Here is a 72,089-nt window from a genome sequence, read left to right as displayed (position 1 = left end):
AAAGTGTTTCAATAAAACTTTATTAAAAAGACAAATGGCAAGCCAGACTTGGCCCAGTGGTCATAGTTTGTGACCCCTTCTCTAAGTAGTTAATAAACTGTGATGTCTCTTCTGAGTCTTCAAGGTGTGTTTCTCTTAGGTACCTCTAAATCACTCTGTAGTCCTATAAGGATCATGGGTAGGTTATCATGGATAGATGGTGGCTGTGAAGTCCATGCTCTTAGGTCCTTTCCTCCAGACAACAAAAGTTGGCACCACTTCTACTAGAAAGAAAAAGGAGTCAGGAAGGACTGTTTCATCTTGGGTAGGTGGTGGGGTGAGGTGGGTGGTGAATGCACGCAGGCCAGCCAGACCCAGGCAGCCAGCAAAGTGAAGGGCTACAGCGCATGCCCAGAACTCACCTGAACTTTCTAGTGCAAGGCTTCCCCTTTGGTCCCTGGCCCTGTCTTTTGTCCCAAATCATAATGGTTATGACCTCTAGTGTTCAAGAGTCTGCTGTTTAAAAATGTGGTACTCTAATCTCTCTATTGTTGAAATGCTGGAAAGAGAAATAAATAATTTGAGGCACATGGTGTATTCATCAAGTAAAGCCCTGAGAGAGAAGAAGCAGAAAGCAGAAGTGGAGAAGAGAAGAATGTTTGCAAGGAGTTACTTATCTCTTTGCTCTTCTTCCTGAGAGGGCTGGGGTGGGGGTGGGAGCCATGGGTAGCCTGCTTCTGGAGACAGACCAGATGTGGGCTGACCTCATGGTTGTTTCTAGCTCCAGCTGTCTGGGATGTTTAACATTCCCGACATTTAGATTTATATAATGCTGTTCCCCTGCCGAGTTCAAGGCATTCAGTGTGATACATTGGAAAACGCTGCATTTATTGTTGGGGGATCTGGGACATCATTCTGGTTCTGCTAGGCATTGTGAATGTGCTCTGAGAATCCCGTAAGGGAGTGTACTGTGTCCAGTGAGCTGGGGAAAAGCAGTGCTAAACCAAATGAAACAAGTTTCTTCACTGCAGAAATTTCCACACTCTTTAAGATGCAAATGCACTTGTGAATGACCAATAAGTCATAACGCATAGCAGTGTGCCTGTGATGCCAACTCCTATGCTATCCTTGTGTCTCCTTCCCAGTTCAAGTGACACCACAAGGTCCAATTTCCTCTCCTCTCAGATCACAGTTTACATCTTTTCTTCCCTCGCCCTCTATCTCTGGGAGTGACTAAGGTCCTCTGCTCTTTCTTATATGTACTCTGTGTGTGCATCGTTCTTGAGGTTTAAACCACGACTTCCACAGTTTAGTTTACATCTCTAGCCTTGCTGGGTCCTAGATTTCCAGGGGTTGTTTCTCTGTGTACATCCTTTTATCTTCAATAAGGAAATGCCCAAACCCTTCAACAACGAGATGCCTAAACTTGACTTAACTTTCCACTCCTCTTTCTCTGCATCTTCTCTTAGGACTCAGTCCCACGCTCTGACTGCTTCATACCACATGTCTGTCCCTCCCAAGGTGAGCCCCTTAGTTTTAGACTTCCTAGCACATGGATGCTACACTTCTCCTTATTGAAATCTCCTTTCTAACATTTCTTTAGAATATGCCATGTCTTCCTTTTGCCCATGGAACCAAGGGTAAATTTCATGCTTGTCTTCTCTTGGTCTGGGACTCACATCATCTGAATCTCCATGTGGCCTCCAGACTGAGATATGATCCCTCATTTTAGGACTTAAGAGCCCATTGTAAAATCCCTCCTCTTAAGGGCTTCATATGGGTGTTGCCCCTTCTCTGACAGATCACCATCAGCATTCTGAGCACAAGAAAGAGATGGGCTAAGTCACTGACTGCCCTGTCCCCTTAGGAAGGGCACTGTATTAGCCATACAAATATATTAAAAAATATAAGGAATTTTAAGGAATTGGCTTATGTGATTGTGGGGGCTAGCAAGTCTGAAATCTATAGGACAGGTCTGTGGACTAGAAATTCAGGTAGGAGTTGATGTTGTACTCTTGAGTTCAAATTGCAGTCTGAAATTTCAGGCAGGGCTCCTATGTTGCAGTTAGAGGAATATTTCTTTTCTAGGAAACCTCAGGCTTTGCTCTTAAGGCCTTCAACTGATTAGATGAGGCCCACCTACATTATGGAAGATCATCTGCCTTATCCACAGTCTACTGATTTAAATCTTAACCACATTTTAAAAATATCTTCGCAGCAACACTTAGGCTGGCATGTGACCAAATAGAACCATGAGCTAGCCAAGATGATGCATACAGGTAACCACAGCAGGTTAACTGCGTTTAGGAGTCCATGTGAACTCTGAAGCCACGCTGCATGGCTTCCTTTATTTTTTTTTATTTTTTATTTTTTTTAAAGATTTTATTTATTTATTTGACAGAGAGAGATCACAAGCAGGCAGAGAGGCAGGCAGAGAGAGAGAGGAGGAAGCAGACTCCCTGCTGAGCAGAGAGCCTGATGCGGGACTCGATCCCAGGACCCTGAGATCATGACCTGAGCCGAAGGCAGTGGCTTAACCCACTGAGCCACCCAGGCACCCAATGGCTTCCTTTAGACTTAGAACTTTCAAACACTTGACGAGAGGGAGCAGACTAGGGTTTTAGGCCTGCTGCTTGTCACCCTTAGGAGTAAGGCACTGGCCTGGACTGTACTTCTGATGAATGGTGTGTCCAGTTTCTTTGCCCATAAAAGATGGTGAATAAGTGTACTTTATCTCTCACATTCCACCCTGAGCACCAAGTGGTCCCTAAGTCTATTAAATGGGAGTCATAATACTAACATAGCAGAAGTTGACTGTTGAACCTGCTTCAAATGAAATAACTAATCATCCCAACAATCCTATTAGACAGCAACTCTTTCTCTTCCCATTGTACAGATGAGGAAACTGAAGTGTAGAAAGATTAACTTTGCCCAAGTTCGCACAGCTAGTCAGTGGCAGAGCCAGGCTTTAAATCTGTGCAGTGTGGATCCACCATATGATTCTGTATCTTCAGACCACCTTGGAGAGCTGTGGCGCAGAACGAATGAGGTGATGGATTTGCAAACACTCTGTGTATGCTAAGTATCTAAGGCATCATTACTATTAATGGTTTGTCCCTAGAGTAACTCCTCTAGGATGGAGTCTCATAACTGAATTCCATCTGGTAGCCCCCAGCATATTGTCAAGTACACAGCAAACTCAGTTGATGTGCAATGAACACTGGAGAGGTGGAATGAATCAAGGATATGCAAACAAACCACTGCTTGATGAGATCTTAATTTTGAGTCCTTTTCCTGGTGAGTGTGGATGAAGAAGTCAACCCTATGTCCCTCTTATCTCTGTGAAAGGAATCAGAAGAACATTTCCCAGCAGTTCATATTTGCCTGTTATGCTCCTTTGTCAGTTTCTTGAAAAATAAACCACTGCTTGTGTTTTCTTTTCTTGATGCATAAATACTTAAGGTGGTTCAGGAGGCCCAAGAGCTGTTTGAACCACTGGGCATGAGAATATGAGGCTGTATATTTGCTCCCACAACAAGAGAGGAGATGAGAAATCTACGGTCCTTAAGAAGACTTTGCAGTGGGCTTTCCAACTCCAGGACTACCATGAGAAGCCCATTCCTGGACTGGCAGAACCTTGCTTCGGATCTTGTCCTGGCCACATGAGTGCTTTGGTGCAAGGGTCTGAGGAGGCTAAGAAGAGGTCAAGGAGAATTTGAAGATATCTGTTTAATGATTCTCTCTGCTTTGGTTCCTCTGTCATTTTGATGTCATTCATGTCTTCCAAGGTGATACTCTTCCTGACCTGAAGCCTGTCTCCAAGGATACTATCTAGGGAAAAAGGAAGTTCTTGGAGACATGGGCTATTGCCATGACATTCCAGCTCACCAACTCTGCTTTCTCTCTTTCCCTGGGATGAGAAAGTCCTCTATATGCTGATACAGCTGGGTGGGGGACACAATGACCAGTTTATGTTGCTTGTGGCCAGGGTGGATCTATATGCTAAGATATATAGGTCTAAGCTTCCAGAATGCAGAATTCTTATCATAGCCTTGGTATTCTCATTTCTCACTCCTTGCTCCTCATAAGCAACTCACTAGAAGCCTACCTATATCTTGGCTGACTTATTCTACTGTTTTTCTTATTTCTCACTTTTCTTGGCACTCTTTTCTTTTTCTTTTTCTTTTCCTCTTTTCCCTTCTACCTCCTCCTCCTCCTCCTCCTCCTCCTCCTCCTCCTCCTCCTCCTCCTCCTCCTCCTCCTCCTCCTCCTCCTCCTCCTCCTCCTCCTCCTCCTCCTCCTCCTCCTCCTCCTCCTCCTCCTCCTCCTCCTCCTCCTCCTCCTCCTCTTCTTCTTCTTCTTCTTCTTCTTCTTCTTCTTCTTCTTCTAAGAGAGAGAGAGAGAAAGACAAGGAGGGGCGGAGGGAGAGAGAAAGAGAATCTTAAGCAGGTTCCACGCCCAGGGTGGAGCCTGACACCGGACTTGATCTAGCAACCCTGAGATCATGACCTGAGCTGAAATTCATTGGATGCTTAACTGACTGGGCTACCTAGATGGATGCTCCTCTCTTGGCACTCCTGACTATCCACTCAGTGGCAGACATTGCTTGTCATCTGCTCAACATCCATCTTCTTTTGCCTACTGACAGATCCCCAGTTAGTGCAGGGCAGCATTATGTCTAATTAAGAAGCTATATTTGTGGTTTGAGGTGGTGAGTTCTAGTTAATGGGATGTAAGGCCTAAGTTCTAGTTAATGAGATGTAAATAGAGCCTACTGGCTGATACTTTCAGGAAACCTATTTTATTCCTGATCAATGATGGAAACAATTTACCTTTTCCCTTTACCATTTCCCTTTCTTTCTGTCTGGAAACACAGAGGTTCAGCTATTTCTTGTGACCATGAGGATGAAAATCACAAGCTGGAACTAGAGGAGTAGGGAGTTGGAAGGAGCCTAAGTCCTTGAAAGGTCCTCAAGCTGTCACAGTAACATTGGATTGCCTACTTTTGGACTCCTTGTTGTGAGAGGGGAGGGTTTCCATTGCATGCAGCCAAATGTAATCCAGACTGATACACTTTCTTAAGAAAGAGTGTTTAAGAAAATCTCTCATCTTTCTTGTTCATAATGATGAATTCCTGCCTGTCTATCCTTGGCTAGCTCCTTTCTTCCCGCTGCACTGCCTTCCCACTAGCACTGAGTGGGCCAAGTTAAAGCATCCCTGATGCCCCAGCAGGCAGGCTGTCCCTTATTACCTTAGCCACTCTTCCAGGCTTATATGTCTTGCCTTAATCTGGGAGGTGATTTGTGGTGGCTGAAGTATGTAGGAGACGACTACATTCTGTGAAGAGAAGTAGTGTCTCAGTCACATGGACACAGGAACCTCTGCACAGTCTGGCTACCTTGCTTTCTCCTGTAATGGAAAAGCAGTCTTTTAAAAATTATCTACATTTTGAATTTTGAAGACACCTGTTTCATGTCATTCTCCAGTGGTTTGCATACTGGATTTGATCATAAATCTCTGGCTGTCCTAGGACAAAAATGGCAAATATCTGATTCTTTTGACACCATTCTTCCTTCTACCCCCTTGGTAGAAATTGTGACTCGCTTATGTTGTTCTTTTGTTTTTCATTTGTTTGGAGTCTAAAGTGTTCAGGACCTTGTTAGAAAACTTGGTTAAGAAAGCCATTCCCGTATCTCTGAGTCTGCACGCAAAAAAGCCACTTGAATGCAGATGTCTGTGCTTCTTCAAAAGGGTCTTAGGGCTTCTTTAGTTCTGGAATGCAAGGATGATAAGCCTTTGGGATACTTCTTTTAGGATAAGACCCAAAAGTTGCTAGGCAGACTAAAGGAAATGAGGGGATAATGATATTCTCTTTTCCAACTGTCCTTTTTAATCTTTATATCTAATCCTCCCATCTCCCCAGATTAAAGCGTCTTGTGTCCACTGTCCTGAGCTGAGGTAGGGAGATGAGTAGGACGGAGCAGAGGGGGAGCTCAGCAGAGGCAGCATATCCTGAAGACTGGCAAAAAGGAAGTGTGACAGCCAACTTCTTGGAAGGGGACTGCAGAACTGTAATTAAATTTTCTGATCTTGTTAGCCAATTTCTTCACTCACTGCCCCTGAACCAGAGAACAGGGAGGGAGGAAGGACACTGTTGCATCAGTGGCGGCAGGGAGGGAAATGAGCTTTTCACGGATTATTGGGTTAGTTCCACTTCTCCCACTTTTTAATTTATTTGTCTGCATGTTCTCTAGAGCTGAAAAGGCTCCAAGTCCTTTTCCATTTTCTTTTAATTAGATCTGATTTTGGAGTCTGAAAACTTGGGAGGGGTTCAGGTCACAATAGCAGGATGACAACAGTTGGAAGGCCCTCTTCTTCCCATTAGATCTTTCTGAACTCTTTTTTTTTTTTTTTTGAATTTAAGACTCCAAGTAATGAGTTTTTTTCCTTTGCATTTCTTTCTTTTCTTTAATAGGTATGGTGCTATTTGCATTGTTTAGCACCTTAACCCATTTTGCCATCCAGTGGTTAAAAATCATGAACATTTCTCACAAATTAAAAGAAAAAGAAAGAGTTTGTATATATTTTCACAGGTCATTCCTTCAAATCCCTTTGCTGTGTGATGGAACATAGGCAATGAAATCAGTTGTGGTCCCTCAGGGTTTCCAGGAGGAGTAATGCCAACTCAACATTCTCTCTTCTTTGAAGCACAAAGAAAGAAAGGAGGAAAAAGAAAAAGAAAAAAAACCTGGTCAGAAAAAAGAGCCAAATGAGGCCATGGTGGATGACCCGGTTTATCACTTAAAATCACTCGTGACTACATCCTGGGGTTATGAGCATCTAAGGCCCCGGTAGGGAAACTGAGCATAGAGTATTTGGTGACCTGTGAAGGAAGAAGAGCCCATTTCTTTGCTGCAGCCTGGACATGCTCTATGGGAGCAGATTTTCTTTCAGGTGGATTGATGCCAAGATAGTATGTGATCCACAGAGGCCTTCCATGGGCCCTCTGCACTGGGGAGCACTCATTCACAATTCACCCAGGGCAAGAGGCATGCTCTAAAGTTCCGCTTGTCCACTTGGTGGCTTGGAATTTATGAGGTTATGGGGCATATTTGGGATGATTTGACCTAACATCTAGGCTATAGAATATAAGCAAATATTCTTTGTGAATATTTTCTTCTTTGTGAAGAAGAAGAATAAATTCTTCTTTGTGAAGCCAGGTTTGGGCACTTCAAATCAGTGGGCAACCATTTTCCAGAGAAGCTGAGATTGAGGTTCCAAAGAAGCCCCTGTGACTGCCGACTAGGAGAGACAAGCATATGTATTCAGCAATTGTGAACCAAGAGAAAGGATTCAAATATGGGGCCAAATTGAAAGCCACAAAGGCCAAAACTGAATTATAGGTTTAGTTTTGAAGTCAAGCTGTTTTGTACATGGACAACATCAAGGACCCTGTTCTAAGATTAGTGGAGCAGAGATTTTAAAATGTTTTTATTTTACAGATTATTTCATGGGCTCCTGAGAACCCAGTTGGTATTTGGAGCCTGTCATGCAAATGCCTGCTTGTCACATGTGAGGACAGCATGCAGCTTAGCTCTGAATCCACCAACCCGGCATTGGGCCTGACGTGTATTAAAGGAACAGCTTTTCCCAAGGAGTCTGGAGGAATCACAGGTGGTCCACGGAAGACAGGGGATTGACTTGAACCTTGATGGACGAACAAAGTTGAAACTTGAGAACATGGGGAAGGAGGGAGGGTGTTTTCAGTAGAAGGAACTCTGTAAGTAACGGCATAAAAGGATGAAAATATGATAGATACATGAGGGATAGGAAGAAAGAAAGTTAGCTTGAGAAACATAAGGATACATGATGAGATGTAGTTGGGGAAAGGGCTGGAAAGGTGGGTCAGGGCTGAATCACAGAGGGCCCCAAACGTGTGACTTGCATTTGTACTTCATTGCATTTGTAGGGAATGTGGATGTGGAAGCCTGATGAACAGGGAAGGATGGGGACAGTACTTATGGGAGCATAAACTCTCTGAACCTTGGTTTCTTAAAATGAGGGTGTTGGTCCAATTTTTCTCTCAGATTCTTTTCTCTAAGCTTTACCTCAGCTAGTACAGAAAGAACAAGTTCTGGCTACCTCTGTTTTACACGACTTTCTTTCTCACTTTCTTCAGAATGATAAGGTATTAGAGAGAGGAGAGCCAGAGAGAGAAAGAAAGGGAGAGAGCAAGTGCAAAAGAGTGGGATTCTAGAACTCACAGCTTCATAGATTCATAGATGAAGGACAAAAAGGACATAGACCTTAAAAAATTCTGTAGAAAACAAGTCCTTAATTATTACTGATGGTAGTTCAACAGTTAATTATTGTTGGTAGTTCACTTTTGTTCATAAAACGGATGCCGTTTCACTGCTCTTACTGAAAGAAAGCAGAAGGAATTCTGGTATGTCGAAGTAAACTTTTGGAGAGCTGTCATAGTCAGAAAACAGATCTTTGGAAACCCTGATGCAGGGGAACAGCTGCTGTGGTTCGGTTAAGATGCACACAGAGTAACAGGGTAAAGCACACACTGAGTGTAGAGCTCCTCCCTGCCCTTCTCCTCACTCCGGGAGCCGCTGCAGGCTCTCCCCACTGCCAGCCTGCCTTCTCTTCCCTGACAGGGAGAAATGGCAGGCAAACCTCCTCATCTCCCCTTGAATCTCAGAAGCACAGCATTTTAAGACTAAGAGGAAACTTAGAGAAAGCCTTCAGCTATTTTACAGATAACAAAATATTCCGATGAATTCCAGCTATGCAAGGAAAACTGGAACAGTGAGACGCATATAGGTGGTTTATGTAACCAGCATGTGAGGCAGGAGGGATGCCTGCATCTTAATAAGGATGGATAAACCTTCCCGAAAGTGTTTTTCCAATGGGTGCTGACCCTAACCCCCAACAACCTCTGCAGGTACAAGTGAGCTTTGGGACTTGGAATCTGAGTGGATCGGAGACTCCAGCATGAAAATAGCGAAGGGAAAGGTCATGTGGTCTCTCAGCTCTATCCTGTTCCTCCCTGAGGCCTGGACTACTGTCAGGGCAGTGAGCTTGAAGGAGGGCATCCCTCCTCCTTTGTCTGAGCCTTCTCGCAGAGTGCCATGCTCCTCCAGGCAAGGTGGCCTCATTGGCCTTGACCCACTTTGCTCTGCCTGCCTTCAGACCTTGGCTGCCACTAATAGACAAAGATCAGGGAGGAAAGAGAACCTCCTCCTGGATCAGACGTGGCAATGGGGCGATGGCTGAACAAAGACCCATGGCCTCCTGCCTAGGACTGCAGCCCTTCCTGACACCAGCTGAAAAGCAGTAGAGAAAAACCCACTGAAACAAATGTGTGGTATTGTCTGTTGTGGATATCAATCATGTGTAATGGACATTAAGCTGAATGAAAGCACAAGTAAAGATGACAATGATTTTTGAATAAATATTAAATAGGTAGTTTCTGATTTCAGATTGATATATTACAAAAGCAGGGCTCAGACACTCCAGAGTTAATAAAGACATATCAGGCTTTCATTAGACCAGATATCAGAATAGAAGTACAGCTCCACCACATTTTTATACAGTGAAATATAGTATGAGCAGTTCTTTCATTAGGGATGGGGAAATCAAATTTTAAAACCTGTGTCTACTTAGAAATTTTTCTACTGATCATCAATTCAGCACTCATTTCCAATATTAATAACTCAGCTAAGCACCTGGCAGGAGGCTTTTCTCTGCTGAGTTAATAAATTTTTCTGAGTCTTCATTTGATTGATTACATCATAGAAAGTGTGACCACATAAGAAATTGACCTGAAAATATGATTCTCTGAAGCAACAGTTAAAGAACAAGGAATTACTGAGGATGAACAAATTTTATTTTAGAATTGTTTATGACAATTCTAAGAAAAACAAAATCAAAGTAGATATAGGGAAAGTGGGGTTGTTGGTAATATTTAACAAAAAATTGAAAGTTTTTGGGTGCAAATTCCACACATATTTTGGGGGAAATATTTTAGTCTTTAAAACTCCAATAGAATATTCTTTTTTTTTTTTTTTTTTTTAAGGATCTTACTTATCCATCTGACAGAGAGAGATAGTCAGAGAGAGAGAGAATAAGCAGGGGGAGCAGCAGACAGAGGGAGAAGCAGGCCCCCCACTGAACAGAGAGCCTATTGTGGGATGCGATCCCAGGACTCTGGGATCATAACCTGAGCTGAAGGCTGACACTTAACTGACTGAGCCACCCAGATGCTCCTGAGAATATTCTTATCTAGAAGGGGAAATAACTATAGTAAGTATAGCAGCAAAGTGGAAAGTAAGGTAGATCGACTTCTTAGTTCTCCATTCAAACCCATGGGGTTAGGAGTCAGATGCTAAAAATGACTCCAGAGTTTAATGCCTGGGGGAGGCCGGTGGTGCCTAGTTGAGGATATCCCCTGGAGGAGGCCTGTATTTGTTCTTAGGAAACCAATGAGGGCCACAGATTCTTGGAATGCCCTTGCTGGGAGGAAGCTTAGCATTTATTAGTCCTTGTTCTTTACTTCCCCATATTATAATATAAACAGACAAGCCATATTATTTGCAAGACTCCCAGAATGAAAGTGCAGGACAGGACTCCTTATTTAAAAGTTATTATGAATTTCAAGAAGGCAACATAGAGCATGAAACCAAGTGTGGGGGCCTTCTGAGCACAGAGCCCTGACACCTACACTGTTCACAAGCCCAAGAAACCAGCGGGGACCACAGCAACTCCAAGGTGTCTTCCCACAGACCTCTTTACTCTTCCTACTGATTTTTCTCAGCTCTTAGGCACAGCGGAAGGAGGAGAAAGTGCATGCAGAAATCACATCTTGCCCTGTGGCCAGCCATGTCTTTCATGCTAGTCAGTTATCCCCAACTACCCATGCAACAATCTCCTGTAGCCCCAGGCTTCTTTATTTATGCACATAATCTCAAATATGGAATGTATACAGTGCCAGACACTGTGCCAGGGACTGAAGATGCAGAAATGAACAAGATGAGGTGCTTGTCCATGAGAAGCTCTGGTGATGAGAGAACTTGAGAAATGGCAGACCTGCATCTCATATGAAGAAGTTGGGGAATGTGAGTTGTCATTTCCAGATAGAAGAAAGTACCAGCTAGGCTGGAATCAGTTTATCATTTTTTCAGGGAGCAAGATCACATGGAAAGATGCAAATTCTTTAGCAAATCAGCTGTCTTTTCAGTGGTTTTAGATGAAAAGGGAAGAGTGAATCGATTTTAGTAGGTCAAGACTATAGGACCTTTAGAGGCAGGTGGAATCTGCTGGGAATAGGCTCCATGTGACTTCCAGAACTTACTGGGGTAAGTACCTTGACTTCTGGAATTTTTACATGATGTGACTTCTGATACAATGCAAGGACTTCTTGGCATGGACTCTGCCTTAGGGCAGTTGTCCTGGCAAGGTGGGAAGGGGTGTGAGGAAGGTGGTTTTAAGTATATAGGTCTGTACAGAGAAATGACCCATTTCTTGATCTCACCATCTAGGTCTTATCAGACACATCTCAGAAGAGAACTTTAGTCCATTTAATACCTTTAATAATGCCGTCAGTTCCCTTTATTTCAAGAAAGCGTTCCTGAGGAGAGGATGTTTTTCCAAGTCCATGAGGAATGAACTCATGCTTGCTGGCTTCGGAACAGTGTGTTTTTTGCTTTGTATTTAATTGTGACAGACTTTTTCTTTCCCCTTCTGTGAATCTTAACTAGAGCACAACAGATTTCTTTTGGGTACAGTTGAAAACATTCTGATTCTCATCTTTTCTGTAAATATTTTGAAGGTGGGTAAAGGCAATCTTTAAATGCTTCTCTTAGAAATACAGTTTCACAAACTGTGTTTACAACATATTAAACAAAACAAATATTCTAAAGGCAAAGGTGTTGGTTTTTCTATTTGAATACTGTCAAATAAACAGTCAAGTTTAGGTTCGAAAATAGCATATAAGGTTGGTTTGCTGCATGATCTGGACTCAGTGGGGGTCTAAAAGCAAAACTCATCCTTCTACCTACAGGGCAGGTGTGTTCAACCGACAGGCAGATGTGTTCTCCCATGGTCTTAGATAGAATTTCAGGTAAATTCATAATCTTTTTAAGGTCACCCTTAGGCAACAAAATGTCTTCTGACCAGTTCCAGTTTCAAGAAAGTTCTTATTTCAGTAAAAGGTCCTTCCCAGTACTATAACTGTATCACTCCACCACTCTTACCAAGTTTAAAGCATTTCCTCCCTGTGAGCATTCCCAGGCTGCTTTGGGGTGCGAAGCCTGGTGTGGCAGAGAGAATGCCAACTGCTGCTTCTGTCTTTGATTCACTGGATTATTACTATGATTATTTGGATTGGTTATTGATCACAATTCTTTACTCCCTCCCTGTGTCATATGTTATTTCTGTTCATTAGAATTGGTAGGGAGTCCTTTGCTACCCCATTGATTTTGGACTTGACCAATGCAAGCACAGTACTTATGACATAAACAGAGCTTGATGAGTGCCTAGGTGGTTTGGCTTGGTCTCTTGTATTCCTGTGACCATAGGGAGGTCATGCCTCAGGTAGCTTCTGTCCCTTCTGCCAGAATGCCAGCAGACCCCACTTAATGATACCTTAGTTCCTCCTACAAGAGCACTGGATGCCATCCTTTGGAATGTGGGAATAACTGGCATTAAATGTTTTTCATCTTTGGGACCTTAGGAGGAGTTGAGGCAAAAATAGTTCCATTTTTGTATCCTGATACATTATAAATATTTTCTACTGTGAAATTGGAAAAAAGCATAGAGCCACACTGTGTTATGATTTACATGAAGCACTTTATGTGAAAGCACTTTGCCTGGCATATGGTAAGCACTCAGTGAATAAAAACTTATTGGTTATTAGTATTATTATTCAACTTTTTTTTTCCCCCCACAGGAACTGAAGTACCCAAGTACTTCGAAATTACTGTTTGTGGGTAAAGAGGGTGCCGAGGAGTTTCCTAGCTTTAGAAATTATTCTTGGCAACCCAAATGCTGCTGATTGCATTTCTCACTGGATATTAGTCTAGGGCTTAGGATTGGAGAGATGGAAGGTGTATAGCGTACTTATGATCAGTGCTGCTGCTCTAAGGGTTTATCTTCATTTATTCCCAAAACATTCATTAAGTGCCTGAGCTGGATATCTTCCATTTGCCCCCCTTTAAATTCACTCTCCACCCTTTTCACCCTTATTCCGGGCCCAGGGAGGCTCACTGGCATGGGCTGCATCAGCTAGGCTCCCTTGTCATTTGGCTGTCATTTGGGTTCAACAAGGTGGATCGCCGGTTGGAGATTGAAGGCAGGAGGAAAGAGGGACGTGAGTGTTTATTTCCCTTGCTTTCTCCCCACTGAACATAAGTTTATGTCATCCTTCTATAAGAGACCTCTGCCCTTACCAGACAGTTCTCTTTATAGAGCTACTTTCACTATGTTCCTATAAGCACCTGCTGTTGCTAGTCAAAAGCTACTGCATTATGTCTTATGATTTCTTCAAACCAGTGCTTCTCAATTTGGGTTGCGCATTAGAATCATCTGGGGAGTCATTAAAAAATTCCAGTCTTATGCCAGACTGTCCTCTGGTCCAGTGCTGTCCATCAGAAATATAATTTGAGCCACATATGTAATCTTAAATTTTCTAGTAGCTGCATAATATTAAAAGTAAAAAAAAAAACCAGATGAAATTAATTTCTAGCATATATTTTATCTACCCAGTATTAAAAATTTTACCATTTCAATAAGAAATAATTCTGAAATATGATGAATGAGATATTTTGCATTCTTGTTTTTAGTACTAAGTCTTCAAGAGGCTCCTCCTCCTGTTCTTCCTTACCTCATGCTTAGCCACAGTGGGCAGTGCTGCAATAGCCTGTTTCCACAGTGGCCCACAATGAGCAGTGAGTCCTGGGAGAAGACTGTGCTGTATCTCTTTCTCCTAGTTTTTTTTTTTTTTTTTAAAGATTTTATTTATTTATTTGACAGAGAGAAATCACAAGTAGACGGAGAGGCAGGCAGAGAGAGAGGAAGGGAAGTAGGCTCCCTGCTGAGCAGAGAGCCCCATGTGGGACTCGATCCCAGGACCCTGAGATCATGACCTGAGCCGAAGGCAGCGGCTTAACCCACTGAGCCACCCAGGTGCCCCTCTTTCTCCTAGTTTTAAAGGATCCAGGACCGGGGAAGCTCCAGGGAAAGTTCTCAGCCCTGGTTGAGATTACCTGGGATTTTTTTAAAAAGCTGTTAAAACAAAGGGGGTGAAAGTTTGATAGATAGGATATTAACATAATCTTTAAATATCTCTCCACAAGATACTTAAGACGATAAATGAAAAACTAGGAACACTACAGTGGAGAAGCCTTACACACAGCACCTTAATGAGATGATCAAAGTTAGCACCTTGGAATGGGACAAATTGAAGTCATGGGCCTCTTGATATGACACACCATAATTTCTGTGGTATCTCTGCCCAGTATGTATAACTTGAGCCTGATATTGAGGAATATCAGACCAACCTTAATTTGAGGGACATTCTACTAAGTAACTGGCCCTTGACCTCAAAAATGTCAATGTCAAACAAAAACAGAAAAATTAAGGATTAAGTTTCTTTGGCTTCATCTGTATGACCAGATGTTTGATCCACAGTCCCCTGTGCAGGGCTGGAAGGGGGTCTCTGAATGTATGGGAGCAAAGAGCCAATGAGACCATCCCACTCCTGCCTCAGGAACTTCATGCTGGCTCTTCCTTCTGTCCACAATGCCCTTCTCTAGGCATCTGCACACCTTGCCCAGGCCTGTGTTTGATCTATGCTTCTCAGTGATGTATTCTTTGGCCATCTTGTTTAAAATTGAGCCCCTACTCTGGCATTTCCTATTCTCCTTTCCTGCGATGCTTATCATCGTCTGACATACTTCAGTTCCTTATTTATCTCATTTATTTGTCAATCTATCCTCATCAGGATAGGGTATACCACATTCTCCTCCACAGTGATTGGCTTAGAGATGACCATGTGACCCACTCAGAGTCAGTAAGAAGAAACAAGATTTGGCTGGAATATTGAGAGAGAGAACACATCCTCTTTTTCAGTAGGTCTTGCGCCCATGAGGATGTCAGTCTGGCTTTGTTGAGTATTCTAATGCAGCTTGAGAATGGAACCTATGGGACGCCTGGGTGGCTCAGTCGGTTAAGCCACTGCCTTCGGCTCAGGTCATGACCCCAGGGTCCTGGGATCGAGTCCCGCATCAGGCTCCTTGTCCAGCAGAGAGCCTGCTTCTCTCTCTGCCTCTGCCTGCTACTCTGCCTGCTTCTCTGCCTGCTTGTGTTCTCTCTATGACAAACATATAAAATCTTAAAAAAAAAAAAAAGGGAGAGAGAGATTGAGAGAGAGAGAGAGAATGGAACCTATGCAGCAGAAAGGAGAGCCAAAAGATGGAGAGGACTAGTCTAAAGGCATTATTTAAGCTCCCGGATCAAGATGGGCCCACAGCCAGACTTACAACATATGTGTCAACTTGCTCTTTTTGCAGTCACTTGAGCTGATTTTTCTATCCATGGCTGCTGAAAACATCCTACCTGACACATAGAGCAAACTTCTGGTTCTGATATGTCTTTCCTTGTCTCTGCTTGTAGGAAAAGAATGCTGACCCAAATGTCTGGGTAGCCAGTTCTATGTAAATGAATCAATTGGTTCTTGGTTAGTAAGCACAGAGGACTTTTTTGAGTTGGGTGGGGTCAGCTAGGCCCAAGATTACCTTTGCAGTGCTGACAACATTGAGGTTTTTGTCCCAGTATAAAGGTGCAGACCCTGGGATGTGAGAATTAATTAAGCCCCATGGATGAATGACACCATGAGAGGCCTTGAGTGGCCTTCTCTGTAGGTATCTTGAGAGAACACCATTTATCCCTGGAACACACAGATGGTCTGTAGATTGATGCCAGGCTGCCTGCATTAGGCTCCCCAGGGAACATAGGCAGCAGATTGATTGTAAAAATGTTCTCAATTTTCGTTCCTCTCAACACCCATGCTTCTTGCTGTGGAACTTTGTGGCTTCTCCCATGAAGAAGTGGATCTTGTCCGCTTTCCCTTTTGAGGCCGGATTAGACTTAATTGGCCAGTGGAATGAGGTAGAAATGACAATGTGCCCATTCCAAGCTTAGGCCTTAAGAAGTCTTGGTTGCTTTAGCTCTCTCTCAGAACCCTTGTGAATAGGCCTAGGCTGGCTTCCTGGAAGAGGAGAGACCATGTGGATGGGGGCTCAGAAAACCTAGCCATTCTCCTCAGAGACTAGCCTTCAGCTAACTGATTCCCCCAAACATGAAGGTGCCCAGCCTGGATCAGTAGAACTACCTACCCAAACTACAGGTGTCCATAGATGCATGAATGAGCCCAGTTGAGATCAGAACTGCTTAGATGACCTGTAGATTCATGAGAAATAATAAATGCTTGTTGCTTTAAGCCATGGGTTTTGGGGTGCTCTGTTATGTAGTAGTAGCTAACTAATAGTACTTGTTTCAAAACTCACATTCCCCGGTCCTAACATCTGAGATTCTAATTCCATTAGCCTGGTGTGGGACTTTTGAAACTGTGTTTTTAAAAAGTTTTAATTTTGTTGCCCACCCAGGCTCCAGAAGCAATTAATAACAAATAGCTCTTGCCGGAAAGTTCTACAGATGTATTGTCTATGTGGACCCCCAGATTTTCAGCAAGTCCTTCAGTAACTAGTCTCGGACACTGCTTTAGAACAATCAGGAAGCTGCAGTAGTGGCAGACTTCTCAGGTGAGGAGGTCCTGAGATGTGGGCGGGATGGGGGCCCAGGGAATCCCTTCAGCTGCTGCAGAAGGCACTGAAGAAATAAAAAAGCATCAAGGTTTCTGGACACTCAATTTGAACTCTATTAAATGAAACACAGGCCCTTTGAGAGAGGTGTTTGTTCTGGATTCAGCTGTGCTCTGCTCAGAGAATGGCCTGTGGGGACAGATCTGTCACAGGCACGCAGGTGTCTGGTTTGAGACGGAGGACTCCCTCCCGTCTGTTTGTGAGCCAGCCAATTCTATAATTGAAGATGAGCCCGACCTGAGCACTCCTGGGCTCTGTGGAGAAGGCCGCTCAGCCTGGCCTCTGTGTGAGCTCATCAGTGACAGTCTGTCCACCCCCTTTCATTCAGGCAGCGTGCCTTCCATTTTGGCCCCTTCCGTTTGGCCTCATGGAGGGCCTTGGGATGATGTCAGGGTTCCCACATCATGTGCAGCGACAAAAAAGGAACAAAGTAAAACACAAGTTCACAGAGGCTCACTGCTTATCTCTCCAAGTGGTCTGCTGCATCCTGAGACAGTTCCGACCATGCAAAAATTTTTTATACATTTAGGGGTATAACTGCAGAAGGTGATCCATGAAAGACATGAGAGAAAAAGATTATCTCTTATTTTAGCATTGATCTAGAGGCAACAGCCAATGCAATGATAAGAAAAAAAAGAAATTCAATATTAGAGAGGAGAAAACGGAATTATCATTATATACAGTTGGTACTTTCATATACAAAACAAGAGAATTGATAGAAAAATATTAGAAACCATAAAAGGATAAGGTGGCTAGTTATAAAATCAATATAAAAATCAATAGCTTTTTTATCTTTTAACTTTTTATTGTGAAATGTATCATATGCAAAAGCGTATTTGTGTGTGAACATATAATTAAAATATACATGTGCAACTTAAAATTGAGGGGGTAACCAATACTCTCTGATCACATCCCCTCCTTCCTTCCAGAAATAATAACGTCCTGGCTTTATTTACTCCATGGTGTTGCCACAGTTGCATGTATCTCTAATTAGTATATTGCTAGTTGTGCCATTTTTGACTTGTTTCTTTCACGTATCATCATGTTCCTGAGTCACCCAAGCTGATGGTGTACCTATAGTTTATAGTTTTTTCATTTTCTTTGCTCTGGAGTGTTTTATCAAGTGAATGTGTGTCATCTTTTCTTTGAAATTCTGAAAGTGAAAAAGCTTCAGCTGGTTTTTACGGTATTTATTGATCCCATTTATTGTGAAAACTCATGTTTTTACCTTGTTTTACCATGTTTGAATTTGGGGGGTCGCATCATATACATGCATATGCATATACATGTATACATATGTGTGTGTGTGTTTATTCTTTGTCTTTCTAAAATAAAAAAAATCCCACTGTGAGAGTTTTGGCTAAAATATTGTGGATGGGTACTGTAATCTCTACAGCCATTCCCAAGCTGGTGGATGTTTGCATGGTGTCCCAGCTGCTGAGAATGCTCTTGCACTCGTCTTTCGGTGGACACGTGCAGGACTTTCTCCAGGGTATAGATCTAGGAGTGGAAATGCTGGGTCATGAGGTATGCACGTGTTCAGATTTACAAAAAAACCCCAGTTGTCAAAGATGGCCAAACAATTTTTATGTTTACCGACAAAATATGAGAGTTCCCTTTGTGTCATACCTTCACCAGACTTTAAAATGTCAGTATGTTGAATGCATATTTGTATATCCTCTGGTTTAAAATTTTGTTTCTCAGGGCACCTGGGTGGCTCACTTGGTTAAGCATCTGCCTTCTGACCAGGTCATGATCCTAGAGTCCTGGGATCAAGCCCTTGTAAGTGGGGAGCTTGCTTCTCCTTCTCCCCTTCCCTCTGCCCCTTTCCCTGCTCATGCTCACACACACACTCTCTCATATAAATAAAATCTTTAAAAAATAAAACAAAATTTTGTTTCTTTTGTTATTAATGAGGTTGGGCATCTTTCCACAGGTTCATAGCAGGTTCAGATTTCATGTTTTGTGAAGGGACTCGTGCATCTTTTGCTCATTTTCCCATTAAGGATTTTACTTTTTCTTATTTATTTGTTATATACACTGAATGTATAAATCCTTTATTGGTATATAAATATATACTGCAAATATTTTTTTCTGTTTGTGACTTATTGTTTTCTCTTTCTCAGTGCTATATTTTAATCAACGGAATTTATTTTAATTTGGGTGCATTTATTTCACTTTAAGTTTTTTTTCTTTCTTTTAATAAATCCATTCCTACCCTGAGTCATAAGGAATTTTTTCTACTGAAGTTTCATCATTTTCACTTCTACAGTCAGTATTTTAATTTACTTAGAAGTTTTGTTTTGTTTCTTGAGATTATTTATTTATTTATTTATTTATCTGACAGACAGAGATCACAAGTAGGCAGAGCAGCAGGCAGAGAGAGAGGAAGGGAAGCAGGCTCCCCGCTGAGCAGAGAGCCCGATGAGGGGCTCGATCCCAGGACCCTGGGATCATGACCGAAGGCAGAGGCTTTAACCCACTGAGCCACCGAGGCGCCCCTACTTAGCAGTTTTGTATATGGTGTGAACTAGGTGTCAAATTTATTTTTTTTCTTCCTATAAGGATAAGCCATTGATCTAGCTCTATTTATTGAAATATCTTTCCTTTCCCTATTGATTACAGCATTGCCATCAGAAAATATTCACAGATGAATGGATCTATTTCTAGGTTTCTGTACTGTTTCATTAGTCTGTCTTTTACTGTATCAGTGCTATATTGTTACATCATCATAGTTCCATAATAACTCTTGGCATTTGATTCTTTTTTAAGGGTGTCTTAGATATTCTTGGTAATTTGTACTTTTGTACACACTTTAGAGTCACTTGTTGATTTGCCTACTATACACACACATCATGTGGAGAACTGCAGTGAGTCTTCCAAACTATGAGCAGATTTTCTGTCTTTATTTAAATCTTATATACTATCTTTCAATAAACTTTTATGATTTTTAACACAGGCCTTACCACATTTTGGTAGGTACCTGATTTTTTTTAATGCTTTTATAAGTGGTTGGTATCATTAGAAAATTTTAGATTCTGTTTATTGCTGATGTATAGCAATGCAATTATTTTGCAAATTATTTTTGAAACGACACAGTTAACAAGTTTGATTTAATATAGATGTATGTAGAAACCTTCACTAGTTAGTCACAGAATGCATATTTTTCTCAAGCACACAGAGAACATTTACAAATATTAACCATGCAAAACAGCTCTGAAATACCAAGGAATCTGTGTTATCCACTCTACATCAATAGTTCAGCGGGTAAAAACAAGATGGTAACAGTAGCGCCCCCTCGTTCACGGTTTCTCTTTCCATGTTTTCAGTTGCCTGAGATCAACCACAGTCTGGAAGCAGAGGCTCCTCCTTCTGAGGTATCCATAGAGAGGTCACAGTGTCTGTGACATTCCCCTCCTGCCGTCTCATCACATGGGCATTTTTTCATCTCACAGCATCACTAGAAGTATAAGGTCAATAAGATATTTAGAGAGAGAGAGAGACCACATTCATATAACCTTTATTATATATATATATATATATAGTTATAATTGTTTTATTTTATTATTATAGATGATTATTATAATCTCTAACCGTGCCCAATTTATAAATTAAGCTTTATCTTATGTATATGTGTATGGAAAAAACAGAACATATGGGGTTCAGAACTATCCATAATTTCAGGCTTCCCCTGGGGGTCTTGGAATGTATCCCTCACAGGTAAGGAGGACTATTATCATCTCAAAAGATGCTAAAAAATCATTCGCTAGAATTCAAAATCCATTTACCATAAAAACTAAGCTAATTAAGAATAGAGGGATGGTTTTCCTAGATATTGCAACTTGCATCTTTAATTTACAAAAACCCAATATTAACTGGCACCCTCTCTTGTCCAAGATAATGCAAGGACCTTAGCACACTTTAATTTTCATTTTTCTTCTCTGACTAATATGAATGTTTAAATTTAAATATACTTTAAGCCTCTTGGGACTTTAAGGTCTGGTTTTATACTCAACATTCATACAGATTTATTCCCATTTTTGTTGATCTTCATTCTCCCCTATATTTTTAAAAAAATTTTTTCAATTTATTTATTTTCAGAAAAACAGTATTCATTATTTTTTCACCACACCCAGTGCTCCATGCAATCCGTGCCCTCTATAATACCCACCACCTGGTACCCCAACCTCCCACACCCCCGCCATTTCAAACCCCTCAGATTGTTTTTCAGAGTCCATAGTCTCTCATGATTCACCTCCCCTTCCAATTTTTTAACCTTCCACTAGAGGTCATTCTTCTTCTGCCTCTGGAGCACTTCGTATTTCCATTAGTGAGAGTCTGCTAGTGATGAATCCTTTCAGATTTTTTTCTGTAAGTCTTTCTTTTTCTTTTTTTTTTAAACTTTTATTTCTGAAGGGCATTTTTACGAAGTCTAGGTTGGCAGGTTTTGTTTTGTTTTGTTTTGTTGTTTGTTGTTGTTGTTTTTCCTTACAGCACTTTAAAGAGAGCGTTCAGCTGAATTTTTTTTGGCTTGTTTCTTTTAAGAAATTAACATTCACTTTTATTATTGCTCCTTAGAAGCTTATCTAACATTTTTCTCCAGCTGCTTTTAAAAGTTCTTATTGTTTTTGCTTTGAGGTAGTTTTATGACCATGTGTCTAGTGCTTTCTTTTTGCTTCCTTTTGTTTGTGGTTCATAGGGCTTCTGGAACTTACTGCGATTGATGCCTTTCATATGTTTCACCAAGTTCTCAGCCATTTTGCTTCCAATATTATTATCTTTCATAGTCTGTCTTGCCTCCCTTTGAGAATCTATATTAACATATATTGGGCTTCATGCCATTCCCAATATCTTTTATCTTCTCTTCTGTTTTTTTTTTTTTTTCCCCCCATCTTTTTGTCTCTCCATTCTTATTCTGGATATTTTCTTCTAATTTACCACTCACAAATCACTCTTCAGCTGTTTGCAGTCTTCACTTAAATCTATCCAATGAGCAATTTATTATTTTTTGTTGTATTATATTTTTTGCTGTTAGGATTTCCATCTGGTTCCTTTTTATAGTTTCTAGTTCTTTACTAAAGTTCTCAAATTTGTCTTTTATTTCCTTGAGCATAACCACAGTTATTTCAAAGTCACTGTCTGTTATTCTTATATTTGGATTCTTTGTTATTCTGCTGGGGAAAAATTAGTGCTTAAGACGAGGCTAGCCTCCTTGGTCCTCTCTTCTCCCCACAATTCTAACTTGGTAATTCTTTATAATTTTATTTGTTTTCTAGTTCTTTTAAGCAGGTTTTATTATAAAAAATAAAAATGTGGTCTAATTCTTACAGTATCTTAGGAGATGATGGATCTGAGTTTCCTAGTCTACCAATTCAAAAAGTAAAAGTAAAACAGTTTTGATTATTCATTTTGTTTGTTTTACCATGTGCATTTACTACTTTTATAATTTTATAAAAAGTTTACATTTTTAAAATTGAGGTAGAACTATATGCTCTGACATAGAAAGCTTTCTAAGACAAGAAGTGCAAAACTAGGCCACAGAACCATACTCATACAAAAATAATAATACCAATATCTAACATTTATAGAATGCTTATTATGTACCAGGAACTATTCTAAGGGCTTTACATATATTGGTTAATTACTTCTCAGTAGATCCCTAAGGAGTATTAGTATTTACAGATGAGGAAACTGGGAGGTTAATGAGCTTGCTTAAGGTCACACATCTAATTATGCTGCAGACTCAGAATTTGAATCCAGGCTATCTGATTTCAGACCCATTCTGTAAACCAGTGATGCATTTACATGACATATGGCACTGTCCCCCTTCCCCCAAACTGTATGAAGAATATACTGAACCATTAACAATGGTTTCTTAGGGTTTTGAAGATGAATGTGATTTTACTTTTTTAGTCTGTATCAGTGCTATCCATTATGGTAGCCACTAGCCACATGTGAGTATTTAGACTCAAGTTAACTAAAATGAAGTAAAAATGAAAATCAGTTCCTTAGTCTCCATAGCTGCATTTCTGGTGTGTTCAGTAGCCACAGGTGGCTAATGGCTACTTTATTGAACAGTGCAGATATAGAACATTTCCATCATCATAGAAAGTTCTATTGGACAGTGTGCTCTGTAGAGTTCAATAGTGTTTGAATTTTTTATGATACGTATGTATTCATGATTTACTTTTTTAATTAAATAAGAAGGATCAATGATAGAAAAAGAGAACTGTTTATTCAAAGTGAAAATCACCCCCGCCCTCCATTATTTGATCATACTGTTTTTTTCTTCTACCCTCTGGAGTTGCTCAGTTTATTTCTCCAAATGATTATTTCTTTGGTTATTTAAAAGCAACACAATGCATAAATCAGTGAAAAGCTCATTAGAATAGAACAACAATGGGTTTCCTGAAAATAGTGGCATCTACATAGGACTATATTCCTCTCTGAGTATTTGGAAGCATTTAAAATGTACATTGTTTTCAAAACATGTTAAACAAATCAGGTGCATTTTAAAAAGGCTTTCTTGGAAAAATATTGGCAAAATTTGATGATTTATTTTACTAAGGGTCAAGCTCATTGATTGTGTATTTCTGTGAATTTTAAAGTTGCGAAATGGAAAATCTTGTTTAAAAAAATGCCATTTCCATTTGTGGAGTATGCAAAGAGTCACGGTACTTTTGGACTAGAAAGATTATTTTCATTTGTTGTCAGGAGTCAGAATAGCTTCAGTCTCATCTTCTAAGACTTCCTACAAAGTAAGAACTGGGAATGTTTAGTCTGGACATGACTAAACTTTTAATAACTCAAGTTCAGTCCTGTGGAATCCAGAGTGGATTGATCTGGGTGGCTACAGGTGGCAGGAGTAGGACCAGTGGGAGAGAACCAACTGAAAACTATTTTAACAGTTTGAATCCCAACAATGAAATGAATGGACACACAATCTGATAAGTTCCCTACCCTGGCACCAAAGGAGTTCAGACGAAATTTCAAAGGCCCAGGGTGCTGGGCAGAGGATTTCACTGTTGGAGAGGAAGCTAATAGGATGATGTTCTAACTGATGTATTCTCACATCTTACAGCTTTTCTTGCACTGTACACCCCTGGGACCGTCATGCTCACAGCTGTACCAGTCTGTCATTCATCTTAGGCTAAGTCGCTACCCAATAATAAACAACCCTCTACTGGTGGTTTACAGTAACACAGGTCTGTCTCTTCATCCACATGGAGGTCAATTCCATTGCAGACTAGCTATAGCGTTGCTGCTTGTGATCTTCCTTTCAGGAGAAAGGAAGAAGAATCAGCTCCTATTTGGTAGATCACTCAGCCCGTGACAAAAAAATAAATGAAAATATGGCTGAACCACACCACAGCTTTGAGGCTTCAGCTCTAATGTGTCACCTGTCCCTTCTGTTCACGTTTAGAAGGACAAGGCAAGTCACATGGCCAAATCTGATGTCAAGGATGTGGGAAGTATAAACTTCCTGTAAGGACGGGAAGAATACACTTGAGAGCAATTAAGAAGTCAAATGTTAGGAGAAATGAGTTGTGATGAAGGCACAGAACAGATGAAACTGAATGCCAGGTTTAATCCTTCCCATTCTTCCTACCTTCCTCCTCTTTCTTCCCTTCTTGCCTTCTTCCTTTCTCATTCTTTACTCCCCCGAAGAGTATCCAATTCTAGACACTGAGGTTGGTCTTGAGGATACAGAGATAAATGATATGAGTACTTGTCTTGGATGAATTCATAGTCTAGTGGAGAAAAAATATGTAAACATACGTTTGTAACAAACCGCGTCAGGTACTATAAAAGGCCAAATTGATAGTTCTCTGGGTATACAGAGGAAAGGCATCTAATTCCGGAATTTTGGGGAGAAATGACTGGTTGATAAAAGGCCTCCCAGAAAAGACCTTCACTTCAAACCAAGAGAAAAAAAGCTCACATTCCAGATGGAGGGAAGAGCGCATGTACAAGTGCAGTTATGGGTCATGGCAGGGCTTTCCCAGGAGACACAGCACCCGATCTGGGTGGCTAGTGTCTATCGGAGTGGGTGGCACAGGCACCAGTTCAGTGTGGTTGGAGCCTGGACCAAGGAAAGAAAGACTGAAGAGTAAATGGTGACAGTGTGAAGAGACTTTAGCCATTCCACAAATGTACCCTAAGTGTTCATTTGGGGCCAGCCTGCTATTTACTGAGTAGCTGCTCTGAGCATTGTGTACAGTAAGGTCTGTAGGAAACACCAATGACGTAGACAAAGAGGGGATAGTCATAAATTTTATATTGAGAGACTTCTTTGAAAGATGGCACATTAAACATAAGCATTTAGTTTTTATTTATACTGAAACATTGGTTAAAAGACACTAAGGGGGAGGTGCCTGGGTGGCACAGTCAGTTAAGCATCTGGTTCTTGGTTTCGGCTCAGGTCAGGATCTTGGGGTTGTGAGATCGAGCCCCATGTCAGACTCTGTGCTCAGTGGGGGGTCTGCTTAAGACTCTCTCTCTCCCTTTGCCTTTGCCCTCTCGAATAAATAAATAAAATCTTAAAAAAGACACTAATGGGATCCCCAAAGGTGAAATCATCTTTATAAGAACAAAGAGAACAGGAGAAATATCTCCAACAATATGGCAGTTGGAAAGACTATATTAGTGATAACTGACTTAGCAGCTAGATAGAGTGATAGGGCTCTTGCAATAGCGCTAAATCCTACATCAGCATTAGGGAAAGAAATAACTCAACTTTTCTCCCAGAACCCTCAAAGTCTCTATAATTGGTGGTACCATGTACCTTTGGAAGTGGGGCTGAAGGTAGAGTTAAAATAGAACTGGTTAAAAGTTTAGTTTAATAGGATATTAGAAGCTGTACCCCTGCCCTCCTCAATCCTCTTCACCACTGTACACAGCCAGATGGTAAATGGAAGAGTTACGAATTTGCTCTTGGGAGAGACTATGGACACAAGGTCTCTGGACTGGGATAACACCTGGCCCAGGTGAATGTGGGGGAACCACTGTGAATGCAGGGTGAGTAAGTGAATAGTTAGATATCGAATATTGAGATCCCAGCCTTCCCTCCCACTAGTGGCCAGTTTCATCCCTGCCCTTTCTGTAGATTTTGCTCATTTCAAGATGAAGGACCAAAAGATAATGACATCAGAGATATCCCCAAGGGGCAGTTCAGCCAAGCTGTCATGGCTGTCCAGGCCAACCCAGAACTTCTGTTTGGTTTCCAAGTGTTCCACTTCTGTTGAAATTCTAGTTTTGCTATCATGTGCTGCTGCTGTGTTCTCCAAATGTCACTTCTTCAAAGCTTCCTGTTCTTTTTCATATCTCTGTGAGAATATTAATAATAATTTTCCTCAAGTTTTCATTTCCTCGAATATTCTGTTCCCTCCTAGTAGTTTTAGGTTTATGTGCTTTGGTCCCAGTCTGTCATGTTAGCTGCTTCCTCAGTTGACTGATGTCTCTTAGCTGTCCATTCATATTCATTTCTCAGAACATAGAGTAGAAACACAACAAGATGGAATATAAGAAAGAAAAAAAATAAGGTTAAAAGATAGTTCATAAGATATACCACCCAGACAACTGGAGTTTCATAAAAGAAGAATAGAGAATTGGCAGGAAGGAAATCATCAAAGGAATAATTTGAAAGTTTCCCAGAATGAATGGAGGTGAGTTTCCAGACTGAAAGGGCCTGCTTAGTGCCCTGCCCACAGGAAAGAAATTGATCCAAAGCAAGGCACATTGTGAAATTTGAAAACACTAAGGAAAATGGAGATCACTTGTCCTGCTGGGAGAAAAACATACCCCTCCCCCCGCACCAAATGATCAGGAATCAAAGTGACATCAGACTTTTCAACAGTAAGACTGATAGAAGACAGTGGAAACTGACCTCAGACTTACAAAGTAAAGTAATTTCCTTCTATTAGCATTCCTGGTCTAACAATAAATTATGATCAGGATAGAGTAAAGCCATTTTCTGACATTCAGGGTTTCAAAAACTGTACTACTTTTATATTTTTTTTCTTGGGATGACAGTGGAGTATGTGCTCCTTTAAAATTAGAGTAAATCAGGAAAGTGAATGACCTAAATCCCAGAAATAGGGGATCCAGTATAGGATAGAAGTGAGGGCCCCCACTTGCAGCAGCATGAGGGCCATGCAGCAGCCTAGAGAATAATCTGTTTCAGTTTGGAGTAGGTCAGTAGGCTCTTTTTTTTTTTTTTTAAAGATTTTATTTATTTGCCAGAGAGCAAGCACAAACAGGGGGAGCAGCAGGCAGAGGGAGCAGCAGACTCCCTGCTTAGCAAGGAGCCCAACATGGGGCTGGATCCCAGGACCCTGGGACCAGGACCTGAGCCAAAGGCAGACACTTAACTGACTGAGCCACCCAGGTGCCCCAGGTAGGCTCTTAAAACAGTATTTTCAAGTGGATAAAATTGATACCTTCATATGTTTAAGTAGATTTATACTCCTGGTGAATCATGTGTTGAGTTTTAATACTAAAGACAAAGAAATTGGAACAGGCAAAAAAGGCAGTTACAAATGCAAGTAAAGACCAAAGGCAGAGGAAAGAGAAGTACTCCTAGTATACTACATGGCTCAGCTGGCCATGGTACTTAGACCGTGCTAATAACGGATCCCCTGGGTATTGATCTATAACCAAAATTGAGTGGAACGGCATGGGTGGGATGTGAAGACACAATTTACAGACACAAGTTGGCAAGCTTTTTTGAAAAAAAGCAGATAATGAATATTTTAGGCTCTGTGAGCTGTTGGTCTCCATCGCAGCTACCCGCCTGAGCTGTTTAGGCACTAAAGTAGCCGCGGGCAATGCAGAAGCAAGTGGCCATGAGTGTATTCCACTAACACTTTATTTAGGGAAGCAGGTGGTGGCCAAGGGCCGTTGCTTGCTATGTTTGGCCTAGAAGTATGTGTGGGTAGAGGAGGAGGTGAGGGGAAGGAGAACTAAGCCTTCATATTTTATACAGGGAAGCCAAGAGTTAATGTCTGAAATTGAAAATAAAAAAGTCATAATCTAAGCATATTTTTTCAAGACAAGGAGATAAATACTAAATGAAATTGGGGATAGTGAGGGGGGATGGCTCTTTATTGTATGAATACAAGGTTTATAGAACTGTTTGTCTCTTTAACCCATGTATTCGTGTAATGGGTAAAAATAGCCAAATTAAAAAATACAAATACTTAAAATTCATGCAGGCAGCAAACAGTAATCCACGTTTGCTTAGGGGATAAAGATGAGGTCCTTGAGTACTGGGAGGAGGGTACTTAGGACAGTATAGCTCGGGCAGTTTTTACTGTCTGCCGCTGCCCCGAGCACCCCCAGGTGGCACCCTGAGGCCCAGGTAGGCCAACTGCACAGTGGGTTGGGGAGGTTCCTGCAGGGCGGAACTGGTTGACCCAGAGGCAGGATGTGGGGTCACCACAAGACTGGGCTAGGTGGGAAGGCCGTGATGCAAGGTGATCTGGAGCTGCACGTTGGCCGGACTCAGGCAGGAGCAATGGTAGTGCTGAGGAGATTTGTGGGCCTGAGGGACTCTTGAGGCTCTAAATCAAAGCAGAGGGCTCACAGCAAATTAATGAAGCTAATTTCTGACTGAAATCATCGTTTGTGAATCATCGTGTCTGTGCTCATTAAATAAATTATCAGTGTCTTCCCAGGCATTATGGATGCATTGTAAATGAGGGCTCTTCATAAATAATTTGTTTCTGCTTATGTTTAAAGGGATCTGGGATAGAGAGAAAAAGGAGGGTGACCAATGAGGAGAGGAGCATGGAGGCCAGGGCTGGGGTGAGAGGGAGGAAGAGTGAGGGGTCAGACCTGAGGAGAAGAAGGTGGTCTGCCTCTGGCCAGGCCTCCAGGTGAGCAGCTCCCACTCCCTATACCCTAGTGCCCCTGCTACTGAATTCAGTACATGGGAAACATTAGGTCTTCTAGAGCTGCCTCCTGCCACCAAACAGGTGAAGCCCCCACTCAAGCCTGGGCCCAAGACCCACACCCACCTCTTCCTGATCCCTCTCTCCCAGGCCTTTGCTTCAAGCCCAGTAAGGGTACCTCGGCTGACTTGACAATCCTAGGGGTGTTAGAGGGCCAAGGAGGAGACGGAATGAAAAGTGAGTCAAAGCAAGGAGGGACAGAGGATGAAGCAGTCTCTCAGACTGGTTCTGGTCACATGAAGAAAACCCCATACACATGGGGCCAGGACTGCCAGATCTGTAGTGACATGTGGCCCTCAAGGCAGGGACACTCCAGAGTATGGAGAGCTGGGTACTGGGGCCCATCGGCGCAGGTGCAGGATGACATTCCTCACGTTGTTGTGTAGTCTTGTCTCCTGCAGACTCCTCTTCCCTTTGTTACTCCAGACAGTCCAACAGACAGGATAATCCTGAGAAGAGGAGAAAGAGGCAGGGGTGGGCAGACATTCCCTAACCTATTAAGCTTCATAAGACAAGAGCCTGCAATGGAGGAAGGTCTACAGCAAGGAAAAGTGATTTGTTCACACACTCTATGACAAAGACAAAAGGTGAAAATAGAGGACACGAAGGATACTCCATGGGAGAAGGAGGAAAAAGCCCCACAGCACTTCCTCCTTTGAGGTGTGTTATTAACAGCGAGGTGAGATGATAGCAGCCCCTCAGTTTGTCCTGTCAGTGGTTTCTGAGAACCCAGAGGACTTGTTCCCATAAAAATAATGTGGTAAGTAGAGGATGGGTACCCATGGCAAGAGACCAGTGGTTCCACAATGGCCCAGATAGCTGATCTTCAGGAGCCACAGAAACGTGTCTCTAGGGACCTAGAAATGGGGCCACTGAAGCTATCCGTGGAGAGATGTCTCAGGTCCACAGGGGAGACCTGTGTAGGAAACAGAGTTGGCAAAGAAACTTCCCGGTCTTGATGGAATATACTGAACCTGTGTGTAGAAAATGGCCCAGTAGTTAGGCTATCTCCTGGTGAACAGTGCAATCCCAAATGAAGAGGTGTGGCAGAGGCCCACCCAGCAGGGCCCATCCCTGTAGCAAGCAGTGCAGACGGGGACTCTGTCTCCCTGGCAGTTATCCCATCTGCCTCCTGTGTGGAGGTGCGCATGTGTGGAAGGCAGTCATCACATCCGCATCGCCTTCTTATTTGACTTCCACTTAGCAAGCAGACTTGTAGTAATGTGGCCTTCCAAGAAGGTTCTGCCCTGATCAGGGGTTCCTGAGTATCTAGTTGGCATTTGGAATCTTATGAGGCTCTGGAGGTGCGGTTAGTGTCCTTGAGTCAGACCCACTCTGGGACCTGCCACTGATGGGGTTTCTAAGCCCACAGACCAGCTTGACTTCATGGGCCCTCTGTAAATTTCTTCTCACTTGAACAGCCATAGTACCAATGGCAAGGTTGTGTCCTGGAAGGGAGCAGGGGAAAGGCCACAGGGTATGGGGCGCAGAATAAGGATGATGAACCAGTTCCTTTTCCTTTTCAGTGTACAGAGCTGGTCTTGGGCAGGGGGTGGCGGTGAATAGTGGAACACCTGCCACGGGGTTAACCTTTATTGACACCTGCGTTTGCCCCACAGTGTTTATTGAGCACTTACTGTATGCTGGTACCACTCTAGGCGCTGACATCATCCCTGTTCTCATGGAATTTATGTCTAGTGTGTGTCTGGGGGTGGGTGTGTGAGTGTGTGCATGTGTGTGTATCTTGGGGAATACAGAAAATAAGCAAATGAGAAAGTCTGACAAGTTCAAATAGCAATGCTTACAATAAAGGAAAGAAAGGCATGTGACAGAACGACACCTAGGGTTTGGTCAGCAGCAGCCTGTCTGAAAGGAGGCCTTTAAGCATAGACTGAGTGATCTTCAGGGAAGATCGAGGGGCAATGATTTCCAGGCAGAGGGAAAGCAAGTCCAGCAGGCAGAGCAAGCCCGAGTACCCAGAGAAAGGAGGCAGGTCGGCCCAGCTGGGGCTCTGGAGAGCAGGAGTGGGATTTGGAGTGGCTGGGGGAGATTTTCCTGGGTGTTCTGGTCCGGATCAGGAATCCAGATTTTATTCCAAATGCAGTGGGAAGGGAATTCCACGACTTGTTCTGCATTTTTAAAAGCTCTTCTAAGGGCTAAGTGAAGACTAGACTGCAGGGGGTGAGGGAGGAATCCAGAAACAGAGTTGGAAGGTTATTGCAGTGATCCTGGGGAGTCACTGAACTATTTCCCTTTTCGCTCTCTCCTGCCTTTTCCAAATAAAACCTCCATTCTGTAGGCACTGTGCATCTCAGGTAAAGGTTCGAAGGGAGGAAAGCAATCTCCTTGAACAAATTCTCCTCAGGGCTGGGCCATTAACCCACTCAGAGGTATTTGCCTTTTTAAAGCCTTGTTAACCACAATGGATTTCTGATTGGTAGAATTTCAGGCGGGGAAGGGAAAACATCCTGGCTAACTGGGGAATATTTTGGCTGGGGCTGACATTTACAGCAATGTTTCTCAAACTTTATTGTGTTAAAATGCACATTCCTTGTCAGTGGGCCTGTGAAGGAGCCTAAGATTTTGCTTTTCTAACACATTCCCAGGTGATGCCAATGCTGCTGGTCTGCAGACCATACTTTGAGTCATAGGACTAAGAGGATTTTCACATGTTAAAGAATGCTCTGAGTACTAGGGATAGGTTTCTAGATAGTCACTTTCATTTTTTTGTTCGTTCTAAAGGACATCAGAATGTCACCCCAAAATGTGCCCCTTTGGCATAAGGATTATTTTGAACTGGAGGCAGCTGAAAAGATTTGGGAAGATTTCTCTGCTCTCCCCTGTCTGCCTAAAAGCAGGGCATAAATTTCCCTTTGTGAAGGGGGCATGAGTTCTGCCTATCACTTCCTTTACTTGGATGAGGAGAGTGAGCCTGACCACTGGAGACAGAGGGTAGTCCCCAGAGGAGTCTGCTTAAACACACCCTCATGTACGTCTGGTTTCCCATGTGTTTACCCCCAAAGGTCACCTCCCTAGAGAGCCCAAACCCCTCTCCTGTCTCCTTACTCCTTCAGGGTAATTGACCTTTTCTCAAGTGGTGCATACACCCCAGAGGCTAGGGGTGCCTGGGTGGCTCAGTCGGTTAGGCATCTGCCTTCGGCTCAGGTCATAATCCTGGGATCCTGGGATCGAGTCCCTCAGTGGGAAGCCTGCTTCTCTCTCCCTCGGCCTGCTGCCCCACCTGCTTGTGCTCTCCCTCACTCTTTCACCAGATAAATAAATAAAATACTTAAAAAACAAAAACAAAACCAGAGGTTGTTTCTTTGGGTCTTTCTTTCCCTTTTTTTTTTTATTCTGTGAAGACCCTGTGCATATAAAAATATTAACATCAAATAGAACCTGTTTGTCCTTCTGTTAATTTGTCTTCCGTCAATTTAATTTGCATTCTCCTGTTACAGAAGGGAAGAGGGTTGGAGGAAAAGTGTTTCCTCCCCTACAGTTCATTCAGATGCTGGCTGGTTACTAAAGACCATCATACCCAAGGAAATGAAAGAGTTTTCTGAGGAGGTTGCCAAAACATATGTTTTTATTGAGCCTTTGGAAAGCCAGATTTCTGGATTCTGGTATTCCTGATCTCTAGCCAGTGGTATGCTAGTGAAAGTTTAAATACCACTTCTCTGAGTTAAAAAGGTCTTGATTTATAGCGTTTATTGATTTCTGTGATGTAAATCTTTCACCAAGGCTGACTTTCAGCTACCAACATGACATCGCTACACATAAATAATAGCAGACACAGTAGATAACTTCAAGAACATAGATTATAGTCAAATATGTTCAAATAATTAGGAGCTATTGAGCTTTCAGTGTTTTGTACTTTTGTTTTTAATAGGACTTATTTCATTATAAGTTTTATAATCTCATTTTTAATAATTAAAAATTATTGTGTGTTTTATAACTGGCTCCAAATTCCTGAAAATTTAGCCCGTTCTTGTCCTGTAAACACTGCCCCTTAGGTAGGGGTTTCCCAGGGGAAGGAAGTAGTCTTCTCAAAGCAATTCTCCACCCCTGCCTCAGGCCCCACCCACATCAGCTCTTCCTCCCATTCTCCCGACCTGGTGAGTCTTTGGTCTCAGAACCTGACCCCTTTCACATTCTTCGGTGGGTGCTGGTAAGTGACAGCAGAGATGACAGAGGGTAGAGAAAATGAAGATGATAATGACAAAGGGTGAGGAGAAGGAACTATCTGAACTGCTTCAAGCCTTGTGCTCCTGGCCATCTTAAGTCTGTTGTCTTCTGGAATAGATGAGCAATCCAGGGAGGCGATGGCATTTGGTTAAGGTCACACAGCTAGAAAGTTTTAGGATTTCTATAAATCTAGGTATCTCTAACACCAAACTGGCCTGCTTAACAAAAATTTTAGAGATATAGGTCTCTATCTATGTACATACACAAATACACGTGTAGACCAAGATGTATCTATACCTATACTTTAAAAAGAAAACGAATCCTCAAGGCATATAATGACAAAGAGCAGGGCAGTGCCCCATCCTTTCCCACCCCATAGCCAAGCATGGGAAAGGGGAGTGGGGCTCTGATTCAGCACACCCACTGTCACTTAATTCCCTCTGTTTTTGCTGTGGCACCCCAGCCCTCAGCTCTTCTAGTCTCCCAGTCCAGAAGCTCTCAGGTGACCCTCCGCAGAGAAGAAACAGCTCATTTTCTGCTGTGGTGGAGATAGGGGTGTGGGAGTGCCAACGTGCTTCTTCTATATGTAAATAGCACATCTTACTTTTTTCTATACCACCCACACCCCCATTTTCAGAGGGAGCACCTGGTGCCTCCAATTCCTGAAGCTTCCTGTGATTTTGCAGTGAAATTAGCCGCTCTTTCTCTTTCTTTGCCACTGGATACATTCCAACTTTCTCTGTCACTACTCACCTGTCTCTTCACCGTTCCAGCTCCAAACAAGAGCAAGTCTGGAACAAGTGCATCTCTCCTTTTCCAGTGCTCCTAAAGATCATCCTCCTCTCTGGGCTCCTGAGGCTTGTTTTTTCTGAAGGTCCCCCCAGAATCATTCACAAATTCACCCTTTTTTTGGGGGTGTGTGTGTCTTAAGCTGGTTTAGAGTTAGGTTTCTATCACTACTTGAAAAGCTCTAACACAGGGCTAGTGCGACTGACCACTTGGTTAAACAGATAATCTAATGCCATGCTGATCTTTCCTTAAGAATGAATATCTCAAGACTGCATTAGATGCTGTCCCCAGAACTGTGAGTGGCTCTGGGCCAACCTCTGCTTGGAGGACATCAGTGCTTCCCTGACCAGTCCAGATGAAACCAACCCTGAGCTCAGTTCTCAGTTAGTTCTTCCTCTTCTCACTTCCTTGGCATGTAGTTGGCTCTGCAGGGCCATGCCATTGCCCATAGTGTTAACCTCTTAATCGGAGAGCATCTCACTTCCCCAGCTATTCCTCCTGAGTCCAGCGCAGTGCTGCAATTGTACATAGCTAGCTCAGGGAAAAGGAATGGAGGAAGCTCTTTGTTTGGTTTGTGGTTTTCTACCCTGGATGTGGAAGAGTTACTCTAAATTCTTGCCCTTACTATATATTTCTAGCATCTAAACTACTATAGTTAAAAATTAATACTACTTAATGAGTTAGTATATCAAATCCTTGATCTTCTACCTAACCTCTACAACAATACTCTGAGATAAGCAATATCATTATTCCAATTTTTTTAGATGAGGATAGGGAAGCTCAGAGAGGTTATTGCATACCAAGGTCATACCCGCAGTGAGTGGCAGAGTCAGAGTTTGAGCCCAGGCTGGTCAGAGTCTAAAGCCTGAGTTTTGCATCCCTACTTTATACTGTCTGGTTTTCAGTTTACTTTCTGCCTGCTGCAGTTTAACCTTTAATTTCTGATTGCTTTCACTGCAAAGCAAAGCTTTATGAGATTGTATTTATTTCATATATATTTTGATCAAGCACTTAACAAATTTCAAACCTATCAATTAACCCCTCTCTAAAATAAGAAAGGATTACAAAGTACATGAAGACAGGGCTGCTATGGCCAAGTGCCTCACGGAGAGAACACAGCAAGAGCTATAGAGTCATTTTGGATGGTACAAGGAGCAGCTTATGAAATGGAGAAATTAGGATGGATCTTGGGTACACTTCCAAAGAATGAGATCCATTAGAATGGTTTCTCCTGGGGAGTTCTGTGATAGAAAGCTCATTGCTGGAGTTATTTAAAAATGAGCCATCAGAACTCTTCAGGGACCAATCCTGTGCTGACAGGGGGTGGACAAGATACCTTAATAGGTCATTTTAGTCTCTGATTTTTGTAAAAACTACTGTTCTTACGGTACATTGAGATTTTTGACGAATTTCAATTTCTGCCCAAGTACCCAAGTTTCCCAGGCTGCGGTGAATGTGAACTATGTGCCAGGCTCTGGAACACCTGGGGGAAGCTTCTCCTCGTGGAGAGTCCTCTCAGTCATTGGCCTCAAGGAGCCCGAGTCCTGACCGTGGTAGCTTCTGGGTGTGCAGAGCCAGGAAAGCAGCCTCAGCCCTACCTGACTCTGAATGCCATCACTTGAGTCCAGAAGCCTGTGTTCCCCAGCCAAGGCCCCAAGGCAGCCAGGAACAGTGACATATGCTAAATTGTCTGGTTCCCAAAGAGCTGGAGCAGGCCTGCTGAGAGGCCCATAAAATCCCCGCCTGCAATTCCCTGTCTCCATATGCTCCAAGAGGTGTTTGTTCGGCTTAGGGCTGCTGGGTGCAGAGGGAGCTCTGCTAATGGTATTGTTTGCTGAGTTAATTGTTCTGTTTGATCTGAGGCTCTTCTAGGATGTGGAGGGAAAGGAGGTGTTTGGTTAGGGTTTTCCTCAAGCAAAGTTTACCTCACAAGTCGGACAGGGGAAGAAAGGGAAAGGAGCTGGTCAAAGGGAAGAAAGGAAGTCCATGAAAGCTTTGTGAGGCCCTGTGCGGGGCTGAGGGCTCATGCGTTGTGGGCAGATTAACTGAGGCAATAGGGAGGGTATGGAACCAAGTTAAAGCACAGGTCTTCCCTGGCTGGAGAATGTAGGAAAAATAAAGCATCACGCACCTCAAATTTATTTATAATGTTTACACTATTTATTTCCCAAGAAGATTTTTATAGGTTATAACAAAGCGTACTTATGAAATAAGACTAGGAAACAAAAGATCAGACACTACACTGAGGATGGGGGAAAGAATCACACCAAAACCTTAACCTAATTTGACTACAAAAAACTAAGTGCTAAATTAGTTCTGGAGGTTTGGAAACTAATCTAAGGCATAAATGGAAATACCTAGGAGATTCGATTTTCACTGTCTAATAAAGGATACATGTCAGAGCAGGAGGAGAGAGAAATGATTTCCCAATCCTAAATTCTGAGGGGACATATTGAGGGGATAATTTTCCCATTATCTCCACCTTAAGGTGTTGGTGTTAAATAAATAAAACTTCTCAGGAAAACAGATTTTCTGGAATATAGCACAATGGCTACATGTATGGCGATCTTGTTACTGTTGGTCGTAGTTCCTTCAACAGCAATTTGCTTTGGGACTGGTGTCCCCAGTTAAGTGAGGCTGGTGAGCAATGCTTGGGACATCCGTACTACCCACAGTATTCCATTAGGAGTCTGGTTTTGTTTACTGGGGAGCTGAAGCTTTTTATATAGATGCTAAGATCAGAGAACATGTCTCTGGAAGAACACACAGAGGGAATTCCATGAAGGGAGGAGGAAGTGAAGATTGAGCCAGGCAGCCCCTAACTCTAAGGACAAATGGCTGTTCCAACCAAATGTTGTGCCTTCATTCATAACTCAAACTGTCATCACTTTTCTTTGCTTCTCATCCTTTGTCCAAAATAAATGGGAGCCAATGAGTTACTCACAAATTTCACAAACATGATGTGGGTCTTGGTGCTCCTGTCGGTTTTACTCTGTGTATGTGTGTGTGTGTGTGTGTGTGTGTGTGTGTGTGTGAAAGCCCAACAGCCGTTCTGATGTACAGATAGGTAGAGGACCATTATGCTGGGCTTCCCTGTGTGCATGAAACTTTAGAGCTGAGGGACAAGGATGCTAACCAGGCTGTTAGAGACTGGAGTTAAGTAGAGATATAGTTACAGTCTGTAGTCATAGACTATAAGGTGTTGGTGTTAAATAAATAAAACTTCTCAGCTTCATAGTCTTATGTGCCACTACATCCATATTCTTATTTGGGACCATAAGAGAACCCAAAGCCAGTGTGACTTGTTACTCTACTGCTCTGAGCTATGAGCTGTTTAACCTGTTTGCATGAATTTTGTTTATAAAGTCAAGCATGTTGAAGAAGATAGGAGGGAAAGATTTTTGTCCTGGACCTTATTGTTTGTGCCACCTAGTATCTTAGCTTCTTCCAGAGGATCCCCTGTCAATTCCACCCTCCATCCATATGCAGTGTTTGGGGAGATGAGTCCTTTTTTGGTTCTGGGAGTGAACTTTTGACTCAGCTGGGGCACTCAAGCATCATATTCCTTGGATCAGGGATTAGCATGTGATTCATTCAGAGTCAATAGTATACAATAGTTGGGGCTGCTGAAATAGAGGTAGGTTTCTCATTAGTTACTTCAGGCAAAAAGGATAATGTGAGCCTGTAGCTGTAGGGGCCATTCCATGAACCTCCACTATGAAGGTTCTGAAGCCACCACAGAAGGAAGAAGTGAGTAATAGAAAGAAACCAGGTCCTCAAAATGTTGAGTCCCTGGATCAAACTATTCCTGAAGCTATACCTTCCTCTGGATTAATCTGTCTTGGGAGTGTGAACCTTTCTGATACCTGATTCCTCTGTCTATAAAATGGCAGTGCTCATGGTTACTTCATCAGGTTACTGAGAGGGTTAAATGAGAAAACCTAGTACACAGTACATGGTACATAGAGGATGCTCAATAACTGATAGTCATCCTTCTATCTCCTCCTATCTTACCAACTGATGAGAGCTTTAAACACTTCATGGCTTCATAGGTAGAGACAGATCACTAACATCCAATATAGTGTACTCAAGCAGGTGTTCTCTACACTGAGCCATGAGGTGCTTCCTCCCCTCCTTCCTGCTTCTCTGACACCCTGATCACATCTTTATTAATGCTCCTATCACATGATGTCCCATTTCTTTGCAGCTGACAGCTGATTTTCTATTTCCCCTATGGGACTGTACCCCAGAGCAGGGGTAGTTATTCTTCAGCTCTACTCCTGGGCTCAGGACAGCACCTGGTCCAGAATTTCTCAAGCAGCTACCATGTGTCAGAGACCATGCTGGGCATACATACAGGTCATTGCATTCTACTTTCACAATGATGCAGAATACTTTAGCGTGAGTTGAGGATGCTTGACCTTTAAGCCCAAGATTATGCTCTTTCTTGGTGTAAAGATTAGAATATGTTTTGTGCAAGTGTCAGAAATGCTACCAAACTATCTTAACCAAACGGAGAATTTACTGGCTCATGTAACTAAAAGTTCAGTGTTAGAGCTGGCTTTAAGCATGGCTCAGTGCTGGTTCTCCCCCGAATCAGAAATTTGCATCTCTAACTCTTTTGACTTTGCTTTCCTCTTGGTTGGACTTCTGGTATGTGGAGGCATGAGCCACCAGCCACTCTAGGCTCTCTCACCCTTCTCCATAATCCCTGCAAAAAGAGAACTTCCCTCTAATTCTTCTCCACAAGTCAGGCTTTGGTGCTCATTGGTGTAGGATGGGCCATGTGCTCATCTCTGTGCTGGTCACTGTAGCCAGGGGTGTGAACCCCTTGCCCTGGCTAATTCTGGGTCAGGGGCCAGCTTGTGACTGAAAGACAGGACTACCCAAAACACGCAGGAGGAGGTGAGAGGGTGTTGTAACAGAAGAGAGGGAAGAAGATCACTCAAGTGCGTGCAGGACAGACATGCTCTTCTCTGGCCTGGCTTCCCCTCCTCTCCCCTCTGCCAGCTTGGAGTCTTCCCCAGACTCACTGCAGGCTGGTGGGCTCTACAGATGTCTACCTACTACCTCAGGACTTACAGCAGCTCCTGGGCCTGCCATTTAGCTTTCCAGGGCAGTGCTTTATCTTCTCAACCTTACAGGGGCTCTTGGTAGAGGGATTTGCACAATGACACCTTATGGGGCACACAGGGCAGCACAAAACATCTGATAGTTCACAGAAACACCAAGGTTGGGTCAGCCACTTACCCTTCTGGGTTCACTTTCCTCTTTGTACATGAAGCAGATGGGGTGGCAAATAGAGCTTCTGGGCTGCTCCTCTTTCCTGCATCAGATGGGACAGCTCAGAAGCCATCTTCCCCAGGGGACCCAGGTAGCCGTGCTACCAGCATAAGACCTGGTACTTAAGAATGACTCTTGGCCATCGTCCCTGAACCCTTTAATAAGAACGTTCTTTGTCTTAACATTATTTCTTTAATAAAGAATCTGCTGTCCAGACACCTTATATAAGATGGTCTAGAAATCTCCAGTTTGCATGAAAACCAATTATTCCTTTATTCATAATGTCAAGTATCAAGTATCCATGTGAAATATCAAGAATCCAGTTGGAAAACTCCATGGAGATGAGTTACAGAGCTCTGAATACCCAGGAAAGGAATCTGAATGCAAAGCTTGTTAGAACCTACCCCTTCCTCAGCCCCAGGGAAGGAGCCTGGGATCTCTACCAGCTCAACAGTTCAAAGTAACATTATCTGGTGGGTCAATTCTAGCTCTTGCCCTAGGGACGCAAGCTGAAAGGCTCCGCAATAGAACTGGAGGGTGCCCAGGGAAGCTTAGGCAAGTTTACCTGCACCTTATCTGAAAGCTTTGACACCAGCGAGATCTGCAAAGGGGAGAGGATTGTCTCTGCTCTCTGCAATCTTATCTATGCGTCTTTCTTTCCTAGTAAGTGAAACTGGAACGTATGGTTTATTACGGAGGACTGTGAGGCCAACCTGATGAGAACAAAGCTTCTGATGGAGCAATATCCCACCCACTGAGTGTAAGTAGGGGCCCAGCCTCATTCAGTGAGAGGCAAAGCCTGGACTTGTGTTTCAGGGTTGAAGGGATGGAGAATTCTATGGCTCTCTCTTGGCTGTCCTTGCAGTTGCAGTTAGTCTTAGTGGTCTATGTAATGGAGGATCGCTGGAAAAAAGGCAGATGGGGCAAGGGGTCCCCGTCCTTAGGGGAAACTACCCTTAGAAGGAAAAAGACCCCATCCTGTTATTCACGCTCTACTCAGTGCCCCAGCTTTAAGTCTTCCTACTGGGAGGACTTACAACTTGCACGTGATAGGAAGGGACTGGCCTTGGGTGTCCCAGCCCAGGCTTGGCGGCTAGCTCAATGGCTAGTGGGGTATTTAAACAAAGAGCTTGATCAGGTGGCCTGTGGCTGGCCTGCATGTCTTAGGGCAGTGGTGGCCACTACCCTCTTGATCTCAAGGCTTTGAAACACCACCCTGGAAGGAGCCTTCCATCCTTTCCCAGGTGAACCACCACCTGATGGGTAGATGAGCCTGTGAACAAAAACCTGATTGGGTGACAAAGGAAAGGTTAATCAGATTAAAACAGCCCTCCCTCATTCTAATAAAAACCCCTAGACTTAGAAACTCCAAAGGCAGCCCTCTTGGGCCTGCTCTCTCTTCAGGAGCTTTGTACTGTTGCTCAATGAACTCTGCTTTGCTGTCCACCATTCTTCACCTGGTCTACCTCTTCATTCCTCAGAGCAGCGTCACCAAGAACCACAGAACTGAAGGAAATGAAATCCCGAAACACAGCTGTTCAGAAAGCCTCTGATGTTATTTCTTTGGTGCCCTGGCCCCCATCAACACCCACCTCACATGCACCCATGCCCACCACCCCTAGCTGTCCTGCTGCTCCTGCCGGAGCCAGTTCCAGGGCCTGAGTGAGCTGTGGATGTGGGGGACAATGCAGTCCCTCAAGCATTCTTTTGGTATGTGCCCTCATCTATCTCCAATCACAGAGGCACACGTGAGACCTGTGATCACAGGCAAGTGTTCTGCCACGTGCCATCTGCTTCCCTCTGTTCTGTCCTCTAGCTGGGCCTTTCTAGAAAGTGTGCTCCTTAGGGCATAGGCATTTGGTGAGACAAGCAGCTGCCAGTGTCTGAGCTTAGTGATGAGAGGAAACATTAATGCCAGGCCCAGGGGCCTGTCCCTCTGTCAGCACATTTGGTGTCCCTTGGGGGTGGAGGGCAGACTGCTTGGGAGTGAGAACAAGGCTTGCACTGGCCGTGCCCTTGGTTCACGAGCTGACTAGGGAGTCAGGTGCCCCACCATCACGCTCCCTGCGGGGGTGTGGGCTGTCCCCTCTGTTAGCACAGGCAGGCTCTGACACCAGAGTGAGTTCTTTCTCCCCAGCAGTTTCCTTTACTAGGTTGGATTTTGTGGGTTTTGTTGTTGTTGTTGCCTTTTTTTTTTTTATTTTTTCCAGTTATCACTGCAATGGCCTGTAGCATTTTATGCTATTGACCACCTTGTTCCCCTTAACTGTCTTTTCTTATGGCTTTCAGCTTTTATTCTGTTCACTTTCTCCGAGGTGTCTGGGCTGGGTGATCCCAGGACCTATCCCTGGACTCCATCTCCGCATCATCACCACTGATTTTGTGTTCCCTTCCTTGAGGTGGTGTCTTTAATCCTTAAACTAAACTCTTGATCCCAGCAGTCTGTGGACCATCTCTGTCCACAGATGAGGTTGTCTGAAGCCATACTGTCATCTCTTACCCTGGATCTGCCTCTGACCCCCAGTTCTCATGTCTCAGGCAGCCCTTCTCTCTACTCTCCCTTCCCAGCTCACAGAGGCTCTGTCTTCCGGAGTTGACCTCAGCCATGTTGCTGGCAGTCACCTGCTGGCCCTACTTCAGGCTGCACTTCCCCATCGAGGTTCCCGGCTGTTACAAACAAACCCTCAGACTGGTCTCCTTGTCTTCAGTCTCCTCCCTCTAATCACTCCTTCATCTTGCTACCAGGTTTATTTTTGTAATACACAGCTTTGAGCATGTTTCATGCCAACATCTCAATGCCCACAGAATAAGTTTGAAAATTCTGCGGAGTGGCCTTGCCATTCTCGTGAGCCGACTGAATGACCTCGTCTCATGCTGGTTTTTATGCGTTTGCCTATGCACTTGCCTGAGGCTATAAGTGTGGTCCCCAGCTGCCAATATCCACCTCACCTGGGAACTTGCTGGAAATGTAAATTCTTAGACCCCACCTGGACTTCCTGAATTGGGAATTCTAAGATTGGGGACCAGTGATGGGCAGTGGTTTAAGAAGATTTCCCGGTGACTCTGATGCAGCTACATTTAGGTAGCCTGGAGGTCTTTAAACCAAGCTGCACCTTGATTTCATCTGGGGACTGTTAAAAATCATTAATGCCCAGGTTTCACCCAAGACCCACTGATTTGGAACCTGTCAGAGCGGGACATGGGTAGCGATATTTTGATAAGCTCCCCCAGCATACTGTCTCCCCCAGATGGAGACCTCAGCTGCCACCCAACCCTGCAGTGAGGTTCCCAGCTCGTGCGCTCTAGGCAGGGTGCCTCCATGCTTCACTCGCACGGTCTTTCTGCCTTCCACCTATCAGTCCAAATCTTACTCCTTTTTCAAGGCACAGGGTAAGTGTCACCTTCTCCATCAATTTCTCTGGGTAGGAAATGATCACTTGCTTTGGGTTCCCTTAGCACTTTTGGAAAATAAGTGTGTGAATGCTCTGTAAACTTTCAAATATTAGTTATTATACTCATATGCATATGAGTATATACATCACAGAAGGAGTACTGACGGATATGATTAGTATGGACTGAACGTTTATGTTCTCCCCAAATCTATATGTTGAAATCTTAACCCCTCCAATGTGATAATATTTGGAGATGGGGTCACCGGGAGGTGACCAGGTTATGAAGATAGAACCCTCTTATAAAAGAGACCCCAGAGAGTTCTCTGCTCTCTGCCATGCGAGGGTACAGTGAGAAAATGGCCATCTGCAATGAGCGAGACAGCTCTCAGCAGAACCAGCCATGCTGGCACCCTGACTTAGACTTCCAACACCCAGAACTGAGAGAGATCAATTTCCGTCTATAAGCCATACAGGCTCTGACACTCAGAGCAGCCCAAACTAACACAATAATATACTGATCTTTTGAATCTTATAGTAGCCATCACTGGTATTTATGGAATGCCAACTCTGTGCCTGGAACTAAATGTTTTAAGTGGATACTTATTTACTTTTCCCAACACACTGTGGATGAAAAAACTAAACTAAGGCACAGAGAAGTTACTTAATTTGGCCAGTGTTGCACAACTAATAGGTGGCAAAGGTAAGATTTGAACACTAGCCCACTTGGTTCTAGAACTCAGGTCTTTACCTTTGAGCTCTAACATCTTTATATATAATGTTACAGGTAAGAATAATAGCTACGTGACTATCTCAAGTATGCACACAGTTGCACTTTCTAGTTTACAAAGTGTTTTTTCCTTGTGGGCAGTATCTCACTTTTCCTCTCAGCAACTCTAGAGCTTTTATTGCTGACCCTGTGTTCCAGATTGGCAAGGCTCAGGCTTAGAGAGGTTCTGTAACTCACCCGGCGCACTCACCAACAGGGTTTGGAACTGGGGTTTGAGCCCAAGAAACTGGTTCCAAGTCCAAGTAGGCCTGGCTGGGCACCTCTCTAAGAACTCCGTGTGTACTCACTCTGGGCCTTTCTTACTTGGGCTAGGCATTTCCCCAGATGCACTGAGCAGAAAAGGAGGGTGGTGGGGAGAACAGGGTCTTGGTCTGTAGCTGAACAAGGCTGCAGACAGCTTGGATTGGGCAGGGCTCATGGTGGGTGGCTCTCTGTTCAGAGCTAGTCCTAGCTGGGCCATCTGGGAAGTTAGTGAGATGCGAGAAGTGGGTTTCTGAGTGGTTCAGGTGGCAGAGAGACCCCCAGAAGTGGGCAAACACACATATGGGGAGGAACAGAGAATCTGGGCACTGGCCGCAGACTACCAAGGGGTGCCATGGGGCTTTGTCCAAAGTGTGCCAAATCAGCCTGTGGGTGGTCCCTTGGGGCCCTTGCAGTCCTGAGGGCATGTCATGGTTTTGTCTAGTTGGAGAATATTGTGCACAGTTTTGTTCCTTGGACCCAGGTGTCACAGCATGATGGACTGCCCTTGTACCTTGCTTAGCCTAGGACCCGCTTGAAAAATACTCTCTGTTCTTAAGGAAATAGGAGAGGAACCAGAAGAGAGGAAGTAATAGAGGTAGAGAAGAAAGGAGGAAGGAAGGAAAAAAGGAGTCCGTCTGGGGGTGAGCTAGGCAGTTAAAGAAGTAGACATTCGAGTGGGGTTTTGCAGCACGAAAAGGAGTTTGCTGCTGGATGAGGAAGGGATGAATGGACTAGTGTCCCAGGTACATTACACATAAATGCTCTGTAAGTGCTCTAATATTCCTCACTGTGATCATTAGGTCAGAGAATGGAGGCCACCCCTTTCTTCTTTATTGTGGCCATTTGCCTATGTGCCCTATTTCCTGCATGTTAGCCCATCAAGTGACATCCTATCTTTTTCATCCCTGCCAGTTTGTCTAGTACCTTGCATATAGTAAATACCCAATAAATATTTGTTGAAGTAATAAATTACTTTCTCTGAAAGGTAGCATCCTTGACTGTGAGACGTGCTGCACATTAAACAGATTTTGTAAATGACTTCTCATCATAAATACTGAGTGGGGACGTAGCTCTCTCCTGTTAAGATAGGAGACTGCCCCATTCATAGTGATGCTGCTTCTTCACTGTTTTCTGCAACCCATCATATGCCTCTCTGCTAGTCCAAGTCATAAATGTGATTATCAAAGAAGTCTGTACCAAGTACTATCACTGAAGGGCCAAGTTGTCCACTCCAGGACGTGGACCTTGAGTGATATTTTCCCTGGAAATGATGATGGCTTGTAGCATGGAGGTCAGAGGAGATGGGTTTGCATGTAGGCTTTCCTATCACCAGCTGTGTTTCCTAGTCTCTTTGGTCCCCTGTGTCTCTGTCTATAAATTGAGGGAGTTGTCTTTCTCGGGTTCCTGAGAGCTGTGACTCCATGGTCTTGTCTTCTGCTTGCTGGCATCTGTGTGTGGGGATCAGTTCCGTTCACCACATTTTACTGCCCCCTTTTAAGTTTAGCTTTGTTGGTGAGGTGAACTGTAGAGATTTGGGACTCCAACCCTGGGATCAGACAAACTACCTGGATTTGAATCTTGGTCCTGCCACTAAGTGGCTGTATGTCTTCAAGCAAGTTACTTGACTTCTCTGTGCTTTAGTCTCCTCATCTGTAAAATGGGGATAATGATAGTATTTGTTTCATGGGGTTACTATGGAGCTTAAATAAGTCACAACAATGCTTAGAACAGTGCCTGACATGAGGAAAGTACTATATAATCCTCAGCTATTTCTTTTATTGATCACCTGATGAGGGGGCCAGTTCTGGGAGGATAGAAATTCCTGGGAGAACACCACACCACCCCCCCCGGAGGTGGGAGAGAGCTTCATCTGTATCCCAGCTTGCCTGATAATCTGGGGTGATCATGGAGGCCATATTGTCCCACAGCCATAGTTTGCCTGAGGTAGTTGCTAAAATGGAGAAAGAGTTCTTTCCTTGCTGGAGGGGAGGGAGGTGAGAAGTTAATTTCTGTAGTGGGTATGTGAAGATACATTAAGAGGAGACATGTGGTGAGATGACATTTCAAAACTTAACCGGGGCTGTTCCCTGGCTCTCACATGTGTCCCTTGTCTCCATGACCTCTTCCCAGTCAAGCTAGGTTATGCTGAGTTTATTTTCTAAGGCGAAACATTTCATAATGTAAAAAAGAGAAAACAAGATTCACTTCTGGTTTTTAGGTTTCAAAAGCATAGTCCTCCGTGGGGCCTAGAAAGAACTCTAGGAGGCTAGAGGTGTTTATTTTATTTTATTTTATTTTTTGTGCAAAATGGTGGTTTATTAAAGCATAGGGACAGGACCCGTGGGCAGGAAGAGCTGCTGCCCCGGGTTGTGAGGGGAAGGGAGGTTTCAACAGAGTTTTCATATGCTAAAGAGTGCCTAGGAGGTGCCCGGAGAGCTAGAGGTGTTTATAGCAAGCTTCCAAGCTTCCGTAACAAAGGGCAGAACTAAGATTCCCCATCTTGCATGAGGTACAAGCTGAGGGAGAGTATATGTAGGTGTGGGGTTCCCCTGGGGAGCCACAGAGGTGCACCACTGGGGTCTCCCTTCTGCCAAGAGCCTGCCGTTCAGCAGGGAGGAGTGCAGTTCACCGGGAGCCCAGCTGCAACACATTTAGGACGCCCCACGGCATTCAAGCTGAGCCTGCACTGAGTGTGGCAGTGTGTGTTCAATGAACCATGACTGAGTTGGGGAAACAGGGCTTGGTCATTTGTGCCCATCATGAGACCATTCTGATAGGCAGTCTTTGCTCTGGAGTTCCAATGGATGGGGACCATAGAACTTCCTGGCAGGGGAAGCTCTCTGGCCCCATCATGCTTCCTCCCTCTTTATCTTTCATAGGTGCTCATACCCGACCCCAACAAGCCTCTCAAACTCCTAACTTCACCTCAGGGTCTGCTTCCAGGGGACCAACTGACATAGCTTCTGAGCAAGGTGTGGCCCGAAGAGGGAACGATAACCCCCAGAGAGGTTTGGGGAATTCGAAGCAGAGGGAATTTGTCCCTTATGCCTTGTCAGAACCCTCCTGAGGCAGCCAGACCTCAGAGGAGAAATGGCTTCTGGTGTTCCCTGGAACTGGGAGCTTAGCTTCATGGAGCATCTCTCAGCCTTGTGTGGCCTGGGCTCGAAGGGGCTTGATAGTAGTTGAGGGAGAGCTGGACTTGAGGAGGTCGCAGGGTCTGGAATGAGGGGAAACCCGAAGCAACCTGCGTGAACAAATGACCCAAGACCAGATGACGTGAGGACAGCTTAGCAGATGCCAACAAGGATACAGAAAGATTTTTCCCACCATAACCTTGGCATTGTGTACGGAAATCCCACAACGCTGCTCAGAAGGGGCTCCATATTAACAAAGATGGTGGCTGTCCCCCAGGGGACTGGAGGCTTGAAATAGTGGTGAAATTCTGTTTTAATAAGATGAAGGAGATGAAGAGATTGTATACATATCTTGCCTACTTGAGCATGTGGCCTGAGACTCTCAGTCCTTGTAACATCATTTGAGGGACAGGAGACAGAACCTGAAGAACCAGGAGGCTTTTCAAGGCCAAGGATTTTCTCATCTCCCCTCCCTTTCCCATTTAGGACCCGTGGCCCCCCACAGGTCCTTCCCAAGCTGCACCTCCCTCTCTGGCAGCGCTGGCCCTGGAGAGGGACTCCCCTTGCTTGACTCTGGGGCCTGCCATGGCAGGGGCTGATGCTGGGGGGCTGGTGTATGGCGCAGCAGATTGTGAGCAGGCGGGCCAAAACCCAGGTCGGTGGGAGGCTCAAGGACACAGCCGCAGGACTGGAGCTGTGTGACTTCATCCAGGAATCCGAGGGAGCGGCAGGCGGCCAAGAGCATAGACAGGAGGGCAGAGTGTGGGCTGGGTGGGAAGCCGCTTCCGCAGGTCTTGTCTGTTGGCCAGATGACAGCAGAGATGAACCAGCCACTGGCAGGAAGGGTGTGAGGCTTTGGCTGGCTCCAGGCTTCCACTGGCTCTGCTGTTCCTCTTAACTTCGGAAGAAAACCTCTGGATACAGAAGGGATAGATATGGCTCTCTCCACACCCCTCAACAGCTTTGGAGCCCTCAACTTCTCTGTGGAAGGAGGCAGGGTAAAAATAGGACAGGTGTACACTTAAAGAATTTCCCTTGCAGTTTATCCTTCTGGTTAAATTCTCCTTCAAGTCTCCCTAATTCTCTCCTTCTATTGTATCACAATACAATAGAACAATTCCTCTTTGAACAATTCCAATGCTGCCTTTTACTTCAAAGATAAGAGTCCAGGCTTCACCGTCCTGGCACTCACGGACTCCAGGATCTGGCCTCTTACTCCTTTCTCCCTACTACTGTTCAACTCCTGTCAAAACCATCTATGAGTAAGTCCTCAGAGGGGCCTGGCCCACTCCCAATCCTGTATTCTTGGTCAGGGCATTCTCCAACTGCTGCCTTTCTCCATCTCTGCCAAACCAGTTGTCTCTAGTGTTCATGATCAGCTGGGGTTTCTTCTTTTCCATGAAGCTTGGTGCCTCCAGCTGCCCTCCCATTCCCCTCTTCACACTGCCTCCTTCCCTGTCTCCAAACATAAGTGAGCAAGGCTCTCCTCTGGACTGACCCTGATAGGACATGAAAGTAATCACCCTCCATACCTCACTGCATCTTCTTGTTTTTTTTTTCTCCCAGTTAATAACAATGTAATAATCACCAAATGGTAATCTTTGATTACCACTGAAAAAATGTCAAATTTTGAATTTTAAGATTTTTTTTTTTAAAATGGAAGTTCTAACTGCAAGGATAAAGAAAAGTCACCTTCATCAGGAATTGGCACGTGTTTGGTCATTTTTCCAGCTCTCTTTTGCAAATACTCCCATGTGGGGAGAGGAGATGTTCTTTGCATTTATGCTATACTGGCCAGCCATTTGTAACATCTGCAAAGACATCTGGATAATTTCATTTTCATAAGCATTGAGAAGTTTGTGGCTCTTCAGACACATTCAAGATGAGGGGGGAAAGTATATCACTAAGAGTTCATATAAAAACAGTTGGTATGAGTAGCAGGGGGATTGTCTGTTCGATTATATTCCTTTGGATCCCTGGGCCAGGTCTGGGCAGGGATGACCAGGCTGGGCGGTGGGCAGGGTGCAGAGTCTGGAGCCTGGGGCGGTGTTCTGATCCGATGCATGAGGCATTTGTACTGGACCTGTGGTGCTGGATGGAAGAAGCCTTGGTCCAGGTGTTGTAGGTGTGGCACCAAGTTGGAAGGGCAGGGGTCTGTAGGAGACCTCTGCTCCCGACAGTGAGGTGACAGCATGCTGGGGCTTTTTGAACAAATCCGAGTTCAAAATAGATTCTGCTCTGCCAGCAGGATGGTTTGGGGCACATCACTACATCTTTTGGAGTATCAGAGCAGTTTCCTTGACTATAAAATGCGAGTAATGATGTTTCCCTCTAGGCCTCACACATACCTGACCCTCAGTGGAAACTCCGTGAAAGACCTGCCTTTGGAAACCGGACTGGACCACAGCACAGGTTTCTTCTGGGACTCCCTGCCCACACCCATCTCAGCTCATGGCACATAAGACTGTTGGTGAAGGAAAGGCTGGCTTGAGAGGAGCTAGGAAACCATGAGAGTCCAGCTAGGCAGGGGGATGTTGGGCCTCTGGCTCTGACAAAACTTTGTTATTTGGAAACCAGAACCTTCCTGCCATTTTGCCAAGAGACATGCTGGGTTCCTAGATAGAGTTGTCTAGTTCCTTGCCTATTAGTGTGTTGTTTGTCAGCATGGGGCCGAGGTAGCAGAATCCAGCGACAGCTTTCACCTCCCGAGTGCCAGGAAAGGCAGCCACTTCACCTGCATGTGCTCTGTAGCCAGATCTGAGGCAACCTGCTCACATTCACCACAAGACACATTGGAATCTTTACCAAGAATCCACAGGCCAAGACATCTCCCAGTGTTGGTCAGTAAGAGCTAGTTATATTTCATCTAGGTGAGAAAGAAACATTGCTGTGTGACACATTTCTAGCCCAGTGGTTGAAGTCTCTAAGCGGGCATGTTTTTTGGTATAACTTTGATCCAGGAAAGTGAAAACTTAAAAATCCATATTTTAAATTCAAAATGTTGATTCCTTTTTTAATTATAAAATTGGAATAGTTCCTATGGGGGAAATGACCCCAAGGCATAATAAAAATACATGAAAAATGTAGTAAACCTAACAAAATTAATCTAATTAAAATCAAAGTTTTCAGTCTCCACAAAATATCAGTGAAATTATTCAGTGTTGCTGGAATTAGTATTGCTTAACACGGATTGTGGTGTATCAGGTAGTTGAGTGTGTGGTGTTTATGTCTTCCTTCTCTGGCCCTGAGCATGGCGTGGCTCATCCCCTCACTCTCTACTAGGCCTGGAGACAGACTATGGACTCACTCTCGTAGTGTAGCCGCTCCTTTCCCCCTCATTTCCCCAGGACCCTGCTCCCCTGTACCCCTACCTTCTAAATTTAGATGAAATCTCTTATCAGTTATGACCTTTGGGCTCCATGACTCATCCCTGCCCCAATTTTCTGGGGCCTTTGGTCCTCCAGATTTGGAGTTTGGCCCTCACGTTCCCAGTGAGACGTGGCTCATGGCTGGGCTTCCTGCTCACTTGGGCGGGCACCATCTGTACTGCCCCTTGGAACCCAGTCCTCACCCCAGTGATGCACTTAAATACATACATTAAGATAAAACCACATTGAACAAATCAGCGCTTCTTGGTCACTCTGTTATCAGTGGATGGCAGGGGTCAAGGGTTAGGAAAAGGCTAGCAGATGCTAAGGGCCTTGAGAGGGACAGTAACTGGCAGGGATGGATGGCTTCAGTATAAAGAAGCCAGTACCATTATTGGGCAGACTAGCAGACAGCAGGATGCCAGCAGGCCTGCGAGTCTGGGAGAGGTGGCCCCAGACTAAGGAGAGTGGCTGGGGCCTGGCAGCCAGGATACCTGGAAGTGATGGGGAACAACAGGGCCCAAGGAGATGAGAGTGGACCCCTGAGGTAGCCTTGAGCTCCTGCTTTTGGCTCTCCGTGGATTCTCTGGACAGAGAATTGTTCTGGAAGGCTGTTTTGGAAATAGCCTGCCTGGTCTGGGAAGGGGAACCTGGGCCACAGGTTAAGAGGTGTTTTTTTTTTTTTTTTTTTTAGATTTTATTTATTTATTTGACAGAGAGAAATCACAAGTAGACGGAGAGGCAGGCAGAGAGAGAGGAAGGGAAGCAGGCTCCCTGCTGAGCAGAGAGCCCGATGTGGGACTCGATCCCAGGACCCTGAGATCATGACCTGAGCCGAAGGCAGCGGCTTAACCCACTGAGCCACCCAGGCGCCCCTTAAGAGGTGGTTTTGGTGACACCTCAGCCTCCCTAAGAATGTAACAAAAACAAATAGACAAGCTTTGAATGTTAATTAAATATGTATTACCACTGTGGGCAGAAGATGAAAAAATACGATTTTTTCCTAACACTTTCAGGTCTACAATACAATCCTAAAAGCCCATACTAGGTCAAGTCCCTCAGAATCCCATATGAAAATATGCTTTTATTTTAAAAACAATCTTTATGAGTTTATGCTGATATAATACACAGGGAATTTCTTCTAGTCTGAAAAAATTTCCAAAGAGGAGGGAAAAGAACACGGGACTGTGTGTTAAGAAATGATCTCATTGTCTCAGGGTTGCATGTCATTCAGTTCTGAATCCTAAAATTCTCGCATTTATTATTCCCTGAAATGCTCTGAAGGTAAATACAAGTCAGTTAAGCAAACACATGTGGCAGGGTTTAGAGCAATAGTTTTGTAGGGAAGTGTGGGCTTGACTTTTTCAGATGCTGATAGAATTTCTTGAAAATCAGTTTATTCCTGTAAAAAGAATAAAATTTTTCCCAAATACTCCCCAGGTAACCTATAAAAATCACCCCTGCTGTTCCAGTTTGGGGTCAAAACCAAAGAGGGGCAAGCATTTTAAATTTATCCCTGCTCTGGAACCTATGTCATGATGTCATAAAAATGCCCTGCACGGTTCCCTAATTCTTTCTGTTCTCACTTGGAGCCAGCCCTGGGAGGAGAGAGGCTGTGGAGCAGCACAAACCTTCCCCAAAGGCAGAGGTTATCGAGGGAGTGGGAAGGTTGCTCTGCTTGCTGGTGCCTCGACACTGTTAGGAAGGAAGTGAGACGCCATTAACTTCAAATGTGTCCAATTCCATTTTATCGCGTATTGAGTGTTTGGCCAGAAAAAGGCCCAGTCAGTTTAAGATTTAGCTGCAACTACTAAATTCTAGTATTTAAAGTAACAGAAAGTAGAGAACGAAGCAAAAGAGGTTAGATATGCGTTAGCTATTTTGCCAACGTGGTTTCCAAAGGGAGAAGATTGAGCCCGAGTAGTGGCTCTGATGGGCACAAACACATTGACGGGAAGAAACCACCCTGGGGGTTCTGTGCTGGAGGCCCAGCGAATGTGCTTTATTTCCTCCTGCCAGCAGAAAGGGAGTAAATGGATCATGGAAGAGAGGGAATGTAAAACTCTTCCCATGAAGAAGGTGGCTCTAATGTGAGGCTGGGGCTCCTGCGGACATTGTCTTTGGCTCTTTCGAGCCCCAGAGTTAGCTTCAGTTTGCTGAGATGGTTGCCTTCTTCTGAACAATAGCTTGTGCTCTTGAGGCAAAATGTAGAGGGCTGGATAGGCTTTGAAGTCACCAGAGGAAGGCAAGGGACCAACCTATGCATCTGAAGCCATCCACCCTGCAAACCACTGCTGCGGCCCCTGTAATGTGGCCTCTGACTTCTACAGGTGGGCCAGATTGTTTGCATTTGGAATCGTTTTCTTTGCCTTCCCTTCATACTTCCTGTTTTTATGTTTTGCTTAAACCACGGATGTCACTGCACTTAGCAGGAGGGCCTCACCCCCAGCTATCGGTGTGAGCCCAGGGGAATGATCAGACGATTTTATTTCTACTTGTTTCTTTGAGTTCATAATTTAAGGCCACTGAGATATTTTTGAATCTTAATCCTATAATCCAATGACCAAAAAGCCCTCTTAGCTTTGTCATCCACAAATGTGACACATGTGCCTACTCCTGCTTCGTAGGGATCCTCGGGTACCGAATTGATAACAAACACACTGACGAGGCTTATGGCGGCATCCAGGGAGGCCCTCCTGCAGGTGAAATGGATCTGTCTTGGGGGATGATTTCACCTGGCTGCTATTATCCAAACTTCAGTTCTCCATATTCACAAGAGTCTTTTTCAGAGTTCTTGAAGGAAACAATGTATATTGAGTACATCGTCTGTTGAATTTTGCCCAATTTTGGTGAGCCTGGGGGAAGCCACGAACGACCTCTGCCTTGATCATTTTCACTAGGGGTGATCAGGCTCTGCTTCTCCCTTAGGGGCTGCGGACCTTGCAGTTCCATAGGCTCTGTGAGTTGCTCTCCAGTGGTGGTTTATCGAGCACCAGCTACGCTGTAGGTGGTTTCCATACTTTACTCCCTTCATCAGCTCTGAAAGAAAAATGCTGTGTCCTCCTCTTCCCCTACCTCTACCCCTACATCTAACTTTTCATTCTAGGAAATGAGGCTCAAAGTGCTGAAATGAGAGCACCTGGGTGGCTCAGTCGGCTAAGCATCTGCCTTCTGCTCAGGTCATGATCCCAGGGTCCTGGGATCGAGCTCTGCATTGGGCTCACTACTAAGCAGTGAGCCTTCTTCTCCCTCTCCCTCTGCCGGCTGCTCTACTTGCTTGTGCTCTCTCTGTCAAATAAATAGATAAAATTTAAAAAAAAAAGGGGGGGGGCGGGTGAAGTGACTTTCCTCAAACACACGGTTGACCAGTGGCTGTACCATGATTTGAACTTAGGCCTGTCAAGTTCCAAATCTAACCATAGTACCTTGGTTCCAAATCTAACCATAGTACCTTTGTTCCAAATCTAACCATAGTACCTTCCATTTTCCAAGTCCATAGAAACTGGAGGACAGCTTAATGATCTTGTTTGCATGTTCTTTCAAGGCCTTTGGGTATCATTAATCTGTTCCTGATCATCTGAACTCACATGATAGTTCTGAGTATCTGAATAGTTCTTTTTCTCTTCGTGACTTTAAGCCTCTCTTGCCCAGTAAGCACATGCTCTGGTGCTTAGGGCAGACCGGGACTGCTGCATGCATGCTGCTCGGGGCAGGTGGTGCCCATGAAGCACAGATCCTGGGGCTAGGGCTGCAGCAGAGGCCGAAGGAGGGCTGTGGCCACCCAGGAGCCTGCCCTACTCTACCCAGCGGTGGGCTCCAAGGGCTTCTTATCCTTCCTTCTCCCTGGCACACTCTTCTTTCTTCTTCCATGGGGAAGGCTTACATCAAGAGCAACTGCAGCTTGGGTGTAGCCTCATGAAGACTTTTCTCTGAGTCAGTGGCTGAAATGATCACAGTTCTCCTCTAAGTGGGTGAAAGCCAGTGTCAAATTTCTTAGCTGTTTCCAAAATCCTAGCATATTTTACTGCTGGGAGGACAGATGCCTGCTCAAGTGTCTGATGAAAACACTTAAGTTTTATTGTTATTTGACATTCATTAGGGAACCATCTTCCGTAGGCAAAATACAAGACATTTCTTTAGACAGGAGACATAAAAGGACTAATGGTGGGTCATAGGCCAGATGGTATGCAAGCAAGATGAACTGAACCCTCGAGCCACACCAGCTTGGTCCTGCACTGCCTTTAAGAACTGGGAGGGGGGCAGAGAAGAAAGAAACAGATGATTCCAGGGCACCAGTAAAGATGCCATTGCATGAACAGAGTCCCTCCCATTGCGGGGACAGTGACCATATTACCCAATGTCCTTTCCCAGCCAAGATTCTGAAGAAGTGCTTATTGAATTAATGATGTTTACTGGAGACTAATTACATGTTGGGTTCTCCCAGTAAACCTGAAGATGAAAGCTGCTGTTAAGCTTACAGGGCAGGAAGGTGAGGCTGAGGGGCTTAGAGGAACGAATTTTACCAAGGATACACGCCTGTGGATGGTGTTGTCATGATTTGAACGCAGGTCTATCAGAGTCTCACATCCGCATTCACTTCCCTTCAATCCCGAATTACAGAATCCTGAATCCAACTACTCATTTTACCTCCAAACAAGGAACAGAATGTGGAGAGAATGGGGGGTGGAGGGATTAAGCATCCGTGACTACAAAGTAGAAAAGAGGGTGTAAGACACCCTCCCTTTACTATAGGAATCCCAAGACTCCTCGCTCCTTGTTTCCTAACTGACTTTGAGCTGTTGGTGGGGGACAATTGAGAATGTGAGAAGACAGAGAGAGGGACACAAGGGGCCAGCAGGTATTGGTTCAGCACAAAGGGGAGCAGTCATTCCTCCACAGCTGCCACTAAGATGAAGGCAAGAGGAAATGAGATTGACTCGCCACAGGGTGTTTTTATTAGATATATGGATGGAGGACTTTACAGTGAGAATTCCTTCCCAATTAAATGTCGCTGGTCCCTTTAATCACCAACCTTGCAAAGTTTCTCTGCTTCCCCATCGAGATCACAGAATTTTGCAATAGGACAATACCTATTAATCAGACTAAAGTAACTGGGGCAGTTTGGCTTGAAGGTGGGACCTTCTTGACAAGATTTCTTCATACGTACCCTGACCAACGTTTTTTTGCAGTGACCCAAGTATTTTCTAACCATTTCTGCTTAGTTGATATTGCCTACTTGTACTTTATACCTAAACCTTCTTTTTTTCTCCCAGTCTCAGTCCCCCTATCTCTTCTTCCCTCTTGCTGTACTTCTGCTCTTTTGTGAAAGGAATCTCCTTCATGTTCAGAAATGCATTTCCAGTTGCAAGGGCTATGCTACTTCCTTCATTGGGAAGAAGTGAAGGAAAACGCCCTCTCTGGTACCCTTCCAGAGGCTGCTGTATTCTAAGACTCATTAAACTCCATCTGGTAGGTATGTCTTGATGAATTTTTCCTACAGGAGAGTTTTACCTTGATGCCTATTGATGGTTTCCCATGTTTTTGGGGCACAAACCTCCCATTATAAAATGTGGGTATCACCTGCTGCTCTCTGTCCATAAAACCATGCTGTCAAATTAAGGAAATAAGCCAAGCAGATGTGAGTGAACCCACAACCTCAGCGTGGTTTCATTTTAATGCTAACTGTCCTATTTGGAGCAAGAGTAATTAGAAAATCAGCAGCAAGTTAGGGGAAAAAAATTGCTGAGCTTTATAATTACTTGGGGTGGAGAGAGAATCTGGGATCCATTTACTGAAGGTCTCATTAACTTCCCCATTATGAGAGTCAAGCTGCAGCAGCCAGAGCCTTGAAAGAAGGGAAGGAGGCAGCTGTGAAGGAAAGAAGCCAGGGATGGGGCCCATGGTCACCTTCATTTCGCCATAGGAAGCCCGAGGCTCTTTGTGCTTTTCTTCTGTCCTGCTAACATGGTCACTTCTGTGCTGTGGTTGGCCAGAGACTGAGGAGGAGTTTTCCAGTAGTTATTCTCCTCTAGCCTCTCCATATCTGTCCCTTGCCCTTCTTTCCTCATTGGTTCTCTCTCCACAGTCCCCACTAACACACTTCTCCTCATTTCCCCCTCCCCAACTCCTCCTGGGCTGTGTGGGGTTCATGTATATGTTTCCTGGAATTGGACTTCTGTGTCTTACCTTTAGATTTCAGGGACACAATGCCCTTCCCACATTCATCCTTGAAGATTGACCTGTGTCTTCCAGAAAGGTCTTTTGAAGTTCTAACCTCAGTACCTCAGAATGTAACCCTTTGGGAAATAGACTTGTTGCAGATAAAATGTTGAGATGATATCATCCTCCATTAAGTTAACTGGTATCCTTAAAAACAGAGACACAGTGGCACCAGCACGTGATGGGAAAAGGCCATGTGATGACACAGAGAGTGAAGTTCTGGGGCTGTAGGCCAAGGAACACTGAGGATTGTCGGCCACCACCAGAAGGCAGAGATAAGGAAGGAGCCATCCAGCTCCTTAGGGGCAAATTGAGCAGAATGTACCAGAAGATGAGCTCAGGATCTGGGCCGCTGCATCTCTGCTTCCCCATCACTTGGCCCACTCCCAGAAAGGAAGACCCTCACCATAATCTGGAAGTCTCTTTGTGCCCAAGTTCACAAGGCTTGATTTCACACTGGGCGTGAGCGTAGGGCAGCAGTCAGTGTTCTATTGCTCTCCCCGCAAGGCACCGCCGAATTCTGCAGAGAGGCCTGGATTCTTGCCTTTCTCATGAGTCTTTCCTACCCTTCTAGGCCTCTCTTGTGTCTACTTTCTGGCTGACAAGTACACTGTGGCCTTGACTGTCCCACAGTTTCCTGTCATTTTGGAATTCCTTGTTGAGTAATCTTATCTCTCATTGCTCTGTAGCTGCCTTGCCCAACTCTTTTGTCCAGAGGGCTAGCCCGTTCATCCTTAGCCCCGGGTCCTGTGTTTCCCTTCAAAGACCAGTCCAATGACTGTTTATTGAATCTTTCATTCAATTTGAGCACCTACTATGATATACTTACTATAATATACCTACTATGACAAGTATGATACATTTAATGACCATTATACAGTGGTAAACACAGCAGTGGTCCTGGTCCAGTGTGGGCACAGAAGAGTCAATTGCCACCTTCATAATGAAGAATTGTGGTAAATGCTGAAAATGGAAAGAACAGGCAACTGTGAGGGGGGATGATGAGGAAGGTCAACTTAGACTGGAGTCCAGGAGCAGAACGTAAAGCATGGGAAGGAGCTCATCTTACTAAGAGATGGAGGAAGGACACTCCAAAAGGAGGGAGTAACAGCATCTGCAAAGGCCTTAATAAGGGAAAGACGTCGTTAAGTTCGAGGAACTGAAGCCTAGTGAGTAGGTTGGAGAGTTATGTGAAAAAGCAGGTGGATGTAGGTAATGCAGATCTTTGGGCCATTAAAAAAAAATTAAGAATGTGCTCCCATAACAATGGGAAACATTTAAAATTCTTACTTAACTCTCTGGAGAATTGGCTGATGGGGTCAGAAGAGAAGCCAGGAACCAGTCAAGAAGGTAGGTCAGTAGCCCAGGCCAGGGGCACGGAGGTGGCTATAGAGATGGAGATAAGTGGATGGGATGGAAGTACGTTTTGGAGTTGGACTCAATAGGACTTGTGTACAAATTGTTGGTGCAGCGTGCTGATGGTGAAAGAACAGAGGATTATAGCTTGCAACAGTTTAGAGACTACTATGGGAGGAATGGGTTTGGGGATGGAAGTTTAGATTTTAGTGTTGGGCATGGGGAATTTGAAATTCTTGAGAGATTTCTGAGTGCAGATGTCAAGCATGAGGTTGAATTTATGAGTCTGGAGTTCTAAGGAGAGATCTGGGTTAATCTCAGATGGTGTGTAAAGTCAGGGGATGGACAAGATCCTCAGAGAGAGTAGAGTAGGGCAAAGAGAAATTGGGGAGTAGAGCCAGGATCTGAGGATAGAAGAGGAGGAATTGGCAAAGGAGATTGAGAAGCAGCTGCCAGAGAGGTAGAGAGTTAACCAGAAGTGTGTTGTGCTGTGGAGTTAGAGGGAAGAGTTTGTTTCAAGAAGGAGGGAGCATCAGGAATATCAAATATTACTGAGAAGCCAAGTAAGATGAGGACTTCAAATGTCCATGGGGTCCGGCAGTATGGCAACCTGGGTTGACTTTCACAAGAGCAGCTTTCTGTGCCACATGACCTCCCAAGTTCAGAACAGGGGCAAGGACCAGGCTCACTGATCTGATGTCTCTAAGATAATAGACTGTCAAAGCCCCAACTCTATCTGCATTTTACCACAGGCACCTCAAGTTCCCGTCTATGTCATTTTTATAACACGTGCAACAATCTTGCATGTGGAACCATCACACACATTGACAGACCTTTAATTTTGTCTGGTTTGGACCTGAATTTCCTGTTCCACCTTAGCTGAATGAGCCCTCAGATGCCCCATCCCACTGTTTTGGGTCTCATCTGTAAGTTGTAATCACTCCTCCCAGCTGGCCTGCCTCCCACCTCCCTCATTTTCTGACTTAGACTGCTCCTCATTATAGCTCATGTTTGCTTAAGATCATCCTTAAATTCTTTTTATCTCTGCTGTGAACTCCTCAAAAAAATCTTTCTAGAACTTTGATTGGTTGTTGTTTGATGCTTTTTTTCAAAAGCAGCTTTACTAAGTCTTTTCTAAGCTTTTTTGGTCCTGTTCAATTAGAGCTAAGGATTCAGCCAGCCAACTCATTTCTGATTTGAGGTCACTCAATGTGTACATTTAGACTCTTAACTCATATATTTCGTTATTCTTGGCTTATTAAGTCTACTTGCCTCAGAAATATAGCATTCACTTTTTTCAGGAGAAAAATACATCTTTCATATCATTGTGGGTGAGCATTTGAGACTCCCAATGACAAGTTCTAGGCAGCTCAGGTGCCTATGATACCTTCAGTGGCTCAAAGTCACCTGGGCCTCTTGGGGAGGTGGAGATGGGGTCAGGGTCCTATGTGTGTTTTGTGACTCACTCTTTGCCCCTCTCCTCCTTGATTTCTTCTGCTCTGGCACTCTTCTTTTGGGTTCTCACTCCCTTCCTGTTTGTCCCAAGGTTCAGCCACACTCTCTAGATCCTCCACCCCAACCAGTCCTTTTTATAGTTACCTAGAGGAGGTGATGCAGTGGAGGAGGAGTGGGCTCAGTGTTAATGTAACTGTTTCCCTGGTAGGGAGATTGGGGGCGATGGTAGGCTGGAACTCAGGGTTAGAACTAGTTCCTTCTTGTAACTTCCACGGCTATGACAAAGACAAAATGGTTGCTGCTGGTGTGAGGATTCATTTCTTTCTGAAACCTCTCCCTGACCTTCTTGGATCTATAAAAGAAATTCATATTCTACATTTTAGCCCAAATTTGATTCTACTTCTTGCCAACTAGTACCATGGCCTTCTTATGCTAATAATATCTGCCCCTTCCTTACCTGGATTATGTCACAAAGAATTCTGTATTAACTTGACAAGGAACAGTTTAGGGTTCAAATTTGTTTCTCCCTAATTCTTTGATGGGGGTATGGGGAGTGCATAATAGAGTTTTATTTTATCATGCCATATAATCAGATGAAGTTGGCATACATATAATAAAATCAATTTAAGTAATACATTTTGTGGGTGCCAAGCTTGTGCTAGATAGTGAGGACCTAGAGAGAAAAGAGATTCAGTCTTTGTGTCAAGAAGCTTAGAGTTTACTGAGAAACAAAACAAAAACCCAAAAATTGTAGTTCTGCAAGATCAGTGCTAAGGTTCAGATATGCCAGCCTTTGGGGTTATGGGAGTCTTCTACAATCAAGCCCTCTCCTCTGACTCACAGTGACCCAGAAGCATAGAACTTGAATCTTGTCCACGTTATGGTTCAGGCACCTACACACATTTGGGCTCCAGTGGATGCCAGGTGTGGACAGCAAGCCCCCTGAGCTAGGGGAGGGACCAGCACAGGTATTGGGCCCAGCAGCGGAACCTGAGTATGGCTAGAGGCAAATTGTTGCTGTATCTGAACCGATCCCCAGCTACTTCCTAGGTGAAAAGGGTGGAAAGAAACTGAAAACTGTGTTGTGCTCCCATCACAGAATTAAATAATGTTGTAAGTGATGTGACTCGTGCATAAACTAAAAATTAGGAGATGCACACACACACACACACACACACACACACACACATACATATAAGGGGCTTGGTGAACAGTAATTTTAACAAGACATAAGAAGTGAGATAAATTAGTGAAAAAAAAAAAAGGCAATCCAGTGCCTAAGTTGAGTGTCAGGTATATATTGTTTCCAAAGAAACCTATGGGGTTTCCAGTAAGCAGATGAATCTAATGTGAAAAAGTTCTCCAAAAAAACAAATAGTTTCATTGGCATGGACGTTTGTATGTATGTATATTTGTACCTTCTAAATTCAAAACCACAGTTGACTGACTTGGGTTCATAAGGAAAAAAAGTTGACATCAGAGAATTGAGGTCAGCTTTATTCAGCATTAGAGGGAGAGAAAAAAATATATTTGTCCAACACTACAGAGCTATTGAAGGGATACATATATTTAAAAATGGTCAAGTGACTGCAGACTTTGTAGGTTGCTTCTTATCTATGGTGCAAACATATTAAATTAATAAGAAAAGTCTCTTTAGAGAGGGAAAAAAGGAAAAACAAACAAACAAACAAACAAACAAACAAAAAACAGGACTTAGGGGTCCAAAGTGGGTTTTCCCCCTTACCGTGGTACTCTCTACCTTCAAAAGCCATGCTTGGGACTCCAGAAGAGCATGCATTTTCCCTAGTGGGAAAGTGTGAGGCCAGGAAATTGTAAGACTAGTAATGGAGTGTCAGAGGTAGAGCTGCTTGTGCCTTGGAGATCAAGAAGGGGTGTCCAAGTAGATGGTGGGTAGATTGTGGCAGGCAATGTGGCCAGAGCATCAGGGAGCTAAGAAAGGGTGGACCACAGAGGAGGAGGCAGCAGCCTGAACCATGCATGAGATACCTCCTTCCCATCGATCGGGGCCTTTCCCACAGATACAGGAAGTGGGAGGACTCAGGAAGCCTAACATTTGATGAGCAGGGACCATTGATTTGGCAGATCAGGGCCATAGTGTTAAAGTGACCTTGGCCGGGATCTGTAAGTGGTGGGCCCAGGGGACACTCAGGTTATATAAATATGTGAGAAAAATGATAGAATCATCATAATAGGTTAATAATAATTGCTTAAGACAGAAAAGAGGTCTACACCAGCTCATGAGTAAATGTCCAATGAATTACCATAAAATAAGGGTTGAGAGGAGGGAGAAGTCCTGGGGGCTGGCCAGATAAGGTTTGACAGAGAGGATGGATGGGGCAGGGCTTGCAGGTTGGAAGACTGGTGAGGTGAACAGATGAGGAAAGGCAGTCTGATGATAAGAGAGGGAATTTCCAGTTTCAGCTCCGACATTTAAAGAGCTTGGAAGTCATCTGTCCCATCCTCATGGAACAAGAAACAGCTAGACAAATAGAAAATCAGTTTTTTTTTTTTTTGGACTCACCAAGAACCGTGGTTGCAAGGCAAACCAGCACTCTAAAATCTAGAGAGAGAGGAGCATCGATAGAGAGAGCGAGCCACCATGGTTTGCTTATCAGGGAAGAAGCCGCTGGAGTCACACACTAGTAGGAACATTTAAATGGTAATTTCTGTCGTTTCCTGGAGGCTGAGTATGTGCTAGTGTGACAGTGACAGACCCCTGTGGGCCACCATCTTAGGTGTCCTCCACATTTTTGTAGACTTTCACACCAATAACCCCGATGTATTTTCACAGTTAGAATGGTAGAAAGATCTCCTGTGGCTCTGGTGGGGGAAAGGAACATTCATTGTGAAGCCGGACCCAAACCTTCTCCGTAGCAAAAGCTTCCCTGTGTGAGAGGACTTAGCTGGAGCACAGTACTGGAACCTTATCCAGTGGAGGGAGAGGAATGTCCCTCCAGCCTTCCTGTCCTACTTGAGGAAGAGAAAGCCACAAAGTCAACAGAAAACTGAGTCTTAAGGAGTTAGATTTGCAGTGCTTATCAGGGAAGGGTTTAAGGGAAAAGACACTGATCTTAGTAACTTTGGAAATTACTTTATTTGCTATTATGACGAAAGTCAAAGGATTCAAGGCTAAAAACAAAGGGAACCACACACAAACAGTACTGCAGCTGGCAAAGTAGGTTTGCATTCTGAAGCCACTATACATTCACTGGTGAAGAGGTAGGTCATAAACAAGGGAGAAGCTGACCCATGTGGTTCTGGGTTAGAATAGGAGACATTGATCTATGATCTTGTTTAGCTTTACTATAGATACAAATGAATATACAGAGAAATATTTTTAGATAACATATATGTAAATGGGTTATATACACACACATATATTTCCTTGTTGTATCAGCTGAAGAAGGCCAAGACACAAGGACACTTCAGGAGCAATGAGCATATCCAGAGTCTAACCTTAGTTTGTAATGCCATTCTCTGGTCAAACCAGGCTTTAGAGTAATGGTTTATTCTAGGGCTGGAGCAAGAAATACACAGGATGAGCCTGGAGAATTATGTAGTGCCAGAAAGAAAGAAAGTGCTCAAAACCTACAATAATGGGGTATATCAGTCTTCCGGAACCATCTGAAAGAGCTCCCAGTGGCCAAAGCAGGAACAAATTGACCAAGAAAAGAAATTAATATTAGATTATAATCCAAGATATAGAACCAATACCCATGAGTCCGTACTCCTAAAAATAATTATTGCATAAATAAATAAATGGTGGAAAATAGATATAGCTTCTACACAGAAGACTTTCAAATAATTCACGTGGAGACTCTACATTCAAGGAGGTAGAACAACTCCCCACTCCCTAGGTGTGGGCTGTGCAAGTGACGTCCTTCCAAATAACGTAGTATGGAAAAAGGAAATAAAGAGTCACTTAACAGTGGAAAAATCTGACAACACTGCCTCAAGGGGGTCAAGGTCAGTGTCAGTAGTGATCAGTTACACTGATAGCTTATACTCTTAATCTGATGTTGCAAGAATGGCACCTTACCTCTGCAAAGATCTTCTTTTCCCCAAAACCAGAAACTATCAGCTGAACCTAAACTAAAGGGCTTTCTATAAAATATCTGAAATTTTAAGATCATTAAAAACAATGAAAGTCTGAGAAACTGTCACTGTCTAGAGAGCCTAAGGAGAGATGACATCAAAACGTAGGCTTGTGGGCGCCTGGGTGGCTCAGTGGGTTAAGCCGCTGCCTTCGGCTCAGGTCATGATCTCAGGGTCCTGGGATCGAGTCCCACATCGGGCTTTCTGCTCAGCAGGGGGCCTGCTTCCCTTCCTCTCTCTCTGTGATCTCTTCCCTTCCTCTCTCCTACTGTGATCTCTCTCTGTCAAAATAAATAAATAAAATCTTTAAAAAAAAAAAAAAAAAACGTAGGCTTGTATCCAGGATAATCTCCTGGAACAGAAAATTGGGATTAGATAAAAACTCAAAGCTTCTGAATCAAGTATGGTCTTTAGTTAAAAATAATGCATTACTATTGGTTTTTTAGTTGTGACAAGTGTACCTTATTTATGTAAGCAGTGAATAATGGAAACCAAGTTCGAAAACTCTATCCCATCTGCGTAACTTTTCTGTAAATCTAAAACTAATAAAAAGTTAAAGAAAAGGGGAAAATTTCTTTTGAAGGACAAGGGAGGGAAAAGAAAGGTTGAAGAGGAAGAAATGGTACTCAGCCCTAGAGAAGAAGCTGGCCAGAGGCTGAGGCACAGAGAGGCACAGAGAGGCAGAGATGTGGCTGTCAGGGGCAGGCCACCAGCAAGGACTCTCTGTACCACAGGCACTATCCAGGGAAGCAGCTAGATGGGGTTTGGCAGGATTTTTATGCTCCATTCATAGAGAGTCTACATAGTACCAGCCACTTTACAAACATCTCATCTCCTCCCCAAACAACACCCCGAGGTAATTATTCTTCTCTTCTTTGTGCAGACGGGGACACTGAGCTTCAGAAAGACTGTGTGTCTTGATGGCTTGAGCAGGCAGTGTGGCTAGAGTTCGAGGCCAGCTCTGTGGAATATACACTCTTCGTACGACCTAACTGCTTCCATTTACCAAGCACACAGACCACCATCCAGGCCCTGTGACAAGTGCTTTTAAATGCATCATCGTGAAAAATTCTCAGTTTGGAACGTAGGTTCCATCATCATCCCCGTTTCACAGATGAGGGAATACTCTTAGAGGGTTTAAGAGGAAAATTTCTGAAGTCCTGCAACTAGGAAATGGTGGTGCAGATATTCAAACACAGGTCCTCATGCTTCTAGAGGTCAGATGTTAAGCCACTAGCTCCTATCACTTTCCATGGTATGGACTGGAGAAGTTTTCACTACATGACATAAGACCTAGCAGGACTATCCCTGCCCTAAAGTTCCACTAAGTGTGGGACTGGTTGGAGTCACCAAATGACCATGGAGGCCCTGTTCACCATCCTCATGTCTCATTGTCCGGGCATCATTTCACACTGGAAGGCTGGCCTGCTGAGGGTGCTGCTACATTTGACACCAATGCAGGTTCCTGCCTCAGCTTAGCAGAAGAGTGGCAATTTTCTTCTGTTGGCCGCAGGCCTCTGTAATGGATCCCAGCTTTCTAGCAGTACCTCAGCTCGATCAAACTGCATGCTTCATTGAGGCTTCGGGTGCTTGGGGTATGACCTGCCATGCAAGTAAGGTCTGTGACACACAGGCTTAGAACTAGTAGCGATGACCTCTGATCAATAGGTGGGCTGCACAGACTGCAGACCATCTGTGTATGTTAACCATACTGGGGCTGCAGAGTTCACACAGCTTGTACTGCTTGGCAGTGCAGGAGGCAGGAGCAGGTTTAGCAGCAGAAGAGAGGCAGGTTTAGCGTGTCAAGAGAGGCAGACTCCAAGACCATGAGAATGATGTCCAAGATCTCCTGTGTCCACGTGTGTTAATAGGCTTGAGAAGGCAGGCAGGGCTTGCACTCCAGATAGAGGGCCCAGGGAAGTGTCTCTGGAATCACCACCACCTTCAGAGGCCAGAGTGTCAGGAAACAGTTAACTCTGGCAATGACCTGCCAGCATGCTCCCTGCTGACTTTATTCAAAAAGTCAATAGGCCACCTCCAGGATTGTGATGAGCAGGGATTGTCCTTCATCACGGCCCTGCAGTGTGGTTATGACAAGGTAATTCTAGGTTGTGACTGACACCGTATTCCCTGGAGACATTAGCTCAATAACCACATCTACTATGGGGATTTTCTTGTATTTTCACCATTTTGTGAGGCAGAACTGGTGAGGTAGTGTTCTTATGCATCCCCTGTTAATCCCTTAGATTGTTTTTCCAAGTTTTTATTTAAATTCCAGTTAATGTATAGTGTGATATTAGTTTCGGGTGTAGAATTTAGTGACTCAGCACTTCCATAAAACACCCGGTGCTCATCACAAGGGCCCTCCTTCAATCCCATCACCTACTCAACACATTTTCCCACCAGACACATGAAAAGAAGCTTAACATCGATCTTCTAGATTTTTGAGGAAATGGAGCACGAGGGAGACTGAGTGGGAAGGTGAAGGAAGAGGTGTATCATTGCTTGCAGGGGAAGGGTCTCTGAACCCGAGAGGGTTCCTTCTGAGTGTGACCCCTCTGGCTTGGGTGAGCCAAAAGGAAATCAAGTGGTCAAAGAAAGGTTTCTGCATATATTTTAGAATTTTATCAATGGTAACAGGGGATGGGAAATTGATATCTTTACAATTTGGATTTTTCTGCACCAACAAGGGATGGTCTTGGAAAAAAGAGAAGGAAAACAATGTTAATGGGCCAGTTTGGGGCATTTTATTTTGCAAGCCTTGTGTTCTTTGGACTATGTAGTTATCATCTGCTGCATATTGTTTAACACTGTCTGGCAGGCTTGGTTGGATGACATAGCTGGACATTATTTAAGATGGGAAATATGATAGCAGTGACTCCTTGGGCTACTGCCTGATGGTGTAGTTGAGGTTCCTTGGCATGACTGGCAAATTGGAGGGGGTTTTCTGCCAGATAGCTGTGTGTAATGGAGACTGATGAGCCTCCTGTGTGAACTCACCCTTATGGGAGAAGGAGCCAGGCATAGTTCATGGATCCAGAACAAAAGCCTTAGTTGTTGGCAGAGTACTCATACTTTTTCCTAGCCCAGTTGCACTGGACTCATGCATTCATCCAAAACATTTTTATTGAGGCATTAATATGTACTCATCACTGTGTTATGTGTGGAGTTGCAGCAGTGAACAGTGCAGAGACAATGAGTGTTCCTATCCTGTGGACATTAGGGTGGTTGAGAGTAAATTTTGAAGGGACTGAGGCTCTAAACCATCTGGCAGACATCAGAGCATAAGCAGTTCACTTTCTCTATAACCAGGTGTCAAATAGAAAATGGTCTGCCCATAATTGGGCTCTACTACTATGGCACTTTGACACCAGGAGGTCTCGGGGGTATTAGTTTTACTTTCCAGGGAGGCAAAAGGGCAAGATTATATCCAACAAAGCAGAAATCTCTGGGCAGAAGAGCAGGAATGGGCCCACAGTGCCTGTCAGGGCAGTGACAGAGACCATAAGTCTCAGCAGAGATGCAGATGAAACTGTGAACCCAACAGAGCAGTGATGGGGAAGATGCAGGGTCTGAGATGCCCTGGGGGGTAGTGACGAAGGACCAAGATAAATAGCGGAGGAGGAACAGTGTTACTGGGAGAACTTTGTGAGCACATTCCCAAAATTCCCTGGAACCACCCAGAGACACTGGAGAGTTCTCATAGGACAGAAATCTGTTTTTGCTACTAATATGTCCTTATATGTATTGATCTGCTATTGAGTTCTGAAGAAACTTTATTATAATAGTCATAATGAGGACATCAGCACCATCACTACTCTCTACCACCATCACCACTGTAATTATGGCCACTACTGAATGCCCAGGAACTGGGCTATGAACCTCAAATATATTATTGCTAATTTTTAGAAGGATTATAAAGGACTTCCACTTTGGGCCAAGATGGAGTCACAGGGACAAGAATTACCCTGCTGACTGAAATAACAAAAAAAGAAATGGCCAAAATGTATGAAAGAATGGCTTTCAAGACATGGATATCAGGCAACAGAGGACAATGATCCCTGAAAGATAAGTGAACAAGATGAGTCTCTGATTGCCCCAGCTTGCTGACCATGGTGTAGGGAAGGGCTACCCAGACTAAGCCCAGCAGACTCCCTGAGTTAAGGAGGCTGAGAGTCTGGTGAGACCAAGGCAATTAGAGTTTATAGAACATGATACCAACAAGGAGAGAACTGCAGAGTGTCTGCAGAGGGTCCGACATCTTCAGAGGGTCTCTCTCAATTATCAGTTGGTGCCTGAATGTCAGGAGAATAACCAAGGCTAAGAAAAGAATTGGTCAAAAGGATTAGAGTAGTAGTGCCCAGTGCTCCTACAGAGTTGGGGGATATACCTGTTCCAAATCGTCAGAACGGAAAATATCTTGATGCATATGGTATTGGGTAGAGATTTCAGAAGAATATTTCTTCAGTAGTAAGAATAAGTAATCCTAGATAGCTATGTCCCATTTAACAAATCTTTAACATTTATAAGCAATTTAATTTATAAGCAACTTAATTGATCTTAAAGCAAATCTCAAAAATATTTATAAGAATACAAAATATCGGGCACCCAACAAGGTAATTTCAATGTCTGGCATCAAATAAAAAAATTACCAGATGTACAAAGAAACTGGAAATATGAACCATAATGAGCAGAAAAATTTATCAACTGAAACCGATTCAGAACTCACACAGTCAAGGACAAAAAGTTTAGCAGAGACATAGAAAATATTAAAAAGATTGAAATTGAACTAAAGATAAAAACTATAATGTGTGAGATGAAAAATTCACTGATGGAATTAAGGACAGATTGGACATTGCAGAAGAAAAGATCAGTGAACTTGAACACTAGAAATGATCTAAAATGAAACACAGAGACTACTGAAGCCTGACACTATTGATACACAGTACAACATGACAGATCTCAAAATAATTACACTGAGTGAAAGAAATCACACATGCACACAAGTACACACTGTGATTCCATTTATATAAAATTTTGAGAATGCATAATAATCTGTAGAAAGCTGATTACCAGCTGCCTGGGGACAGGGAAGGCAAGAAAGGGTAGGAGGAAATGGGGGAGAGGAAACCTTTGGGAGGGAGGTGTATGTTTATTACCCTGATCTTGATGATAGCTTTATGGGTGTACATTATGTCAAAACTCATTAAATTTTATATGTTAAATATTTAAAGTCCATTGTATGATAATTATATCTCAATAAAGTGGTCAAAAAATGAGAGGGTATTACCACACCTATTTTAAAGATGAGAGAACTGATATCCAGGGACATTTGATGACTCGCCTAAGACGTAAGAGAGTGACCTAGGTTTCTTAATTGTGTGCCTTTTAGAGGTAATAGATGGTAATATCTGAGCTAATATTTCTTTCCTTTTCTTTACTTCTTTACTGTCCTGTTCTTTTCTTTTTTTTTGACAGAGAGAGTACAAACACAAGCAGGGGAAGTGGGAGAGGGAGAAGGAGACTCCCCACTGAACACAGAGCCTGACACAGGACTTGATCCCAGGACTCCAGGACCATGACCTAAGCAAAAGGCAGATGTTCAATCAACTGAGCCACCCAGGCACCAAGAGCTCATATTTCTCAAACATGCTTTTTGAAGGGGGAAGCCCCAGGTGGCTCAGTCGGTTAAGCATCTGACTCTTGGTTTCAGCTCAGGGCATGATCTCAGGGTCATGGGATTGAGGCTGATATAGGGCTGCGCACAGTCTCCCTGTCTGCTTTCCCTTCCCCGGCCCTCAAATAAATAAATAAATAAATAAAAACTTAAAAAACATGCTTTTTGAAGGGATTGCATTTTTTAAAAAATTCCTATAATAGCATTTGTTGATGAGCCTTACACATTATAAATACATTTAGTTGTGACATGTCAAGTGTTCCCACACCTTCCTGGCCAATATAAAGTAAGCTCTCAAGAGCCCGGATTTTGTTTGGTACATGACTCATATTAAATATTTCTTACATGGCTTGTCTCCTGTTCTAATTGTCACTTTGTTAACTAGTAAGTGTGAGCCCCACTGGATTTTACAGGCTTAACCTGTCTGTCACGTCTCCTGCCTGCGTCTGGTGCTTCGTGCCCCAGGGTTTTACTTTTGGTGCTGCTGCAAGATCCCCACTCAAGTAGCGGAAGCTCCTTGGAAGCACAGGTTTCCCTTCTGAGATGAAATTTTTCTAATGCAAGGGGGGATCCAGTGGGTCACTTATGCCTCGTTTTGCCTCCTGGTATGTGGCCCATGTACTGCCCATGTACCCATGTACAGGGAAGGTCCCACAGGATCAAGTAGCCAGATCACCAGTGCTGCTGTTCCTGGAGGCACTCCTCCTCCTTCCCAGTTTTACTTCCCTCATTTCCACCTCCCCAAATCAAATGCCCTAATTAAGTAAAACCCCAAAGGCCCTTGCCTCAGGCTCTGTTTCCTGCTTTAAGATTTGGTACCAGCAACAGTCCCAGAAAGCAGAGCCCTGACTGGCATTTTGGAGCTGTGCTGTTCACCAGTTAGATGGGAGTAAGACCCTCTGTGCTAGCATTAAGTGCAGAAGGAATAACTTTGTGGAGACCACAGCATTATAATGATGAATGTTTTCTCTTAGGTTTACTTGTGATATGTGGCGACCATGGCTATTGAATAATATAGGGATGGTGATTATGATAGGGGTTGTAGAGCGGGCTGGCTTTTTAAAACTTTATCAAAGCCTTATAAAATATTTGCTCTTGAAGTTGGTCCTAATGGTTTTCTGGGATGGCTATTTGAAGTTCGTGCCTGATGGTAGATTACAGTTCATTGCTTTTTTTTTTTTTTTTCTTAAAGTGTGGTTCCCCAAAATAACAGAATCAACCTCACCTGGAGAAATGCAAATTCTCTACTGAATCAGAAACTCTGGGGTGGACCCCAGTAAAGTTTGTTTTAATAGGTTTACCCAGCGATTCTGATACTCACTAAAGTTTGAAAACCGCTGGCCTACAATAATGGGGTTTTATGAGATGGAGAAGCCAGAATTTCTTTGGCACAGTGCTTAGGGAAGGGGTCAGGGGGCTCAGAGAGATGGGCATGTTAGAATGGATTTATGATGTAATACATGAGTATCACTTTGACTATGGTCCTTTGGAGGGCCCTGAGGGTACCTCTTCACTAAGATGGTAAAGAAGGCACAGCTGATGGGAACACTGGCATCTTTAAGAAATTTGGTGGTGACTACCTCTGGAGGTTGGGACCAACTGTGGGAGATGCCACTACAAACCAAGCTCCCTACTATCAATGGGATAATGGGATTCTAGAACGATAGAGGCCAGGAGGTTGCACTTAGGGTCAGAAGCGAATAGGGCCATTACTGTAATATGTGGTAAGGCTGAGGTGACAGTGGGATGATTTACAGGAATGGCTAAAGAGATCAGGGCAGTGATGAGGGGTGCGGGTGATGGCAGATTCATGACAGATTAGGATGTTGTTCAGCTTGTAAAATAACACAAAGGCTCATCTCAGCTTCCACAATAGAAATCCACATTCCTCCTCCAGCTGCAGCTCAGTCTGAGTCCACCCTTTATTTTTTATTTTTTTTAAAAAAGATTTTATTTATTTATTTGACAGAGAGAGATCACAAGTAGGCAGAGAGGCAGGCAGAGAGAGAGGGAAGAGGAAGCAGGCTCCCTGCTAAGCAGAAAGCCCGATGCGGGACTCGATCCCAGCACCCTGGGATCATGACCTGAGCCGAAGGCAGAGGCTTTAACCCACTGAGCCACCCAGGCGCCCCATGAGTCCACCCTTTAAAGAGAATTCCACACTCCCTCAGGATGGACCTTCTGGTGTAACTGCACGTATGTGTAAGAAGTATTCCACAGACCTTTCCCCGCAGTGACCTGGGCCACTTGCCAGTTTAACTGTGTTCTGGGGAAACAGGAATACCTAGTTAGCTCTGGGCGCTGATAGACCAGAATGTTTGCCACACCAGCTCCCAACCCTAATAAGTTTTGACCTCCTTGTAGTTAGATCTTCCCCCATTTCCTGGCCCATATTCCCATGACTGTTACCCAGAAAGGAATGCACAATATCTACTAGGTTGTTTCTTCCTTCTACCTGGTCAAAAGAGGGTCTAAAATGATGATTGAGTCACTTGCTTTATTGTACTTGGAGAGACAGAATTCAGTAATATTAGAAATCACAGTCTCCCTTTGATGAGGTTGGGCTATCCACCAGCACAAAGTTATCTTAATCCCAATATTTAGCTTAAGGGTGACCTCAGATTTTCTTTTTCCAAATGTAGGAAATCACAACTTCCTGCTTTCTGTTCTTCTTTCTCTCTAGACAGGTTGTAGAGATTAGGGCCAGGAGGGTCATCCAAGCAATAGGGTACCTGGGTGGTTTGGTCCTACTCCTCCAGCCCCGGGCATTGGGAGAGGGAGCTCTCACTTTTTGCCAGTCCATGGTTTCTCACATGCAGTGATGCGGACTGGTTGGCAGAAAGTCAAGGTGGTATGGCTATGCCCATGATTACTAAATACACTGAGTTCACTGGGATCAGCAAGCGAAATGGCAGGTTTGGTGAACCACAGTAACATCCAGTCATGCAACACAAAACCCAAACCCTGCCCTCCAGGTGTCCCTGCTAGCGCTGCTCTTCTTCTTGGGGATGGGTGCTTGCTGCCTTCGGTCCCCTGACATGCACCTTCCTTCTGTGGTGGCTAGCTGGGCTGGCTTTCTTGGAGTTGTGTGCAGACCATGATGGGCTTCTGTGAGTGGAAATTTCCTCCCCATTCAGTTGATTTTAAACCAACCCAAGTTGTTTTCCACTATCTTTATACTTTTCATTTTGTGGTACAAGGCTTTTCCTTGGTTTATCTCTGAGTAGGGCCACAGTTCTTTCAGACGTACTTTAATATTTCCTTTTCTT

This window comes from Mustela erminea, chromosome 1 (genome assembly GCF_009829155.1).
Source record: "Mustela erminea isolate mMusErm1 chromosome 1, mMusErm1.Pri, whole genome shotgun sequence".
In the NCBI taxonomy this organism is placed as follows: Eukaryota; Metazoa; Chordata; class Mammalia; order Carnivora; family Mustelidae; genus Mustela; species Mustela erminea.
This window is presented reverse-complemented; position numbering follows the sequence as displayed.